The sequence below is a fragment of the Lactuca serriola genome, chromosome 5 (genome assembly GCF_051521515.1).
Source record: "Lactuca serriola cultivar US96UC23 chromosome 5, Lser_US96UC23_V15, whole genome shotgun sequence".
NCBI classification, from domain to species: domain Eukaryota; kingdom Viridiplantae; phylum Streptophyta; class Magnoliopsida; order Asterales; family Asteraceae; genus Lactuca; species Lactuca serriola.
Window position 1 is genome coordinate 269,647,884 of NC_136412.1, and position 72,089 is coordinate 269,719,972.

The 72,089-nt window shown below is 36.3% G+C and overlaps 1 protein-coding gene and 1 non-coding gene across 2 annotated transcripts; both read right to left on the reverse strand.

Moving 5' to 3' along the window:
* Window positions 1-11,746: 11,746 nt before the first annotated feature.
* LOC145056066 (small nucleolar RNA R71) lies at window positions 11,747-11,853 on the reverse strand. Its single transcript, XR_013685604.1, has one exon. It is a non-coding gene; the product is annotated as a small nucleolar RNA R71 (small nucleolar RNA).
* Window positions 11,854-21,879: 10,026 nt separating this feature from the next.
* LOC145054273 (uncharacterized) lies at window positions 21,880-23,293 on the reverse strand. Its single transcript, XM_079002424.1, has 2 exons — window positions 22,910-23,293; window positions 21,880-22,870 (listed from the first exon to the last, which is right to left on the reverse strand). Exons 1-2 carry the CDS (start codon window positions 23,190-23,192, stop codon window positions 22,041-22,043), a joined length of 1,113 nt encoding a protein of 370 aa, XP_078858550.1. The 5' UTR covers window positions 23,193-23,293; the 3' UTR covers window positions 21,880-22,040.
* Between the last annotated feature and the right edge of the window lie 48,796 nt (window positions 23,294-72,089).

The following is a 72,089-nucleotide window of genomic DNA, read 5'->3' on the forward strand; positions in this document are numbered from 1 at the left end:
GAGTGAGGGTGACGATGAAGACAAATTGCAATCTTTGTACACAACACATGATCCTAAGGTGAAATGGAACAGTATGAAGCCTGTTTGTGAGGAGAGGTGTGAATCACCACACCAACTAAAGCTTTGTTTGACAAATTACTCTATAACCAGGGGTTATCCAATTAGGTTCAAGAAAGGTGATAGTGTAAGGTTTGTGGTTGTATGTGAAAGTGACCCAGAGAAATTTCCATGTCCCTATGTGGTAAGGGCCTCATGGATGAGCACTGAAAGATCACTCCAAATAAAAAAAGATGGTGAAGCGACATACTTGTGTTAGGAATTTCCATAGTGCAAATCTTTTGGATCTCATATGGATAGCTAGGCAGTTTCTGAAGGAGATGGTTAGGAAACCAAATCTGAAATGTAAGAAGATGCAAGCTATTATTCAAAGCAGATTCCATTGCAAGGTTTCATGGTCAAAATGTTATAGAGCAAAGTGTAGGGAAATTTCTTTAATTGATAGAAATTTTAAGTGATCACTATTCAAAAGTATGGGATTGTGGACATGAGTTTATGAGGTTCAATCTAGGGAGTACAATTCAAATATATGTTACTATAAACCCTTATAAGACTACTACTTACCATAGAATGTATACATGTTTTAAGTCTATCAAATAAGGATGGAAAGTTGGTTGTCGTAGAATTATTGGTCTTGATGGAAGTTTTTTGAAGGGACGGTATAAATGTAAGGTGTTAAATGTCATAGGGAAGGATAAAAATAACCATGTGTATCCCGTTGTTTGGATTGTAGTTGATATTGAGAACAATCCAAACTGGAATGGTTCTTGGAACTATTACCAGATGACCTAGAATTTCAATGAGGTTTGGATTTGTGTGTTATTTCTGATCAACACAAGGTAATGTCTTTAATTAGCTTTAATTGTCATCTCATTTATACATGTATCAACTAGTTACTAATGAAAGGTGTTAATTTAATTGGTAGGGTCTTTTGGAAGCTGCAAAGGTTGTACTACCACATGTGGAGCACAGACAATATGCAATACATGTGTATGCAAATTTTAGAAAGGTCTTTAGTGGTATAGAGTTCAAGAAAATGTTTTGGATAGTTTTCAAGTCAACTGTTGAGGGAGACTTCAAGTTGAATATGGAGAACATCAGAGAAGTCAATCTTGTTGCTTATAATCATTTGATGGCAAGGGATCCTAAATCTTGGTGCATGGGATTCTATAAAGGTAGAATAGCCTATGAGGCTGTTGAAAATGGAATAGAAAAGTGTTTTAATGTAATCATACTTGAAGTGAGAGATGGCTTCTACTCATATGGAGTGAACTTAGAGGGGATTTACTATACATGCAAACTTTGGGAGTTTTCTGGGATACCCTATGTCCATGCACAAGCAACCATAATTTACATACAACAAGATCCAGATAGATTCACCAACACTTGGTTTGGTAAGGACAAGTTTTTAGCTACTTATGGGTCTAACATCCTTCCTGTTAATGGCAGTCATATGTGGGAACCAACACCTTACACCAAACAACTACCACCTATTAAGAGAATGATGCCAGGAAGGCCTAGTATCAAAAGGAAGAGACATGTTTCTAAGCACGAAGATAGGTTCTCCCAAGTCTCCTCTAAGGGCAGAATTGTCCAATGTCAAAATTGTATGTAAAGGGGGGACAATAAATTATCTTGCAAGAATCCCTCATCTAACCCTAACCAAAGCCTAAGAAGAAAATAGGAAGGCCAAGGTTGAATCCGGATTTGACCAATTGCACAAGAGGTGGGAGAGGATCTAAAAAAGGTTGTAGATGAGGTGGTGGAGGAGGTGGAAGAGGGGGAATCAATATTTATGAGGAAGGTCAAAGTTCTACTATACCCTAAAAAGGACCTAAGGTTGAGAGTGAATTTGTCCCCCAAACGACACCTACTGTTGAGAGTAAAGTTATTTCCCAAACAACAGATACTGTTGATAGTAGATGTATTCCCCAAACAACTGTTAAGATTGAGTTTGAAGGTGATGGTGTTGATATGGATCATATAGATCAAATATTGCATGATTTGTGTTACATGAGAGAATTAAAATACGGTGAAGTAGAGATCGTTTTATGTCTTTATATCACCAAGGAACAACTTAAAGAATTTGATGCTTTGCTTCAACAATCCAAACAAGTTCCAAAGGTATATTTTTTAACCTTGAGAGTGAATTTTATTTTCTAATAACATAACTAACTTCTATTGTTTTCCCATGCGAGGATGTGCCTTTTGAGAATCAACATGTAGTAGAGTCTCAGCCTATCCCAAATGGAGTTAATGGAGTTGATGAAAAACAGGAGGATAATGATGATGAAAATTAAGTTGATGAAACACAAGAGGATAATGATGAAGATAAAGTTGATGGAATTAATGAAACACATGAGGAGGAGGATGATGAAGATGGAGTTGATGATACTCAAGTTAGGTTTAGGGTTAGAACTAGAAAATCTACTTTTGAAGTTTTGCCACAAAGCTCTATAGTTTTGGATCTTTTCCACATAGATTTTAGATTTTGGCAGATTTAGTCCCGATAATTTTTAATTTACAAAAAAGGTCTTTGTAAAATTTTTTGACAAAAACAGTCAGGATGTTTAATATTTTTGTATATTGGCAGGTTTGGCCTCTGTGTAGAAAATAAATTACAAAAATTGTCCAAGTAATTTACGAAATATGTCATTACATATTTTTTTTATATAATTAGTACATGTGTTTAAAAAATTACAAAAATAGTCTCGACCTAATAGAAAATTTGTAGATTACACCCTCCTCCCCGCGCAATATATTACCATGTTTCATCCCTATATTTTTTTGGCCCTACGCTTTTGCCACATGACTTTTGTTATAGGTTTGCTCCTTACACTTTTAGTGTTACTCAAGTTAAGTACCCCTATGCAACATGGGTAGTAATTTACTAGTTATAATTAAAATTATAGGAATGGGAAATGTGAAGCAACATGTTTCATGGTAAAACCAATTGAAGAAAAAGTTTGTAAAATATTTTAACAAGTTCAATCATGTTTTTATTTGTGTTGCCACTTTTAACTTTTTTTTAGAATGGCTAATACACACAATCACTATTCTTCTTCTAAATTTGCATCTTTTGTCTCCAGCGAGAGTTGAACTCTAACGCCAGTTTTCCAGGATGGATCGGTGGAGGGATATGAGGGATCAAAGGTAAGGTTTTTGGGAAAAACCTTGTGCCACGACATGGTGAATGGAGAACCACCAGTCGACATGCGGGACATCACCACGTCGTGGTGAGCATTGACCTAGTTAACCATTAACTTTTAACTAGTTTTACTTTGAGTCAAACTTGAAGGACTATAGTTTTACTTTGAGTCAATGTCACAACAAGGCAGTTACTTGACTCGCAAGGCCCACTCATAAAGAAGGCACCCCCGGTGATCAAAGAATTAATTGAAGAGTTCTCTAAGCATTCTAAAGAATACCATAACCCACGAAATGAAGTAACTAGGGGGTAGTGAACACGGTCAACGATGGCATGGCGGCGATGATGGCTAAACTAGACATTTTAGATAGAAGAATGACGAAGATGGATCAAACAATCCATGCTATCTGGGTGGGATGTGAAAATTCTAAGGGACCTCACTTAACTAAAGAATGTGACTTGGATGAGAATGGAAACAAAAAGGCGCAAGTTTTCTATTCAAGTGGCGACAGATACGATAAGAATTGGCAGAAACCCAAGAAGGAATGGCTCCCGTATGAAGAATACAAAAAGGCAAAGGAAGAGAAATACAAACAAAAAGAGAGGGGTTTCTATCAAAAGGAAGAACCGGTTGTGGAAAAAAGAGCCGATTTAGAAGAAATGTTCACAAGATTTATAGTCACATCCGAGAAGTGGCACAATGATCATGATGCTGCAATACGAGATACCAGGACTATACTTAGGAATCAGCAAGCATCTATACTCAACATTGAGAAACAGCTTGGGCAACTAGCACATCAAGTAACGAGAGAAGACCAGGTGAACTTCCAAGTAAAACCGAGAATAATCCGAGAATGGAGAATGTGAATGCTATAACATCTAGTTATGGAGAAATTTTCACTCCTTTGACCCCTGCACAGAAGGTCTCAACTAAGGTGCAAGCAGAAAAGACAGAAGAGTCGAGTTCAGAAACCCAACCTGACTCGCCGAGTCCCTCTAATGGACTCCACGAGTCCATGCCATGATGACAAATTTGTTGTTTCCTTAAAGCCTTACAGGCCTCCTTTGCCATTTTCAACTCGAGCCATACCTGATGAAAAGGTCAAAGCATACAGAGCTTTCATGGAACATGTTATAGCCCTTCAAGTCAACATTCCATTTGTTGAAATGATGCTTTAAACACCCAAATATTTAAACTTGCTTAAGGGTCTCGTTGTTGCTAGAAAAGATATGGTAGAAGTCACAGAATTAGTATTAAATGAACTACCAGAAAATAAGGGCGATTCGGGAAGCATCTCGATTCCTTGCCAATTTGGAAATATACTTGCTACTCAAGCATTCACCGATTCGGGTGCAAGTATTAACTTAATGCCTTTGTCTTTCTCCAAGAAGATGAATTTACCGGAGTCGAGGTTTACTAATATGAAGATCCATTTGGCAAACAAGACAATAATTCGTCCAAGAGGTGTTTGTGAAGATCTTCTCATAAAAGTGGAGAAATTTGTATTCCCCGTGGACTTTGTAGTGCTTGACATGGAAGAAGACCCCGAAATTCCAAATTTTTTGGGGAGGCCATTTTTAAATACCGCATGCGCATTGATAGATGTATGCGAGTCCACACTAACATTGAGGGTAGGAAATGAGTCGGCTGTGTTTAAAGCTATACCAGATATTAAGCAAGGAGAAACAAGAAAAGAAGAAGTTTCCTTCATTGATTTTGATGATGAAATACTCCAAAAAGAACTTGCACTCTTACAAGAAGAAGATCCAAGTAAATTTCTACTATCTTCTGGAGGAAATGATGATGTTGAAAAAGACTTAGAGGAGATAGAGAAGCTGCTGAAAGGAACTGTTTCAGAAAACACAATGGAATGTGAGGAATTCGCACCGACTCGCCGAGTCGAGTTGACAGACTCGATGAGTCCAGTCGAAAATTTCAACAATTTGGGTTATCTTGACCTGTCTGTAACCTTGCCTGATTTGGACATGAAGATCTTTCCTAATTCTTTAGAAGATCGAGCAGCAGAAGGCAGAATTGTTAAAGCGTATGGTGACTTCCAACACGTTCAAGTAGCTTGCCTCGATACAATGATGCTAGAAGATGAAGACATTCGACTTGATGAGGAGGCAAGTTTTGGAGAAGAGGAAAATGCAAGGGTTAGGAAAGATGATGCTGATAACCCATTCATTGAGTCACGTATAACCAAACCTCGAGCCCGAGTTTTTACCAACTATGAAGTAATTAAGTTTAAAGAAGGAAGAGTACAAAAGATGGTGCAAGAGAATGGGGTGAAGAAGAAGAAGGTGGGGAAAAGGAAAATTCATGCAATTGAAGATGATGCTACAAGGAAAAAGAGAGAAGAATTGAGACGGGCATACAAGAAGAAGATACACGCTTACAAGACAAAGTATAAACCGCAAAAGATTAGGTGTGCATTCCCGATGCAGGAAAATGAAGAAACGTAGATGGGAAGGAGTCCAGCTAACGACTCCTTAAAAAGAAGCGCTTGACGGGAGGCAACCCGTTGTGGGAGTTTGCTTTCTTTTATCTTTCTCGTTTTAGTTTTTGTTTGATTTTCGTTTTTAGGATTTTCTTTTTCTGTTTTCATCTTCTAAATCATCAAACATGACTGCCTGAGAGTACGTATGGGCTGAGTGTGGGGTGGATTGGTTTTTTTTATAAATACATGACAAAATGATATAATTTTTGAAATTTTTGCAAGTGACTCGCCGAGTTTGACCCTGACTCGACGAGTCTATTCAGAATCCAGATGAGTTTCAATTCGCGACTAGACTCACCGAGTCTGACCCTAACTCGACGAGTCGATTTTATTTACAGAAAAAAAAATTAATAATTATATTTTTACATCTGGTAAAATTAGGGTTTTTACCCTAATGTGCTCATATTCCATTCATACTCGTCGTGCGCCTACTCGTATTCTCTCTCAAGCACTCATCAAGTTCTTCAACTTTTCTTCAAAATTCTCGAATTCCATCAACCAAGGTACTTAATTTCTTCAATAATTCTGTTAAAGTCATGATTTTTAGAAGTTATAAGGTATCAATTTTATAGAACACCCGTTTTTGAAGTTTAGTGAATTTTTAGGGTTTTTCATTTTGGATTAATTGTGGTGTTTTGGATGGATATTTTTGCTCTAATACACTTTATGGACATCCCTGGACAAACCCTTGGAAAAATTTTGAGTTTTTATGGGTGCATTGGAACTGACCCGTCGAATGACTCGCGCAGTTCATCAGACTCGCCGAGTCGTTCATGGACTCGACGAGTCCAGTCGGGAGCCCAAAAAGATTTTTTTTAATGTGTTTCTGTGTCTTTTGGATTTTTTGTTAATCGTTTTATAGGAACCATGTTTTCATGAGGACAAGGCTCTCGAGGAAGTCAAGGAGATTTCCCTTGGTTTCATTTTCCACAAATCAACTCAAATTCAACAAGAACCAAGTGGAAGAAGAAGCTTGCGGAGCTCCAGAAAAAGGAGATATGTGCTCCCAATACAATTGATTGGGAATGGTTGGGGAGAGTCCGTTATTAATAAGAGTTGGCCCCTTATATAGTCAAGACATTTGTGCACAATGGAGTATCCATTACATGTGATGGATGGAGTCGTGTCTTCCGTATTCAAGAGCCGATTTATCGTGAGATGTGCCTGGTGTTCTTTTCCACAATACACTTCCAGGGTGTGGATGATTATTATAACCCCGGAAGTGTTACTTTTTGTCTTGGGGGCGAGCTTCGTCATTGTTCCATGGTCGAACTAGCTTGGAGATTGGGGATATATGACCAACAAGTGGTCAACACGGATGCATTTCATACATTTTTGGAGCATTGCCACAAAGCATTTCCGGATGGGATCACAAGTTCAAGTTGGTGGAGCACCATTGCTAATAAAGTTTACATCCCGAAGTCGGCTCAAGAAGGGAGCATACTATCACCTACACACCGCCTTATTCACCGGCTTATTTCAAATACCATTAACCAAAGAAAAGATGATGACAAGGTTTCTAACCTTGATGTTTTCTTTCTTTGGAGCATCATTACACCCAATACTTTCTGCAACATTCCATGATGCATCGCTTCATACTTGGCGGAGGGAGCGGTCAAGGACCGCAAAACTTCAAAAAATAATGGTGGCATGTTCGTGACACGTTTAGCCCATTCTTACGGGCTAATGACTAGTGATGCTTGGAACTTGCTGACAGAGATCCTGACATCTCCCTTTAATCCCATTCTTTTTTGTAGGGCACGTATTGTTGAAGATTATGGAGGAGGTCATTATGCTATCCGACATGACGATCCGGTGATCGGGCCCGAGGCACCGGGACGAAGGGTTCGATCGAGACATGAGCGGGAAGTGGAGGAGGAACCGCCGGTGATTCCGATGGACAATGACGAAGTACCAATGGATTGGTACAATGTCGAGATGAGGAGGCTCCAAGACCAATTGGTGAGGGGTATTGATTTTAGCAACGAATCCCATGTGCGACTTTTTGACCATTTTCATATTCCACACATTGATGGGGGTAACTTCCCCTACATTCCTTCTTGGGACGAGATCATTAACGCAAGGCAGAGTGGAGCTGGTGGGAGCGGGGTTGTGCATGGCCATGATAAGGAAGAAGATGATGCTTAGTTTCTTTTATGTCTTATTGAACAATTTTTTATTTGTTTTTATTTTGTTTGGTGTGTTTTAAATTCTTAATTAGGACTTAAACTCTTATGTGCTTGATGTTTTATTTGCCTTGGTTTATTTCAGAATTTGGTTTATGAAATGCTTGCATAAGGAGTCTAGAGTATGTGAGAAAAACATGGAAATGAGTCAAGAAAGGTCGATGTATCGAGTCTAAGTGTCGAGTCCGGTCCTAAGGGGTTTAGGAGTGAATGTTCACCCAACGATGACTCGCCGAGTGCAGTTAACCTAGTCGACGAGTCGCAATACATTTTCACGATTTCAATAATTTCGCGCTATTACTCGACGAGTCGTTTATATGACTCAACGAGTCCTTCATTTATCTACCACAAGGGCTGCTGATTTGATGTTGATAGCTTCACCACTTAACCACTTATTCTTTGCAATCAATTCCTGAAGATTTTACAGTATTTTTCCTGCACATTTGGAGCTACCCACATGCGATTTGATGTCCACGATATGGATGACCTGTTCACATGTCTAAAGTCGATTGAAGTAAGAGCTTAATAGAAGATGATCAGCCTATCAACTGCTATCCCAGGGGAGTTTGTTCCAATTCCCTCTATATTTGTTTTGTTTTTTCTTTTCATGCAATATATGCAATGAGGACATTGCATAAATTAAGTGTGGGGTAGGGGGTTGATGTCATCTTAGTAAATGTAGAATCCTAATGTCCTAATTTAGGTTAATTTTTAAATTTTTTCATACAAAAAATGTTTCTTGGGACTTAATTTAGAAAATTTTGGTGAAAGTAATTAGGATTCCATGTTAGAGTTATGTTGATGATTGCATGAAAACTCAAATGTTTAGTTGAGCCTATATACGTTCTAGTGCATTTGTGGCTTCCTTATTCCAGTGAAATCATGTGACAAAAACACGACCTCGCTTAGCCCGAAGGATGCAATATGTTTAGCATCGTGTACCAGAAATGTATCCAGGAAAATTATTATTTTAGCCAATAAAGGTTGAAGTTGAGTGCCCCTGCTTAAGCATGTAGGGTTTTGAGTGATAAAAATTGAGGTACATGTAAAAAAGAGAGAGAATTACAAGAAAAGTTGTAAGAATTTTGGAGCAAATAAAGTGAAGATCAAAAGATCAAAACCCCAAAAGTTCAAAAATTGAAGATACCAAAGATCAAATCAAACAAGGTGGTGAATTCAAAGAAATCAAAGATCAAATTATCAAGGAAGTGAAGAATTCAAAAGAGCTCTATAGTGGTATCATAAATTGTAATTCTTGATTATGTATGCTTGGGTTGCTCAACCAAAAATACCTTGAGGATAGGAGGTTTTCTACGGATGGATTATGTGGGATTCATAAAATGAGCATTGTTCGGGATAAGTGGGTGAATGTTTTGAGGATTGTAAGTATTTGGAATATTGGGGGGTTTTAGGAAAATTTTAGACACAAATGTATGCGTTGCGGTCTTGGCATAATGGTTGGGTTGGATTGGAGTTGTCCTATGTGATTCTAATGTGCTAAAATTCAGTTTTGTCTGGGAGCAAGCAAAAGTCAAGTGTGGGGTATTTTGATAGTGGCATATTTAGCCTTATATTAAGTATAGATTTTTATCATTTATTAGCTAATTTATTGCATATCATGGACAAAAGATACTTAAAAGTGTTTGAATTGTGTTTTCAGTCCAAAAGCGAAGCTCGGAAGCAAAAGGAAGCAGGAGAAGCGGTTGGGAGTTCGGGAGTTGAACAAAGAAGAAAAATACTAAAAATACAAGGTACTCGGCGAGTCTAATTGAAGATTCGAGAAGATAAAGACTCCGTGACTCACCGTGTACAAGAATTAAGGGATGGACTCGGCGAGTCAGTTCGAATCTATAAAAACAGCTGTCTAGATCGACACAAGGTATTCTGGAACCCTTGGGGAGGAGCAAGCTGCGAGTTAGAGTCGGGAGAGATCTGGAGAACGAAGATACAACCATAAAACCAATTCCGAAGGAGATTTGAGGAAAATTTACATCATTCTTACTTTAATCTATTGTTCTTCATCATGTTTAGACTTTTAGATTTCGTTTTTGTGCTGTTAATTACCTCAATCATGAGCTAAAACCTTTAAACTTCTGTTTGGGGAGATAATATTGGTACTGTGGTTTGATTCATGGTAGGATTAATTTAATATTGGTGATTTTGTTGATTCTAGCTTGTTAAAGAACCTTATGTGTGAATGAAAACTATTTTTTTTTGTTAATAGGAAGATAATTAAGCTGCATGAACATCTCTTAATTGCTACCTCATATAATTTATGTGACCACTTTATTATATGACTAGGATCAACAACTGTGAAACTAGAATTAATAGAAAAATAGGTAAATTCATGTGTGAGCTTGTGTGATGACCATCAACAAGAGGTTAACTAAAGGACCAAATTAGTTAGCTATTACAAGTCTAAATTAACCCGAATAAATAATCTAGTGAATTAAATTAAAATAGACAACTGGCCACTGTTTGAGTTAGTTTGTTCTCTAAGGATTAGTGCAGCGAACGTGAATCTAATCACTTGAATCGGTAGCCAATAGAAGAATTAATCCATTGCACTATTACCATAATATCAACCATATGATCAATTGAGTTGAACTAAACAGAAGTTCCCTTCGTCATTGAATTTAGTTGAATCTTTTCTTTTCTAGTTTTAGGTCTAAGTAATAGTTAGTAAGTTTCTAGTCTTGTAAAACTAGAGAAACCTCCTTTTTATTATTTAATTTTAGATAAAATTAGTTTTTAGTTTTAATTTACCATTCCCTGTGTTCGATACCCTACTTATTTAGCTTTACCACAATTGATAGGTCCACTACCTTTGTGTGTTCATTTTATAATTAAAAGTAGGTTTAAAACTAGTTCGTTTCACACACATCAAGTTTTTGGCGCCGTTGCCGGGGAACGGTTCTAAATTAGCATTAATTTCTATTTTTATCGATCCTTTGCGTGGGATTTATCTTACATAAAGTTAATTCTTAGGTAATTTAGTAAGTAAGTTAGGTTTTAATATTTATTGGTTTTTATTTTAAATCTGTCAAACTTTTCTGTTTTTGCCTTGAACTCGCCGAGTGCACTCGAAGCAACTCGGCGAGTCCATCGTTGATTCACAGTTTTAGTTTTTATTTTATTTTTGTTCTTTTTACGTGTTTTTCTTGTTTTATTTGCAGTTGTTTCATGACCCGAGGATCTGAGACACCTTTAGTCCCTTCACTAGAAGACCCGGAATCCACCCTAAGGAAGAGCAAGGGAAAATCTGATTAAGAATCCGTTTCTTCAAAAAACTCGCCACTAAAGAATCTAAAGTCCGTTTTCAGCAAGAAGAAGAGTAGCAAATCAGGAGCTTCCAGCGCCTCTATAGCAATAGAAGACCCGATCAAAGAGGACACCGAGTACGAAACCGAAGGAGAAGAAGACCCCACTTTTGGGCACGAATCCGACTTTGACGACGAATTAGCCATTATCATGGCTAACATCGATGAAGTCCCCATGGGGGAATGGAAGAAGAGGATGTGTGACAACACCAGCCCGGGACTTGTGCAACCCGTAATTCCCGCTACTGCTACTTTTGAGCTAAAGGGCCACATACTCGCTCAACTCAAGGAGATCCCTTCTATGGAAAAGACCACGAAGATGCTTACAAGCACTTGGATGAAGTCAATGATGTAGTTGATTACTTTAATGTTCCAAATGTGCCTCGCGAGACCCAGCTACTTCGCATGCTTCCAGTTACATTCAAGGGTGCTACAAAAGATTGGCTCAAGTCACTCCCTCTCGGGTCGGTCACCACGTGGGCTAAGATGAAAGAAGAATTTATTGACCATTTTTGCCCACCTTCTAAAATAGCCAAGTTGAAGAAGGTCATTGCTAACTTTGAACAACATGCTGGAGAGTCACTATATGAAGCTTGGGAGAGATAGAAGAGCCTGCTAAGGAATTGCCCACACCATGACCTTAATAGTCAACAAGAAGTCTCCATCTTCTATGACGGAGTCAATGTCACAACAAGGCAGTTACTTGACTCGCAAGGCCCGCTCACAAAGAAGGCACCCCCGGTGATCAAAGAATTAATTGAAGAGTTCTCTAAGAATTCTAGAGAATACCACAACCCACGAAATGAAGTAAGTAGGAGGTAGTGAACACGGTCAACGATGGCATGGCGGCGATGATGGCTAAACTAGACATTTTAGATAGAAGAATGACGAAGATCGATCAAATAATCCATGCTATCCGGGTGGGATGTGAAAATTGTAGGGGACCTCACTTAACTAAAGAACGTGACTTGGATGAGAATGGAAACAAAAAGGCGCAAGTTTTCTATTCAAGTGGCGACAGATACGATGAGAATTGGTAGAAACCCAAGAAGGAATGGCTCCCGTATGAAGAATACAAAAAGGCAAAGGAAGAGAAATACAAGCAAAAAGAGAGGGGTTTCTATCAAAAGGAAGAACCGGTTGTGGAAAAAAGAGCCGATTTAGAAGAAATGTTCACAAGATTTATAGACGCGTCTGAGAAGAGGCACAATGATCATGATGCTGCAATACAAGAGACCAGGACTATACTTAGGAATCAGCAAGCATCTATACTCAACATTGAGAAACAGCTTGGGCAACTAGCACATCAAGTGAACGAGAGAAGACCGGGTGAACTTCCAAGTAAAACCGAGAATAATCCGAGAATGGAGAATGTGAATGCTATAACATCTAGTTATGGAGAAATTTTCACTCCTTTGACCCCTGCACAGAAGGTCTCAACTAAGGTGCAAGCAGAAAAGACAGAAGAGTCGAGTTCAGCTAAACCCGATCCGACTCGCCGAGTCCCTCTAATGGACTCCACGAGTCCATGCCATGATGACAAATTTGTTGTTTCCTTAAAGCCTTACAGGCCTCCTTTGCCATTTTCAACTCGAGCCATACCTGATGAAAAGGTCAAAGCATACAGAGCTTTCATGGAACATGTTATAGCCCTTCAAGTCAACATTCCATTTGTTGAAATGATGCTTTAAACACCCAAATATTTAAACTTGCTTAAGGGTCTCGTTGTTGCTAGAAAAGATATGGTAGAAGTCACAGAATTAGTATTAAATGAACTACCAGAAAATAAGGGCGATTCGGGAAGCATCTCGATTCCTTGCCAATTTGGAAATATACTTGCTACTCAAGCATTCACCGATTCGGGTGCAAGTATTAACTTAATGCCTTTGTCTTTCTTCAAGAAGATGAATTTACCGGAGCCGAGGTTTATTAATATGAAGATCCATTTGGCAAACAAGACAATAATTCGTCCAAGAGGTGTTTGTGAAGATCTTCTCATAAAAGTGGACAAATTTGTACTCCCCGTGGACTTTGTAGTGCTTGACATGGAAGAAGACCCCAAAATTCCAATTTTTTTGGGGAGGCCATTTTTAAATACCGCATGCGCATTGATAGATGTATGCGAGTCCACACTAACATTGAGGGTAGGAAATGAGTCGGCTGTGTTTAAAGCTATACCAGATATTAAGCAAGGAGAAACAAGAAAAGAAAAAGTTTCCTTCATTTATTTTGATGATTAAATACTCCAAAAAGAACTTGCACTCTTACAACAAGAAGATCCCAGTAAATTTCTACTATCTTTTGGAGGAAATGATGATGTTGAAAAAGATTTAGAGGAGATAGAGAAGTTGCTGAAAGGAATTGTTTCAGAAAACACAATGGAATGTGAGGAATTTGCACCGACTCGCCGAATCGAGTCGACAGACTCGATGAGTCCAGTCGAAAATTTCAGCAATTTGGGTTATCTTGACCTGCCTGTCACCAGTCCCATGCCTGATTTGGACATGAAGATCTTTCCTAATTCTTTAGAAGATCGAGCAGCAGAAGGCGGAATTGTTAAAGCGTATGGTGACTTCCAACATGTTCAAGTAGCTTGCCTCGATACAATGATGCAAGAAGATGAAAACACTCGACTTGATGAGGAGGCAAGTTTCGGAGAAGAGGAAAATGCAAGGGTTAGGAAAGATGATGCTGATAACCCATTCATTGAGTCACGTATAACCAAACCTCGAGCCCGAGTTTTTACCAACTATGAAGTAATTAAGTTTAAAGAAGGAGGAGTACAAAAGAGGGTGCAAGAGAATGGGGTGAAGAAGAAGAAGGTGGGGAAAAGGAAAATTCATGCAATTGAAGATGATGCTACAAGGAAAAATAGAGAAGAATTGAGACGGACATACAAGAAGAAGATACATGCTTACAAGACAAAGTATAAACCGCAAAAGATTAGGTGTGCATTCCCGATGCAGGAAAATGAAGAAACGTAGATGGGAAGGAGTCCAGCTAACGACTCCTTAAAAAGAAGCGCTTGACGGGAGGCAACCCGTTGTGGGAGTTTGCTTTCTTTTATCTTTCTCGTTTTAGTTTTTGTTTGATTTTCGTTTTTAGGATTTTCTTTTTCTGTTTTCATCTTCTAAATCATCAAACATGACTGCCTGAGAGTACGTATGGGCTGAGTGTGGGGTGGATTGATTTTTTTTATAAATACATGACAAAATGATATAATTTTTGAAATTTTTGCAAGTGACTCGCCGAGTTTGACCCTGACTCGACGAGTCTATTCAGAATCCAGATGAGTTTCAATTCGCGACTAGACTCACCGAGTCTGACCCTAACTCGACGAGTCGATTTTATTTACAGAAAAAAAAATTAATAATTATATTTTTACATCTGGTAAAATTAGGGTTTTTACCCTAATGTGCTCATATTCCATTCATACTCGTCGTGCGCCTACTCGTATTCTCTCTCAAGCACTCATCAAGTTCTTCAACTTTTCTTCAAAATTCTCGAATTCCATCAACCAAGGTACTTAATTTCTTCAATAATTCTGTTAAAGTCATGATTTTTAGAAGTTATAAGGTATCAATTTTATAGAACACCCGTTTTTGAAGTTTAGTGAATTTTTAGGGTTTTTCATTTTGGATTAATTGTGGTGTTTTGGATGGATATTTTTGCTCTAATACACTTTATGGACATCCCTGGACAAACCCTTGGAAAAATTTTGAGTTTTTATGGGTGCATTGGAACTGACCCGTCGAATGACTCGCGCAGTTCATCAGACTCGCCGAGTCGTTCATGGACTCGACGAGTCCAGTCGGGAGCCCAAAAAGATTTTTTTTAATGTGTTTCTGTGTCTTTTGGATTTTTTGTTAATCGTTTTATAGGAACCATGTTTTCATGAGGACAAGGCTCTCGAGGAAGTCAAGGAGATTTCCCTTGGTTTCATTTTCCACAAATCAACTCAAATTCAACAAGAACCAAGTGGAAGAAGAAGCTTGCGGAGCTCCAGAAAAAGGAGATATGTGCTCCCAATACAATTGATTGGGAATGGTTGGGGAGAGTCCGTTATTAATAAGAGTTGGCCCCTTATATAGTCAAGACATTTGTGCACAATGGAGTATCCATTACATGTGATGGATGGAGTCGTGTCTTCCGTATTCAAGAGCCGATTTATCGTGAGATGTGCCTGGTGTTCTTTTCCACAATACACTTCCAGGGTGTGGATGATTATTATAACCCCGGAAGTGTTACTTTTTGTCTTGGGGGCGAGCTTCGTCATTGTTCCATGGTCGAACTAGCTTGGAGATTGGGGATATATGACCAACAAGTGGTCAACACGGATGCATTTCATACATTTTTGGAGCATTGCCACAAAGCATTTCCGGATGGGATCACAAGTTCAAGTTGGTGGAGCACCATTTCTAATAAAGTTTACATCCCGAAGTCGGCTCAAGAAGGGAGCATACGATCACCTACACACCGCCTTATTCACCGGCTTATTTCAAATACCATTAACCAAAGGAAAGATGATGACAAGGTTTCTAACCTTGATGTTTTCTTTCTTTGGAGCATCATTACACCCAATACTTTCTGCAACATTCCATGATGCATCGCTTCATACTTGGCGGAGGGAGCGGTCAAGGACCGCAAAACTTCAAAAAATAATGGTGGCATGTTCGTGACACGTTTAGCCCATTCTTACGGGCTAATGACTAGTGGTGCTTGGAACTTGCTGACAGAGATCCTGACATCTCCCTTTAATCCCATTCTTTTTTGTAGGGCACGTATTGTTGAAGATTATGGAGGAGGTCATTATGCTATCCGACATGACGATCCGGTGATCGGGCCCGAGGCACCGGGACAAAGGGTTCGATCGAGACATGAGCGGGAAGTGGAGGAGGAACCGCCGGTGATTCCGATGGATAATGACGAAGTACCAATGGATTGGTACAACGTCGAGATGAGGAGGCTCCAAGACCAATTGGTGAGGGGTATTGATTTTAGCAACGAATCCCATGTGCGACTTTTTGACCATTTTCATATTCCACACATTGATGGGGGTAACTTCCCCTACATTCCTTCTTGGGACGAGATCATTAACGCAAGGCAGAGTGGAGCTGGTGGGAGCGGGGTTGTGCATGGCCATGATGAGGAAGAAGATGATGCTTAGTTTCTTTTATGTCTTATTGAACAATTTTTTATTTGTTTTTATTTTGTTTGGTGTGTTTTAAATTCTTAATTAGGACTTAAACTCTTATGTGCTTGATGTTTTATTTGCCTTGGTTTATTTCAGAATTTGGTTTAGGAAATGCTTGCATAAGGAGTCTAGAGTATGTGAGAAAAACATGGAAACGAGTCAAGAAAGGTCGACGTATCGAGTCTAAGTGTCGAGTCCGGTCCTAAGGGGTTTAGGAGTGAATGTTTACTGAAGAAATTGGGGGGTTTTTGAAGTCCATTACAAGCTGGATTCAAGACAAAATTTCTTTATTTTTCACCTAGCGATGACTCGCCGAGTGCAGTTAACCTAATCGACAAGTCGCAATACATTTTCACGATTTCAATAATTTCGCGCTATTACTCGACGAGTCGTTTATATGACTCGACGAGTCATTCATTTATCTACTACAAGGGCTGGTGATTTGATGCTAATAGCTTCACCACTTGACCACTTATTCTTTGCAATCAATTCCTGAAGATTTTACAGTATTTTTCCTGCACATTTGGAGCTACCCACATGCGATTTGATGTCCACGATATGGATGACTTGTTCACATGTCTAAAGTCGATTGAAGTAAGAGCTTAATAGAAGATGATCAGCCTATCAACTGCTATCCCAAGGGAGTTTGTTCCAATTCCCTCTATATTTGTTTTGTTTTTCTTTTCATGAAATATATGCAATGAGAACATTGCATAAATTAAGTGTGGGGTAGGGGGTTGATGTCATCTTAGTAAATGTAGAATCCTAATGTCCTAATTTAGGTTAATTTTTAAATTTTTGCATACAAAAAATGTTGCTTAGGACTTAATTTAGAAAATTTTGGTGAAAGTAATTAGGATTCCATGTTAGAGTTATGTTGATGATTGCATGAAAACTCAAATGTTTAGTTGAGCCTATATACGTTCTAGTGTATTTGTGGCTTCCTTATTCCAGTGAAATCATGGGACAAAAACACGACCTCGCTTAGCCCGAAGGATGCAATATGTTTAGCATCGTGTACCATAAATGTATCCAGGAAAATTATTATTTTAGCCAATAAAGGTTGAAGTTGAGCGCCCCTACTTAAGCATGTAGGGTTTTGAGTGAGAGAAAGTGAGGTACATGTAAAAAAAGAGAGAGAATTTAGTAAAACTGGTAAAATAGGGTTTTGAGCGACCTCACTTGACTCAAAGAGCTGAAAATACAATACTCAAAGTCTTGCAGCTTCAACTATACACACCATCTAAACCAACCAGAGGTCAATCCTCAGTTTACACCCTAAAATCATGAGTTGACCAAAAGTCAAACTGGTAAAATAGGCAACGGTTAACAAAAGTTACAAATTATCACGTTGTGACATACGGAAATTTAGTTCGGAAAACCCCTAAGGTCGCGCCATGACCTCAGGTCAGTCATGCTGCTAAGCCTGACTTAGCAACCACCTTTTCCTTAAGGTCTTAATCCTTTAATACTTAAGCTGTAAACTTCTAGAACCTATCAAAACATGGTCTTAATGGAGAAAAGTTCCAAACTTTATACATTTGGGAGCCTTTGATACCAAGATCTCTTAACCTAAGTCAAAAGATACCAAAATGAACTCATGACCTTGCATGACATCAATTGCAAGATAAAAATCATATCAATCAGTCACAAAGGGTCCATAAGACCCCAAGGTTCAACCTTTGGGCCTAGAGTTTTCCAGATTCCACCCTTAAACAACTAGAAAGGACCAAAACTAAACCAAAAATCTTGATATTTCATATATAAAGCATAAAGAATGGAACTTTAATACTTACAAGGTTAGTAGGAAGGTTTATGATTGTTGGATTAGAAATGAACAACAACTTATTGCAACAAGTGGCACCTTCAAGCTTCACCGAGAAAAAAAACTACTCCAAAATGGATAAGGTTTGTATGGGAGGGTTTCTTTGAGATGGAAGCTAAGTGAATGAAGAAATCCTAGGGCTTTGTGTCATTAAATAAGCCCAAAAATTGAGGCTTCTAGGGTTTGGACCAGCAAACCCATCGCGTCGCGAGCTTCATTTAAGGTTGCGCTGAGACCCTTAACTCAGTCTCACCAAGACCCTTAACTTAGTCGCGCCGGTACAATAAAAAAACACTTAAAATTAAAGAATTGAAATTATTAACCGAGAAAACGAATGTCACAAACTGGGTTTTGTAAATTTTAAAACCAATTACTATGGGTGTGCAATATTTGATTTTGAGACAAAAAAAAAATCAAAATCGAACCGATATTAATTCTGGACCAAACTGGATTTCAGATTTGATTTTTTGTTTGGTTTCACATCAAACCGAATTATTAACTTAGGCAATCATTTTTATATGGCATGGTAGAGTTCAGATCAAACCAAACTAAATTACCAAATTTCATTCATGAATTATAAATTTGGTTTATGTTTGGAAGTTAAGTCTTACGTTTCGACATTGTATTTTATGTTTGGGTTGGAACTTTTTATTTTTTGTGTGATTTGAACTTCATATTTGAGGTTGGAATTTTTTTATATGTAAAACTTCAAATAAATTATATGTATGAAACATTGAAATTTGGATTTTATTTGTAACATTAATAATTGGTTTTTAGATTTTCTAAACCGAACAAATCGGTTCGATTTAAATAAATCCCTATTTTAATAAAAGAATAGGTTTAATCTCATGTTGATAAGTGTCATGCAATTAGAACCCCTCATTAATGTTATATATCATTTATCATGCCACTTGTCAACCTATTAATTATTCATTTCAAATTTCAAATTTTAAATTTTCCACTCTAATTTTATTAAATTAATAATTGATAATTGATTCTTCATTTTAAATTTCAATATTTAAAATTTATCCCTTTAATTATATTAAATTAATAACATTAGATTAAAAAATAAAATAAAATTAATATAAATTATAAAATGATATAACTCCACGTATTTATTTAAATCAACGATTATAATTTTATATAACTAAAAAAATATCTCTTAAGTAATAATTTATTTAAAATAATTCATTGATAATTTTGATTTTTTAATACGAAAGCTTAATTAATTTTATAGCCGTGGTGATCACGGGTTATAAACTAGTAAATCCCTATTCTAATATCTCTATTCTAATAAAAGAATAATTTTATTTTCCTTTTGACATGTGTCAACATATTAGGCCTCATAATTAATGCATATTTTATTTTTCTTTTGCCATATGTCACCATATTATATCTCCTAATTAATGCATGTCAATTATCAATTTATTGATTATACAAGTTCAAATTTCAAATTTTAAATTTCTCACTCTAATTACATTAAATTAATAACATTAGAATAAAATTAAAATAAAATTAATACAAATTATAAAGTAATATAATTTTATATATTTATTTAAATCAATGATTATAATTTTATATAACTAAAAAAAATCTCTTAATTAATAATTTATTTAAAATAAGTGATTAATAATTTTGAGTTTTTTACTATTAAAGTTTAATTAAATTTGTAACCGTGGTTCTCACGGGTTATAAACTAGAAAATAAATACACGGGAGAAACCTCAAAACACATATTTCGTTGGATTCTGGCCAAAACAAATTTAGTATTGATATGTTCATTGTCGGATTAAAGTAACCGGTTTGGACACCTTTTGTGATTTATTTGTTAACAAACTTGATGAGCGGTGGAATCATCGGTGATAATTGTTTGGAGTAGAGGTTGAGTTAATGTACGGTAAAGCCATTGTTAGACAATGGAGTCAATCTTGCACCATTCCAAATCGGTGGGTTTGCTGGAAGGTCCATCAAGATGATGTAAACTAAATAACCAATACAATGGACATTAAAGAGCTCGCACCATGAATCGTAACTGAGATGTAAGATTTGATATTAGTAATACCATAAATCTTATCAGTAGGAGTGGAGGTTGTCTTGAAAGAAGAAGTGAAGCAATACAGGAAAAAAGAATGATGAAGGTTAGAAGAGATGGATAGGCGAAGTTGTCGATAAAATAGAGAGGGGGAGGGTAGGATTGGCTAAGGTTTAAAAAAAAAGCTTATACCATGTTAACAAATGATTTTTCTACAACTCACATATTTACATTCCGACATTATATAATTATTAGGGGTGTCAATTTATGATACGATAAAATAAAAGATCACGTCAAGAAACGAAATTATGACAGAATCAAAATTTGAGTTCGTATCGTGTTAGTGTCAAGTGTAAAAAACATGATGTCCTGTCGTGCTGTGTTGGTGTTAAAATTTCAATACGAAATTGGCACAATTTAGCATGTATTTTGTGTTTGTTATGTTATATGTGATTAAGTATTTAATTAAATAAATAATAATTTTAGTATGTTATCTCTGTCTTGTCGTTTCATATTTGTCGTGTTTCAATCGATTCGTTTCTGTGTTAATAAAAATAAACACGACATCATATCGTGTTGTGTTTCATAAAAACCGTGTTGTGTCAAAATAAAAAAAAATAGAGAAAAAAATCACTGATTTGACACCCCTAAATACATGTTGGCTAACTAAGTCACACTAAAATACAATATACAAATATATAAACCCAATACACAAAACATAAATATATGGCTAAGATTGGGTGTTAATTGGTCGGTTTATTGGTTTGGTTAATTTTTTTTTTTTTTTTTAATTTCAAAACTAACAGTAACAAAATCAAAACTCTCTTTCTTTTAAGTACGTATGAAACAATAGGAAGCACTAATTTTTTTTCTTATTCATGCAAACAGTTTTTTTTTTCTTAACACTTTTTTCTTGTCTTTCAACATTGCAATAAATCAATAAGACAATAACCAATAACTAAGAACTATCCTAATTGGCCCAATTTGAGAATGGCCGACTAAATTATAGTAAAACAGTAAACCGAAAAAACATCACTCTTAAAAAGAAGAAGCCTAAAAACCATATTAATCTAAAGAGATTGGTCATTGAACATGAAGGAGGGGCTTTCGGGTTCTAAATTCTTATAAAGTTAAAGCCCATCACGACAAAGTATATCGGAACGTTTCTAAATTTGTGATAAATATAAGTATATAATAAGAGAAATTAAATATCTTTCTATTTTGGTTTCTATAAATTTTTTTTATCCAATTAAACCGTAATCAAATCGAATAAGGATTGTCTTATGTGGTTAACTGGTGTGATTAACCCAAAAACCAAATAATCCAAAACTCATTCAGATTGGATGGATTATTCGGTTTCAGTTTCTTTCAACATTATTACTTGTGAAGTAGATGGTGACTTTTTTAAAATACACTTTTGTCTCAATTTTTTTTCCCATCATTGTTTCGTTTCACACAGATTTGATATGATTTTCTATTATAACATTGTCTTGGGATATCGATGTATTTAAAATAATACTACTAAAAGCTTGAATATAAAACTATTATAATTGTTTTAAATTAAACGATTAATAATTTATGTAGTACAAAAACTGATAGTTTAAATAATAATTATAGTTGTTTCAAAAGCAAAATGCATATTCAATTATATAGCAACTCTAATACAAATTATTACCAAAGTAAATGGAACATTTTCAATCCAGCTACACTACACACTTGAATTATATCTTTCCAAGGACAAAACTTGACCTTTTGTCTCCTTTTGTCTTGTGACAGTTTCACCTTCCACCACCGCCACCACTACCGGAGCCACTACCAGTTCCTTTGCCGGCACCGGCGCCCACTCCAACTCCAATTCCGATGCCTATCCCGACTCCGAAACCTCCTCCTTTTCCACCACCACTACCAACACCTGATCCTCCACCTAAACCACCACCACCACCTAACCCTCCCCTACCTCCCAAGCCGCCCCCATGACCGGAGCCACCTCCAATGCCACCGCCACCACCACCGCCAGTGCCGCCACCCGCACCAACACCTCCGGCTCCACCTACTCCTCCCCCAGCTCCAAAGCCGCCTCCATGGCCGGAACCACCTCCAAGACCACCACCTCCACCTCCACCACCACCTCCTCCACCTCCACCGGCACCAACTCCTCCAGCTCCACCACCAACTCCTCCCCCTGCTCCAAACCCACTTCCATGACCGGATCCACCTCCAACACCGCCGCCGCCCCCACTACCACCACCTCCACCACCACCGACACCAACTCCTCCGGCTCCACCACCAACTCCTCCCCCTGCTCCAAACCCACTTCCCTGACCAGATCCACCTCCAACACCACCACCGCCTCCACTACCACCACCTCCACCCCCACCGACACCAACTCCTCCAGCTCCACCACCTACTCCTCCTCCAGCTCCAAACCCACTCCCTTGACCGGAACCACCTCCAACACCACCACCTCCGCCACCACCGCTGCCTCCTCCTCCACCAGCACCAACACCTCCGGCTCCACCACCTACTCCTCCCCCAGCTCCGAACCCACCACCATGACCTGACCCACCTCCAACACCGCCTCCACCGCCACCACCAAGTCCTCCTCCACCTCCAACGCCTCCACCGCCACCACCAAGTCCTCCTCCACCTCCAACACCTCCTCCCGCTCCACCACCAAGTCCTCCCCCACGGCCACCTCCTAAACCACCACCTCTCCCTCCACCCCCACCAAACCCGCCTCCTCCGCCAATACCCCTACCACCACGCCCAAATCCTCCACGGCCATCACAATCTCTCCTCCGACTAAACCGACAGTCATCACCCCACCGAGTTGTTTCATCATTGCCATCTCCAAGAGCAAATGCACTCAAGTGGAAGACAATGGCAAGCCCTAACAGAATCACACAACCCCATTTTTGAGAGAAACCCATTGATGCCTCTGCTCAAACTTTCCTGAGATTTGTTCTTCTTCCTCCGGCCAGGGATCGATACATATATATACAGCGTTGTGCTGCAACTTGCAACTTTAGATTAGAACTCACAACTCACTAGTATACGTAAACTCATTAATGTTGCATGAACATGCGAGGCGTTGAAGTGTTAGTTGGGGAGTTACTATCAAATTTAATATATGCTTGATTAAGTCAAATAGCAAAAGCTGGATAAAGTTTTTTCACTAATAAAAGGTTTTATTTTATAAAATATCATATATCTAAATGTAGTTGAATGTATTTGAGCTATGTATTATTTATAATATATATAATAAATAACATTAAAAAGTTTCAAAAGAAAGCTAAGTTTTTTTCCTTTTGAAATGTACTTTAACTGTTCAGAACATTAATTTGGTTTAAAGATAGACATTTTTGTATCATAATTATTGTAATTATATTCAATTATCAAATGTTAATAAAAAACGGTGTTGTGGTCCCCGAACAACATCCACAATTATTTTTTTATTAGAACTCATTTAGACATACTATATTCAAATCAATCCCATTATTTTGTCACATATACCTTATACATGAACATAATTATTATTTTTTTGGACTAAAATGCAATCTAATGGAATTGATTATTTTAAATTTATAAGCATCATTTATAGTTATCAAGATGCATGTATTAAATGATAAAAAACTTCATCTGCCCATAGCCCCATATATTAGTTAAGTTTTGAGGGTTGTTCTAAAAAAGAGGTTAAGTTTTGAGGGATTTTTCTTTTCTTTTCAAATTTTTATTGAAAAAGTGCTATTTTTCCAAGATAATGTGCCAATTTTCTTTGAGATTTTTTTTACAATTGTGATAAGAACGATGCCATATTATTTAGATTGGGTCAACACCGACACGGGCTCTACAGGAAAATTCAAAAGTAGTTCGACCCGTCATCAATGTTGGAACTACAGTACTACACTGTCAAAAAGCAATTAAGCGTTACGATTTGCTTTTATGTCTTAAAATCCTAAGTATGGTCAACAATCATCTTACTTAAAATTTTAAACATCCCATCATTTTTTCTTCACTCTCACTACAAGAAATAAGGGCAATAGCGACGACGAGTACTATTAGATGCGACACGTAATTTGCGGGTTATGTGCTGCCGCTAATAGTGTGCGTTGCCGCTAATGGTGTCAGCGCTAATAGTAGAAAACCACGATCCACGTCAAAACAATCAGGTTAACTGTGTTCGTTGATCTAGACCTAATCGAACGGCTAAAACGATGTTCGCTCAACGTATTAGCAGCGACCTCAATGGCGGCGACACCGTCGACGCTAATGCTAAAAAAAAGCGTTATTTTTTCCCTCGTAAGGGTGTCGTTGCTAAAACCCTAATGTCGTCGCTAATACCTCATCGTCACCGCTAATAAGCGTCGCCGCTAAAGGTCATCGCAAATATACCCCTCTTCCTCTACCGCTTTCTGTAATCTGTTTCTTTCACCATAACTATCGTCAACGACTGTTACCGAAACAGAATTACCAGCGACGCAGTCTCTATCACCGGCGACGACAAGAGCGCCATCACCGGCGACGGGTGATTCCTGAATTTTACAGGTGCTTCTTGATTTTTTTTTTCTCGATTTTTTTTTCTATCCACCGACTATCTACGTGATAAACTAATGATTTGGATGTTTGATTTTGTGTATTAAGCTTTGTTGACCTCTAATTTCGGGTTGTCATCACCACCACCAAAGCTACCAGATTTTTTTGCCACCACAACACCCCCAACAACACCACAACCATTCTGATTTCATTCCACCATCTGTTCTATTACATTTCATGAAGTATTCTAATTAAATTTCTCGTTTTTTATTCATTATGTATGTAATGTGTATGATGTATGGAAAAAAATTGTATAATGAATATGTGTATGGGAAAAATTGAAAAAAAAAACTAGGATGCAATAATGGGAAAAAAAAATAGTATGATGCTATAATGTGTATTTGTATGTATAATGTGTGTTTAAGTGTATTTGTATATATAATGTGTGTATTTATGTATGAAAAAAAACAAAGTAGGATGCTATAATAGAATGTGTATTTATTCTATTATATGTGTAATTGTATGTATAGAAATTATGTATGTAGTTTGTGTGTTTGTATGCAATTTGGATGCTATAATGATATAGATGAAAAAAAATGAAAAAAAAGTATGATGCTATAATGGAAAGTATTATTTTTCTTATACGTATTTGTATGCAATTTGGAAACTACAATGTTGTAATGCAAAAAATGAAAAAAAAAAGTTGGATGCTATAATAGAAAGTGTATTATTTTTGTATATGCGATATGTGTAACTTTTATTCATATTGTAATTTTGCATGCTATATATGGGGTTTAGTTGGGTGATACTCTTCTACATGATGGCGAATGTTATGGGTCTAGGACATAGGGGTGATGGAGTCGGGGATCCACCACCTCCAATAGGCTTTGGTCGTGGACAACACGAACATGATGGTAAGTCTTATTATGATATATTTATTAGCTATTTTTATTCATTTATTATAATCTATCATGACTAATATTTTTAATTACATTTTTCAGTTGAACTTCCTAAAAAAGAAGTGGCATAGGAAAAAAACATCCAACTATCAAATCAAATACGGACAAACAAGGGAAAGCCCGTGGATTTGGATTTCGATAGGGAGCTCACATATTCCCCTGTCAGGAACTGTGGTAATTAGTTTACCTGTGAGATTGGGAGGTATATGTGGATGAACATCCTGTTGAACGTATCTGGTTGGGACAATGTTTTCCTCGCGTTAAGGAATGTCATAGTCGTGCATCTAAAGGTAACTTGTATAATATTTTAAGTTTAGTTTTGACTGATATTTAATTAACTAACTTTTTTGTATTTATAGAATAAGTTAGATTTGGATAAGGTTAACTTGGATCCCAAGCGTGCTCAATTGTTGTAGAGCATTTATGCGACTTTACAAAGAGTTTATAGAGGCCGGAAAAATAAAGCGCATACTTATTTTCAGAATGTAGGGGGGCTTACAGATATCCCAAGGGCATTAGCCCCCCTCCCCCCGGTCACACCCCCAAACCAGAACGGCGGAAATGTCTGGGGGCGGATGACTTCATGTAGAATATCATAACAATTAAATAATAGATAATCAAAGCATTACAACCATTGTATTGAATATTTAATAAGTTTACATTGTACTTAAAAACATTGTTTTCTTGACATCAAATGTACATGACAAAATAAATAACGTGATGCGACGACACATCATCCTCCAAAAACTCGTTGGTTACCTGTTTACTGATTTCCGGAGAATACAAGTGATTTTGAAAAGTGTCAACAATTAAGTTGGTGAGTTTATAAGTGTTTTGTATGGGAATGATTTTATAACTGTTTCGTGTAAAGATGATAGTGTATACTTCCAGAAAATTCAATATTTTCTTTAAAATGAACAGTAAGTCTTAACCCAAAGACTAAATATGTAAGTAATGATGTACTGAAAAGTAGTGTTATGAAGTTTTATCTTTATGTAAAACTAGGCTTGGTAATTGGGTTGGGTTCGGGTTGGCGGGTCACAGGTTGGTAGGTTGGCGGGTCAGAAAACATAAACTCAATCCAACCCGTATAATATATGGGTTGACGGGTTGGCGGGTCACGGGTTGGTGGGTTGGAAGCCTTAACCCAACCCAACCCATATAACCCGTTTAAGTATATGGGTTGGCGGGTTCACAAGTTAATGGGTCAAACCCAACCCATATAACCCGTTTAATAAATAAAAAACACATTTTAAAAAATGAGGTTTTTTCTACATAAATTTATAAAATGATTAAAGTACTTAACATAAAAAAAAGTTTTCAACACAAATTCATAAAGTCAATAACATCCAAATAAATATGAAAAATGTAAACATTCATAGAAAGTGAATGTGTTCTTAATTCGTGACTTGTGAAAATAACGACATGTATTTTTTCTGTTTCTGATTAACGAACCGGAAATGCCGATTAGTCACATACGAATACGAAAAGAATACAATGATACGGAATATTATGAATACGGATGGAAATCAAATTTCATTAATAATTAAATATATCATTTTTTTAAATGTAATATATATATATATATATATATATATATATATATATATATATATATATATATATATATATACGGGTTGGTGGGTCAAAAATCTCAACCCAAACCCGTCTATTTTCGGGTTGGGTCAGTGTCGGGTTACGGGTTGGGTCGAGAGTTGCCACCCTTATGTAAAACTACTTGAATATATGTTAACCTGTAAATCAAATGTTTTGTCGATACTCTATGTGAGTTATTATAACTATACTAATGCGACTCATTGCCTGAATGACATGCTTCAGACGTCGGAACTGTTACGACATTTGTCACCCTAGACTGGCCGGTCTAACTATAACCAACATAGAGTACGAAAAGAATAGTCACATACGAATACGAAAAGAATACAATGATACGGAATATTATGAATGCCGATTAGTCACATACGAATACGAAAAGAATACAATGATACGGAATATTATGAATACGGATGGAAATCAAATTTCATTAATAATTAAATATATCATTTTTTTAAATGTAATATATATATATATATATATATATATATATATATATATATATATATATACGGGTTGGTGGGTCAAAAATCTCAACCCAAACCCGTCTATTTTCGGGTTGGGTCAGTGTCGGGTTACGGGTTGGGTCGAGAGTTGCCACCCTTATGTAAAACTACTTGAATGTATGTTAACCTGTAAATCAAATGTTTTGTCGATACTCTATGTGAGTTATTATAACTATACTAATGCGACTCATTGCCTGAACGACATGCTTCAGACGTCGGAACTGTTACGACATTTGTCACCCTAGACTGGCCGGTCTAACTATAACCAACAGCCGAGGTCCGAGGTTATCAATCCTGTATAGATCTATACACAAGTGTCACGCTCTCCCTACAAGAGACTCTAATTATAATGCATGTCTTAGTAAGTGTACTCTGGTAGGTACGGTGAAGCTAGATGTCTCAAAACCAGTATCAATCCATTTATGTGAACTGAACACTCATTTTTTTTGTAAATGAAATAATTATACCTTTAAATAATTATATGTTTCTTCTAAATGATAGTTTAGTTTTGTGACTCCAAAACTATACAAATTATATTTTATCTTTTTTATTTGTTGAGACTATTTATATACTCTTTTGTATAAATACAAAGTTGTTGTCTTGTCTAATGTCAAAATGTAAGGTCAAAACATTTATATTTTTGGATTGTAACCCATAAAATGGTGAAATAACTAGAATGTGCTCCTTGTTGTTAGAAAAGCTATATTTTGGTAAAAAGCTTCCAAAAACCTTTTAGTTTTACAAATCATAATTTCGATCATGATTTTTATAACATAGATCATGTTTTGTTTTTGTTAGTTTTGCACTTGAAAACTAATATAACACAAATATATGTATAAAATCTAGTGATAACAATATCTTATGCAAATAATGACTTATACTTTAACATAAAGATGAAGCATGCAAGTATTTGTATGATAAACAAATTTTTACTTGTATTCCCCCACCCCCCACCCCCTAAAACATGTAAAATCTCCAAAATGTGGGGGTATGAACTCACATTAAGTGGATTTGTGGGTTGTTTTGAAGAGATGGTGTGAAGATTTCCAAGCCTAAACACTTGAGTGTGGTTGATGAACTCCTTGAAGGTGATATTATCCTAAGAGTTTTAACACATAAGAGTACGTGTAAATATGATGAAACTAACATGAAAGTGTATAAATACACTAGCTTTTGAAGAAATACTTACCAAATTCTAAGAACAAGCGAAGGATTTAAACTTGGAAGATTATTTTGACTTGGTTCTTGAGAGAATATGAAGTATTAGGAAGTAAACTGGAAATGGTGGGGTTTGTGGAGGTGATCTCGTCTAAAGATAAGGAGTAGAAATTGATGGGATATTTGCTTGGTTAACTGTTGGTTAATTGCGTTGATATAGGCTAGATATTGTTTTACATGGGAAAAGGGTGAAACATCAAATCATAAAGTCAACTTCTTATCTCTTATTCCCACCGAAATCACCTTAGGGAGGACTAAATTGGTGATTTCAGCCAACGCATGACCAAAATCACCTTATACCCCATGTGATTTCGGTCCTAATCCCTCCTCAAATAGGGTTTTCGGTCCTAGTGGTTTGGATCTTGGGTGTTTTCGGCCTAGGCATGTGTTCTTGGCCTACCACCACCGAAATGTCATGTTCTTGGGTCCCCAAAACCGAAATCTCAAAGGCATGGCATAAATCATTCATCAAATCCTAACTATTTGACTTGGCTTGACTTTTAAGTGTTTATTACGAATATGATTTTCAAAGTATGTGAATATACCCTTAAGGGTATATAAGCTTATGTACCCAAACTCATTATACTACGTTGTTTCGTATCATATAATACATTATAATTGTCCCAATGTTCTTAAAATTTAACTTCTAACTTAATCTACTTCAACGATTTTTATAAATTACACATATATCTTCCTCTTACATAATTGTCATTTTCAACTACAATATATATATATATATATATATATATATATATATATATATATATATATATCCTAGTAGGTGTTCGACAAAAAGATGTGATATAAGGGAAAGATAATAATGAAATTTCGAAAATCTTGAAAGTAAATCAAGTTGAGGGTTGAAGTTTAAGAACACTATAATGAATATATCACACAAAGCGACGTATTATAGTGTGTTTGGGTACCTAAGCTTATATACCCTTAAGGGTATATTCACTTTTTCCACACACACACACACACACATATATATATATATATATATATATATATATATATATATATATATATATATATATATACACACACTTATACAAACAATGCCCTTTTGGCTTTCAAAGTTTTATTACAACAAGGTTACATTGTGGTTGTACTTATACATAGATACATTTTAAACATTTATTAACACAAAATTTTCCAGTTGTCACACCCCCCGAGGGTGTGCCACGTGAAAATTGGGCGCAAGCAGTTGAACATTTTCAAACGCCTAAATTTTTAAAGCGTTCTACGTCAAATAAAGAAGTCTGTGCATAACAAGTTGTAAACAGAGGGAGATCGTGCTCGTATAGCAATGCATGTTTCAAAGAAGTTATGATATATTTAAATGTTTATATAAATTATAATTAATCTAATTTTTAATGTTAATCGAAGCATTTCGTAAGACTAATACTGATCGTCAAAGGGTATTTAGTAGTTCTGCAGTCGAACAACTATACGTGCTTAATTTGTATTTTCATATAATTGTTTATATCGTGAATGGTATTTTGTAATCTAATTTTTATGATGTTTATCATTTTTTAAAATACAGAATGCTTTACTGCATGAGATCAGTCAACAAAATCAAGCTTCTTCTGAAGCCAACGGTCTAACACCAAAGGATACACAAAATTGTTTTGAAAAAATATTGGGTGTTCGACGAGGCCATATCAAAGGCATCGGATGTAAACATTCTACGGTTGTGTCGATGTACGCTCAGGAAGAACCACTAACACAACCACCACCACAATAGCAGATGACAAGACTATTTAATTTTGGTAATTGTTTCAAATGTTGGTAATTGTTAGGTTAGTAATAGTTTCAAACTAGATTATGACCCGCGTTAAACGCGGGGAACATAAATTAAATACATATCACATTAATAGGTGACTTTGTTTTAGGTTGAATTTTAATAACAAAATGTTAGATTCATATTTAGACTTTTTTTAACCAAACTTATTAGATAAAAAATATTTAATATTTATATTAGAGCAATTTGGTTTTTTAATATAGTAATTTTTAACATAAATGATCTATGTGATCTTTGTTTTATTACAACATACTGACTTCTTGATTAAAATATGTTGTGTAGTAGTTTTATGAATTGACTTTGTTCGGTGTATCAACCTTCATTGAGGCTCATATGACTCTTTTCATATCAGCTCTGTAAAACCAAAAGCAACACTGTTACATGTATCAGCAACATTAAATTCTTCAAAGAAATTCAATAAACAGTACAAATAAAGTGAATTGTCATAACTATAAACAACAAATTCAGATATTATAATTTGGTCGATTTCAAAGTATTTTTTCCTTATAAAAATTAAAATATGATTTTTCAGGCTACACCCAATCACACACACACACACACACACACACACACACACACACATATATATATATATATATATATATATATATATATATATATATATATCTTCCGATCAAATAAATTATTACAAAAAGAAACATGTTATGAACAAAAATATAATATTAGTTTCATAATTTGCTAAAGGTTAACACTAATAAATAATAATGAACTTTCACAAATCTTGCATTTTGGGCACTACATCCAACTAACAAATGAAATTCGATTTAGAGGATTGATTCAAAAAGTGCATCCATGACTTCCTGTAGCTGAATTTTGGGAAATGTTAAGACCTACTAAGATATAAGGGAATGGTCTGCGAGGCTACGGTTGGTTTCTATAGGGCAATGTAAATTCAAAATCGTTAGCACATATCTTTCCTATCTACTTCAATTATCAAATTTAGATCAAACTTGTCAAAATCAAATTTTTCATTGAAATAAATATCATAAATCTACATTTTACACTTTATGTATTATTCTTAAATGATATATTACCTTTTCATCTTTAATGGTCACTAACTTCTTTTTGTCGTATTTTTGTGACACACATCTATATAAAAAATAAGAGAAATAACTATAGAGAAGAATGTTGACAGAGTGATACTGTCACAACTAGCATTTTTAGCTAGAAAATTCTATTCTCATATAAACATCATCCATTGTAAGAGCATGTACTCTAAGTGAATACCATACTCTATCCTCATTCAAAATACACCTCATATGTTCAACTAAGGATTGGAAACCTTAGTAATCCCGGTCCAAGTTCCTTATGAACTAAAATTCTCCTATTGGGCCTAGAAGCCCTAAGTGGGCTCTATATAGACCACATTCATAAAAATTTAGCAATTTGGGCCATGTGGGCCTAAAATAATCCATCTTACCTCTAATGAGCCTTGTTGGGCCATAAAAGATTTCGTTTGTCCCAATGGGGCCGAAAATTTACTTTTAGGCTTCATAAATTCGAGTATGGGCCCCAAGATGATTCCTTTCCTTTCTCCTTAGCCCAAATCAGCCCATGTTTAATAAAAAAAAAAAGAGAAAAGAATGGATAAATGAAGACTAGACATGCATGTGACAACTCATGTTTAACCACCATGTATCTATGGTAACATCTCATGTTTCAAGGCAAACTATTACCTCACGAATAACAAGGTTATGATCTCTCTCTCCATATTCTCGGCCAACCCTCTCACCACCTTCATTTTTCATTCAAAAACTCTCTTAAACACTCTCAAATACCTCTTCCATCCTCCATCAAAAATCTCGAGTTGGTGTGTGCTTTCAAGAGGATTCTCCACCAAAAATCACCATCCTAGGTAAGTTTTTACTTATATCCATGGTTTAGCTTCTTGATTTCTTCAAAAATCTCCTCTTAACCCTTTCCATTTCGTGAATCATACATCCTAGAGCCATCTAAGTTGTAAAGCTCCTCAAGAAGCTTGCTAGGGCCGAAATCTTCATCAAAAACCAAATCCAAATCTCAAGGTGAGCTTCATACCCCCTATTTTCTGTTTTTATGAGTTTTGTGGGGGGGGGGGGGAATACAAGTGAAAGTGTAGATCTATATGTGTTTTGTATGCCTTGTGTGATTTCCATGCTTATATGTATGCATTTGTGTGTTATAATGTTGGATCTAGCCATAAAACCCCTCAAAACCGAGATATATCTTGTGTTAAATGATTTTAGCTTCAAATATATTTCTAAATACAAAGTGTTTCAAGAAAAATGGTTAAGTGGTCTAGTAACAATTTTCTTTGGGTTAAAAACACAAATTTTGGGCCTAAAATGTGAAAAATACAAAATTAAGGGCCCAAATTGACATATCACGAATTCTGATGGATGAGGTGTGTCAAAACAGTTTCAATAAAACAATTTCTGGAAATATACTCATTTAGAGGATTAAAAACATAAATTTCAAGCTTAATGGGCTAAAAATGACATTTTCGGCCCAATGAGGCCCATTATGCGAGATTTTCTGTTTTGGAGGGCCAAAACTGTGTTTTTCTGTAAAACAGTGGACTATAAGTGTTCCAAGTCCTTTTCAAAGGTTTAAAATGCTTTTTGAATTTAAAAAGGACCAAAGTTGCAAAAATTTTACAATTTGGGCCAAAATTGTCAAAGTTGCGAAAAAGAAGGGTTAAAACCGAGAAAACTGCATTTTCAGGGACTTAAACTGTTTTCATTGAAAAATATGCTGAAAAATATTAATTTCAATAATTTTTGGTGTTAAAATGTCAAGAAAATTAATTTAAGGACCAAACCAGGAAGTATTCAATAAAAGGGTTGAAAATGTAAATTTTACAAACAATGAGGGGCTGAAAACAGGAAAATTTCAAGGCAAATTCAATACGCAATTTGATCAAACAATGACACCGTGACTATCGACGAAATACAATACACTACAATACCAAAATCGTTGTGAAACGAATTGGTTCGGTCTCGAACCAATGAAAATCCGAAACTACTAACACGACGACACTACGATTCATACAAATAACGTTTGGGAATTCAATATACATGCGAGTGTGCACAGACGTCTACGCACCATCTTTGGGCCCCAAAAGTGTAAAATCTTGTTCGTTGAGCCTAGCTAGCCCAATGACCTGATCTTAAGGCCCGAAGACATTTTTTTTCTACGAAGTGTTGGGTTTCACCGACTTGGCACAACGTAGAGGGACTTTCAATGGCTTGTATACTACTGGTCCCCAAGGGTCCTTTGGTATTGCTAGTAAAGTCTACATTTCATGCGAGGCGGGTCGGGGACCCCTCGTACATTTTTATCCCCAACCGGTTAATGGAGTCATCGAGGCCTTCGTGTCCTCTTTCTCTTCGGATGTGGGACTACACCTAGTCAGGGCGATTGGATAACGTGATTAGTACGGACGACGCCCTCGGGGTCGTTAGTATAGCTATAAACTGGGCGTTTGTGTAATGCGGGTTTGTAGTAATTAATCATGCTCAAAAATAATCCAACGTCGCCTGGGACTGACACTATACGCTATGCAATGGTTTCAATGTAACTTCATGTAATTTAAGAAATTAGGAAGACATCGGGTTTTCCTAGGGTTTTCAATACATACGGACTCGAAATGCATACAATTTTAATGAACAATTTTTTTACAAGTATAGAAACAAACAAGCATACCTATGGATCTTCACAAACGTTTTCAAAAGCTTTTCTTTTCAGAAAATATCGGATTTTCTGGTGGTTTTCAAACGATACGAACATTGTTTTTCTTCAAATACCGCTTATGAACTCACCAACATTTCATATGTTGACGTTTTTCAAAATACTTGTATTCTCAGGTAACAGATAAAGTGAAGGATGAATTGTACTCTATGACGTTTTGCTAGTATCGAACAATTACTTTCGAGAATGTAATGTTTTGAGACAATGTAATGAATGTAAACACTATCAGTTGTAATATTCAAATGTTGGTGATGAATGATGTTGTGTTTCATGTATATTCATTGTGATGGTATTCAATTGAGTCACAACAGCCCCCGGACGTTTCCGCCGTCTGGTTCGGGGGTGTGACAAATACTTCATTGAAAACGCAGCAAAATTCTTCATAAAGCCGCTAAGATTCTTCTATAGACCGCTAGAAGGTCTATATAGTGACAATCGGTGTGGCATCCATGAGAACGCACCATTTAAAATAACAGTTTTGATTAATGTAATTGAAAAAATCATTTAGAATGCTTACCAATTGTGACTGTTTCCACTTGGATGTGAACATTAACATTCTTATAGAGAAATGGAACTTCAAATGAACCCTACATAGTCAAATCAGCAAACATGACAACACAAAAAGAAGCATAACAAAATTTCCAACAAATTTCAAAATTTTAAGGTTTAGCTGAACATTTTTTTCAATTTATCAAAATTTTATTTTATTAAAACCTTATATGAGTAATCAAGAGTCTAAATCAAGTGAAAGAAGTAATTGTTCATTTAAATCCAGTAAAAAAATTACAATATTGTGAAATTGCATATAATTTACATGTTTGCTTATTGTCTTGGAGGTACCCGACAACTTGGATATGTACTATTATTTGATTAATTAGTGCATAAATTACATTATAGAATATGAAATTTAAACGATTGCTCAAATTCATTTATACTTGATTTAACAATAGAAAATGGACAAATTTAACGATTGCTCAAATTCAATGGTAAATGTTTACTAATAAATTTATCAATAAATTCACAATGAACTATAAATAATTGTTTTAGAATGGTTAAAAGATTTATAAAAGTTTATAATTTCATAAAAAGTTGTAGTTTGCTAATATTTATATTGAAGTTGTAATGAATAACATTGTAACAATGCTAACAAATTCATTTTCAAACAGAATAATAGAGTAAAAAATTATTAAAATTCTAAATTCATATGAGTTTAAACCCAAGAGATAAATAGATGAATAATTCAACAATTCATAAAACCCACAATGTATTTAAATGATCAAAATTCTAATCCAAAAAACGAATAGCATGAAACAAAGTAATCAAAAACCAAACCCAAATACCAAATAGTATCTAAACATAATATGAAATCAACCGTACTCAAATCATCCAACTACTCATATAAAATCATGAAAATCATATATTATTTTTCTTTCTTTGGAATTAACAGTTTTGGTTTGCCTTCTCCAGAAGTACGATCTGTCATTGATGTTAATGATCGTTTGGTTGAGGACATTGTTTCCAGATTATCAAAATCGTCAACATCTTCCAAGTTGTGTTTTAATTCTTCATGTCTTAACACTTTTTTAAAGGATGTCCACTTAGTTAGTGGACTTGTTGCAATACTTTTATCAAGATTCGAAGCGGATGTGACGTTTTCACCAATAAACAAAACTACATCCTAAATATAAAAAATAAATTCATATGTCAATCTAAAAGTTAATAATATTTTAAAGTATTTAAAATATTAGATTTAGTTATATTGTATTTAAAACCTTTAAATGTAATGTGTCTTGACATCCGAATTTCGCCGATAAAACGTTAAACGAATCAGATTACGGCTCCTATATTTGTAGTACATATAAATATGTTAGTTGATCAACTAACATATCAAAAACGAATCTAATAAGTGTAGTGTTTGTAGTATGTTTCGTAAAATAATGTTACTTGTTCGATATTAATTTTTTTTTTCCAATTCAACATTGAAGTTTGAGATTCATAACCATCAACATTGTTCTTTAAATTATAATGAGAAATTTGAATTTTGAAAGCCAACTTTTTATCCAAAAGTAATTTCAAAGCAGACGAATAAATCTTCATATTACCCTCCTAAAAATGAAAAAATTAACGGTTATAAAACTAGTCAAACAAAAAGTAAAAATTAGTTTTATGTAAATGAAGTTAATATCGATAACCTCATTAAACTTTTGAAGCACCTCTTGTGTGTTTTTTCCCAGAAGTTTCTTTGCGTCACGATCAAATAACGTAAGTGACACCACACCGGTAAAGTCTTATACTATAATGGTGATTTTGAAACTAAAACCATTGATATAAACAAATTCAATGATACAAAATTAGAAAATTTTAATCGAAGATTATAATAATATGTATAAAAATTTTATTGAAAACCTTGGAACAAAAGATACGTCTTTGTTCATGCAAGTTGAGGTGTAACAATAAAAAACTTCTTTATCCTGCTTTTGGTGTGTGCCACTAGCTTTGTCATCATGCATTAAAATGACTTTTATGACTTTTTCTTGACAAACATAGGTCAACACATTAAAAAATCGATATAAAGGGTATGATTTTGTTTCTGTAACTAAATGAATAAAACTAATATGTTTAAAGTAGATTGATTAATTTTTTTCATGACCTCTCAACAAGAACACAGTAATAACAAATAATAAGAACATAGTAAATGCAAGAAATTGAAGAAGAATAAGGAGAACAAAGTAAAGTAAGAGCTAGGAAAAAAGAATTGGAGAAGAAGATTGTTCAAGAAGAACACTGTAAATCATAGGACTCAATCCAAAATCGTAAGAATAACCATTTCAATGTAATCGTATATATAAAGTGTTTTTAATAAGGAAATCATTATCTTTTAAAAAATTTGGGATCCTAAGATGTCATCTTTGAGATTTTCAGCTATTCATCTGAAAAAAAAAAGATATCAGCTATATTAATTCAAAGCTTCAAGTTAATTGATTTTCTTATTTAATCAGTTTTAAAATTCAAACAATTATCTCAAATTGATTCATTTTATGTGAGATATACTGGGAGATAAATTATGAATAATATTGATTTTAATTTTCACTCTTAAATATTTTGTTGATTTAGTGGGATTAGATTAAATTTTATAGGTTAATAACTTAATTATTGATATGCTTGTTTAATAAGTTTTTTAAAAAAAATAAAAAATAAAATATAAACGGGTTTGAATTTTGAAATCAAAAGCTATAAATAAGGTAGTTAAATTAGGAACAATATTAATTAGAGAAACTGATATCATGTATATAAATAAAATGATATGTTTCAATTGATAAAATAATTACCGAATTTAAAGATTCTATAATTATTATAGATTTTATAATTAAATGTAATTATATTTGAATTTTATTTGTGGAAAATGATGTCAGCAATTTGATCTAAGGGTGGAAAACATATGATTAAAACATAATCAAAGGCTCTGATTGCTTCATTGATGAATTAAAGGTTATCTTTTAATAATATTTAGAGATGTTGGTAATTGTTAGTTTGGTAGTAGTTTATATGTTGGTAATTGTTTGGTTATAGTTTGATATATTGGTATTCTGTAGTTTGGTAATTGTTAGTTTATGAAAGTACAATGCTATAATGGAAAAATGAAAAAAAGTACAATGTTATAATGTGTTATATGCAATTATGTGTAGTTTGGTAATTGTTAGTTTATGAAAGTAGAATGCCATAATGGTATTTTGTAGTTTGGTAATTGTTAGTTATAGTACAATAATGTGTTATATACAATATGTGTAATTTGGTAATTGTTAGTTTATGAAAATACAATGCTGTAATGGTATTTTGTAGTTTAGTAATTATTAGTTATAGTACAATGTTATATGTTGTACTTTGCTTGTATGTGGAATGTATATTTTTTTTATATAGAATGTTATAATGTTGGTTTAACTTATAAGACTATGTTGTTTTCTTTGTAGTTGGACATGCTTCAAACAATATTAAAAGATCCGGCATGTAGTACCGCGCTTGAAGATTGGTTTCGTTCGTGGACAAAACGAAATGAAACCAGAGGAAACGAGGAGAGTGATGATGATGAGTAGCTAGTTGTAGGATTTTTGTATGTTTTCTTTGTGTAAGTATTTTAGACTACTATTTTTGATATTTTGCATTATTTTAAATTGGATGAGTATTTTGAACGGATGTTAGATTAATATTTTGGAATGGAAGGATGTAGGATTAGATTAATTAATATCATAGCAATTTTTATACTTTTTATATAGAATTTTTTCAATTTTAATGTGAAATAAAAAAATACCTATACCGGCGACACCTTTAGCGACAACAATTGGTTATTAGCCGCGACCACATTTTGATTATTAGCGACAAAGAATTAGCGACGGGCTTTTAGCGACGACGTGCTGCTGATAATAGTATTAGCGGCGACGTCTATCTCCAATAATACTCTAATTTCTTGTAGTGTCTATTTTCACTCGTAAAAAGATAGGAAATTATCACATTTTATAATTTATAATTTTGTTTAAAAAAATATTTTATACAAAGATTATATTCATTTGTAGGAAATTAAAAAACATAAATTTTAATATATTTTTATAATTTTTTAATATATATATATATATATATATATATATTAAACAACTAAAAAAATAAAATAAATAAATAAATATATAAAGGCGGACCAATCACACGAAGAGAGAGAGAGTGAGAGATATCTTCCCTCACTTGGTTTCCGCACTCTCCATATTGTGTTGCGAGGAATGGGAACCTTTCCCGCTCCACTCCGCTAGGTCTAATAAAATAAGGTCAACGAACTATTTTTTATAGATAATTTATAGTAAAAGAAGAAAAATAACTTAAAATGATGTTATTTTTCAATTTTCAGTTGTTAAAAATGGAATTAAGTGGAATATTTTTAATATAAAAAAAATCAAATGCAATTAAAAATAAATTACTTTGATAGAAGAAACAAGGTAATTACTATGTGTGTTTCGGTTTTACATCAAAGATGGTGATGAATTTAAACAAAACCATGTAACAAGTTCTCGAAGAGGAAGTACGGCCTAGTTGCATTTTATATACCGTATTGAATTGATGATAACATATGAGTAGATATAGTGTTATTAATATAGTATTTTTTTTTTCTTTTTTTTTTTCGAATTAAATGCACTGTTTTAATCTCAATAGCAGTGAAGTCAAAAAGTCCCCATGAAAACTACCCCAGCTCCAAACCATTTGGTATTGGAGCCTACTCAAAACAGGAACCGTTCATGAGCCGTTTCCAATTAATGTTATATATAATAAGTGAAAATTTATTTTTATTTTAAATCGATAACTAATAAACTATCATTTATTTATTAATCGTTATATTCATCGTATTAAAACGAATTTAATATTTTTTTTAACCAGCAAAAGATGAGTAAATATATTGAAAAAGATCATTCCTAGCAAGGTGCTAGGTGATATGTTCCAATGAACCCAATTTAGACTCCTCTTGTCGCCTCTGTGTTTAAACCATAGAAAAGTAGTTGATTTGATTATATCCGCCACCTTCATCGCACTCATCCGTTGATTGGCGAAGATTCGTTCATTTCTAGCTTTCCAAATGTTCCATAAGGTTGCATAGCAAATACCCAATAGTCGTTTCTTCTTCTTTGGACAATGTCCCCAATTGGATGCATAGTCGAGAATTTCATAGACCGTTTGAAAGTTTACCATCGGAACAGTACACCATTTGAAAACCCATTCCATGACAGTTTTGGCAAAAGGGCATTGTACTAGGATATGGTCAGATGTTTCTTCCGCAAGGTCACATTGGCAGCATATAGTGGTTGGTAGAATTATATCCCTTTTAGAAAGGGCAATCGCTGATGGTATACATCCCCATTTTGCCCTTCAAATAAAACATACGACCTTCAATGGTACTTCCTTGATCCATATAAAGTTGTCGATATCTACCGGTCTATTGTCCTCCAAGATGTGACGAAGTGCACTTACCATAAAGTTCCCATCTGTCGTTATTTCACATTTCCAAGATATGCTATCGCCAATCTGCTTCTTTTTTATGATTTGATTGTGTGTGATTCCCCTCATTTCTAGTTCACTTCTGATGCATGCTATGTTATTCCACACACCTGTCATCGTCTTCATGGAGTAGTAATCGTCCCCTTTGTTATGTAGTTTATGAATACCTGTAATCACTTTTACCCATAACATGGTTGGTTCCGATCTTAGTCGCCACCACCATTTCACCAGGAGAGAGATGTTTAGGGACTTCAGTGAGGCAATCTCTAAACCTCCTTTATTTTTTCCTGCAATTACTTTATCCCAAGAGACCCAATGTATCGACTTTTTGCCTTCCGAGCCACCCCATAAAAAGCATCGTTTGATTCTTTCTAGCTTATCCAGAAAACCACTAGGAGCTACAAATAGAGACATGTAGTAATTTGGTAAGTTACCGATGACAGATTTGACAAACTTCAAACGCTCACCAAATGTCAATGTTTGTGATTTCCATGTTGACAATTTTTTCTGAAACCTATCAATTATGGGGGTCCAATGTTTTTTAAGCCGCATGTTAGCTCCCATCGGTACACCAAGGTAAGTGAATGGTAACGTAGCGGGTTCACACCCAAGGGGGCGGGACCAGCGTGTGACTTCCTGTATGTCTGCACAAACACCAAACACACGTGATTTATTAAAGTTGAATTTTAGCCCTGAGGCTGCGTGAAAGCAACGGAGGATGCGGGATAAGTTCTTGATGTTGTTTCTGGACCATTCTCCTATGAATAGAGCATCGTCAGCGTACAATAAATGGGAGATCAATGGGCCTCCATTTGGTAGCTGCAAACCTTGGAAGACACCTGCTTAACATGCTTCCTCCATAGCTACACTCAAACCTTCCATTGTGATGATAAATAAGAAGGGAGAGAATGGGTCTCCCTGCCGGACACCCTTCGAAGTTGTGACTTCGTCTGTTGGATGCCCATTTACCAAAATTGATGCGTGCGTCGAGCGAAGACAACCATTCACCCACATGCGCCATTTTTCCCCAAATCCCATTTGCACAAGGTTGTTGTCTAGAAATTCCCAGTTGATAGAGTCAAATGCCTTGTCAAAGTCAACCTTAAAGAGAAGGATTTGCTTTTTGGTTTTCTTTGCCCAAGAGCATAGCTTGTTAACCACAAGCGGACCGTCGAGTATACTTCTACCTTCCACATAAGCTGATAGTAACTCAAATTAAACATAATTTAAAAATAAATTTAACCAATAAAATTAAATCCAAATATTCGTCGAGAGAGATCTCTATTTTGGGGGAAATTCTGAATTGCATTATTGAAAGATGAAGGTAATTCTCCAAAAATAAATATGAAATATCAAAAGACACTTTATTTTCAAATTAATTTAATTTATTAGGACATTTTGTAAACATTAGATAAAAAAACAACTATATATAGTTGAAAGTTGAAACCGCTATATTTTTCTATACATTAAGGTTGTGTTTGATATTGGTCTGACTAAGTCTGCTGAGACCTTTTTGGTTGAATTGGTCAGCTATTTGTGTTTGATAAACATTTTATGCATGTCTGATTCAGAAATCTAAAGTTGATTGGGAAAGAAGTTGGAAATCAGCTCACTGAGAAAAGGAGAAAAGTTTCCATTGGTGCCCTTTCTTCTCCCCTTTCAATAACTCCTCTTCTCCAGCAACCAACATGCAACATCGACCCATTTCTTCCTCTTCCAATCGCCGATCAAAACTCCTTCCTCGTCTATCAGGTATGCTTATGTTGTTCTTTTCTTCTCCAGCCGATCAAAGCTCCTTGCCCTAAAACTTTCGATTTTTGCCATAGTCAAACCCAATCTTTTTGTAAAAGTTTCGATTTATGTTGTTGAGATACAAGTTTTGATTTTTGTTGTTGAATATTCTTTGGCTGTTGAGAGAGATAAAAGTTCTGATTTTTGCTTCAAGTTTCAATTTTGTTGTTCTTAGTTGTTCCCTTCATGTTTCCTATTGATAGAAATATGTATTGAATTGTTTTTGAATCAAAGATATTCAAAGCATTAGTCAAAACAGTTCTTGCATATATTTTGGAAATTATTTGTGTCTTTCAGTAAAGATTAGGGCAAATGTTCATTAGATTCCCTTTAGTCCATAAATGCTCATGGGTGTAACCGGTTCTTGGTCTTATATTATGGAAATTATGTCTTTGAGTCAAGATTAGGAGAAAATGTGTATTGAATTCCTTCTCATCGTAAATGCTAGTATTGTATTTTTTTTTTGGTGGGTCAAACCTCTTATTGCCTCTTGTATGATTCCAGTTATGTCTTTGAGTTAAGATTATAGGAAAATGGTTCTCAGATTCCCTTTAGTAGATAAATGATAATGTTGTTGTGCTATCTTGTCTGTGTTAAACCGGTTATTGCTCTTATCTTATGGAAATTATATATTCGGGTCAAGATTTGGTCCAAATGTGCCTTGTATTCCTTTAACTGATCAACGCTTAAATTCTTATTTTATTCATATTGTAAACATTCTAACAAAGTATATGTAGGTCATATTTTAACCCTATGTATAACATGTATAAGATGTGTGTCATATGTGCTCAAATGGACTACTGAATATACCCATCAATGGTTATATTTTAGGTTGTTGTGTTTGATATTTATCTCATAGATAGAGTTATGGATGTCAATTTTTATTTGGATTCTAAATGATTTGTGTGTAATTTATATTTTGTATGACAATTTGAATCTTTTTATAATTATTCAAAAACTACATCCATCATTGCATATAGTAGAAGTGTAAAATAGTTATTTTTCATCAGTCAGCACATTCAGTCAGATGTGCAATCAAACAATATGGTTTCTTACTCATTCAGAATTTATTACCCAAACAGACCTTTCTCAATCAACATTTTCTCGGTCGGCAACCATCAAACGGGACCTAAATGTGTTAAGTTAAAAATAAACAAAAAATAATACCTTATACATACATACATACATACATACATACATACATACATACATATATATATATATATATATATATATATATATATATATATATATATACTAGTTCATAACCCGTGATAACCACGATTATAAAATTAATTAAACTTTCGTATTAAAAAATCAAAATTATTATACAATTATTTTAAATAAATTATTACTTAAGAGATATTTTTTAGTTATATAAAATTATAATCGTTGATTTCAATAAATATGTGGAGTTATATCATTTTATAATTTATATTAATTTTATTTTATTTTTTAATATAATGTTATTAATTTAATATAATTAAAGGGAGAAATTTTAAAATTTGAAATTTAAAATGAAGAATCAATTATTAATTTAATAAAATTAGAGTGAGAAATTTAAAATTTGAAATTTGAAATGAATAATTAATAGGTTGACAAGTGGCATGATAAATGATATATAACATTAATGAGGGGTTCTAATTGCATGACACTTGTCAATATGAGATTAAACCTATTCTTTTATTAGAATAGAAAGGATCTTTCGTGTATAATCCTGCATAATCTCGAATGTTCTCAGTTCCGGTACGTAGACCAAACACGATTTTCCCGATCTAAATCAAGCAGGTTTTACATGAAGAAGATTTGGCTCAGCGTGTTCTATTCGATACAGGTAGGAGAAGAACCCGCTCCAGAATGAGAAGTGGTTTTTCTATTCCGGCCTGATAAAAGTGATCTTTTAAACAGAAATCGACTCAAAAGTAACAGAATAGGCTTGAGAGTAGCTCTTTCCAAATAGGTCGAGTAGCCAATGAAAAGGAGCGCATCGAAGTTAGAGAAAGGGCTCTCACAGACCCCTAATCTCATCCAATAAAAAGATATGGGATATGGCAGTCTATATAGGGATATATATATATATATATATATATATATATATATATATATATATATATATATATATATATATATATATATATATATATATCAACTCTAATAAACAAAGATTTTTTTGTCACATGTCACACTCTCATGTAATTTGCCAAATATCATTTTTTTTGGTTATTTTGAATTAATTTTTTTTCCACATGTCATTTTATGAGCTTTGTTATTTTATTAAATTTCACATAATATTTTAATCTGATATTACAATAAATATAGTAATAAATGGATATCAATTTCATTAATAGATTTACCTTCTAACTTTAAAATTTCCAAATTAAAGCTCATTAATTTCTTTTATTTATTTATTTAAATTATTTGTTTAAATTTAAAAGATAAAAAACATTTCAATTTTAATAATTTATTATTTTTCTTATTTTCTTATAAATTGAAATTTCTCAAATATTTAAAAATTTATATTTAACTTTTTTTTTTAAATTAACCCATGTTACATATGAGTTTCACAACTAGTTTTATAATAAAGACTATTGTAGAAAAAGACAACTTGTTAGAGACTCTTGTTGAAAAAACTCATATATTAAGTTCTTAACCGCTGGTAACCTCTTATTTTTGGAAATGTCTAGTTGAGTTCAACTAAATCTATAGTAACTTCACAATCTAAATTAAATTATGAACAAAAATAATAGGATTACTGATATAGAAACAAAAACAATACGTAGATACTCTAAGCATAACATAGAAGAATAAACTTCAAACAAAGAAATTTTAAACTCTACAAGAACATAGGAAAGATTACAAGCCGTAACATGTCGATCAAAACCATGACATTGTAGCTCTCTCTCACAATGAAATATCAAAGCAAACGACAAAGAGAATTACGAAGATGTAGCTTCCTGAATTTCAAACAAAAATTTTATTTTTTAAAAGATAATATTTCATTCAAACATTCATTCATTCCCAAAGAAAACCATTGTTTGATAATCAAGACCAAACCATTCAAATCAGAGTATAAAATAGGACATGCGGAAATCTTAAAAAATGATGCTGATGCGCGTGTACAGTCAAGCCTTGTCATTCCCATAATCTGAAAAAGTACTCGAAATTGTTTAATCAACAATTAAACACTAAATCTTAGTGAGTTCCCCAATATATCATATACAACAATATACACACACTGCATATACATAATGGCATTCAGCACAAGGCTCGTCCGCTCCCTTGGCCTTCAACATAAAGTTGGTCTGTCCCTTTAACTTTCAACATAAAGCTGGTCCGTCCCTTTTAACCTTCAGCATGGAGCTGGTACGCCTGAGTATCTTGGCCTTCAACATTATGCTGGATAACCCTCAACTCACAACATGATATATCAATACGTATATAACAGACAACAAACAAACAATCCAACACGACAAGCAACTCACGGAACTAGTCTACTTGCCTAACAAAACTCTACATCATAAGAACATCCTAACTTACAGAGGATGCATACTGTAATACATAGTATAGTGAGAAAACTCACTTGAAAATTGCTCGAACAACTATCAACAGTCCAATTGGAGAACAGACACACGAAACAAGTATTAACCTTTAATACTATAGCTAATCAGTATCATTGAAATATAGAGACTGATATCTAGATCCTTCACTAATCCAATAACATTAAAATGACTATAAAATAATGATTAGTCATTCAGGACAGTCGGGAGGCAATGATCATTTTCACATATGACTTTTCTAAAATCCAAGAGCATGCTAATATGTCTATCCTAGACACCACACCTGTAAGTAGATCAATAAGTATAATAACTCGGATTAATGATTAATCTAATACACATGTTTATAATAACGACAATGGGTATACTATAAATCAAGTTATACTTAATTGAAAGTGTAACTTACCCGATTGGCTAAATCCAAATAGCCGCAAGAAGAACTTCGACGCTTATATCATTCTAAAACTCCAAAGCTTCGCTACCGATACAATAGAACGAGAAGTTGAATCATGAGGGGCTGAAATGCTCGAGAGAGAGAGAGAGAGAGAGAGAGAGATACTATTTGAAAGAGAATGGTGTAAAGAAATAAGGAGGGGTGACCCTCCTTTTATAATCTGATTTTCGAAGAAAGCGTTGCACCTTATAATCAAGCCTAACATGTTTCTTTTATGAATGAAACCTTGGTTATCGTGTACGTAACCGTGACTATAGATGCCAGGTGCATTAAATGTGGCTCTCCATGACCTTTAAAGACGCATCACACCCGTGATAGCCTCCCCAATACTTCTATCATTTGTCGGAACTTCGAAAAATCATAACTTTCTTATAAGAATTCTGTTCTTGACATTCTTTATATCCTCTCGTTCGTATTGATGTCTAATACAACTTTCATGTTGAACACTTTGGATAAAAAACAATATATTTTCAAGTTTATGTTTATAAACAAATGCTTATATCTTTATCTCGAAAAGTGAAAATTGTTAGTGATTTTTTATCATCAATGTGTATTTAAGTGTAATGAATTGATTTGTTGACCAAAATTCAATATTGATGAATATTAAACAAGTAAGGAAGGTGAAGAGTGCACACTTGTTTAAGTTTATTCAAGATTCAAAATAGACTGTCATTTAGGGGCGAAGCCCCTAAACGAACAGGGGGTTCGGGGGCAGCGCCCCTGGGAGCAGGGTCCAAGGGGCAGAGCCCTTGGCTAGGGTTTTTGACTTCATTTTGAGTTAATCGTTTTGGCTTCATTTTGACCTTCATTAACTATCCAGTTTTAGTGACTGTTATTGGTTTTGACAGTTGGAGTAGTTTTTTTGACAAAGAAAACTGCCTTGACAGTTTTCAGACAAATGAACTACTTAATCATTTTGATCATCAATTTTCCTGGTACAACAAAATTCCCGAAATTTATAACAACCATATTTTTTGTTCTTGCTCTCAATTCTTAGTCTTATCCGATTAAAGATTGGGAGTACCACCCAAATACTTTAATCTGAAAGTGAAACCACAATTCTTAGAATTTCCAAGCCTTTTTTACCCTAATTTCCTACAAAAAATGAGGTGTTACAACTCCCCTCTACTTACAAGGATTTAGTCCCCAAAATTTTATTCCTAGCATACTTCAAGATAATTACCACACACCATCTTATTGGGGTTATCGAGACCAATCAAAACCTAGCCAATGCTGCTAAATCAATTCCACCCATTTGTATTTATCTATTTGCCATGGTTAGTTTCCACCCCCATAAACTGATAGGTTTTATAGGTTACAAAAAAATTTGCATGGAAAAGCTTAACCCTAAGTTCACATGCAACCTATTGGATCTAAGTTTTCTCTATTGATTGCAACAAACAACTGAACATCAAGAACCTTAGGAATACCTAACTATTTTCGAAATTCATAATAGGATTAGGGTTTACATACATTTTGATTATTGTTGTAGCTAATCAATAAAATCCTTCTTGAACAAGCTCTAGAAAACAAGCACCAGAAATCTCGTTCCTCTGATGGCTCACACCCAAAACCATAGAAACCCTAGAATGAAGATGAGAAAGAGAGAGAAGAAGGAAATTACATTCCTAATACTCTTAGGAATGTCATGAATGAAAATTGATGGCCTTGGGGGGGGGGGGTCCTATTTATAGTTTAGTTAAATTGCAAGCAAAGCAGAATTTGAATTGATTAAATAATAGATATAATCCTAATTCAAATCCATTCATTTTATGCAACCATGAGGCTTGTGCAAACCCTAGAAAGACTCTCAATTTCATTCACCCCTTGAATGATTCTAGAATTGCTTCTTTTGTTCAACTATTGAACAATAAAAATTCATCCCTTGCACCTTTAACTAATTCCAAATAATCCTCCATTAATTCTAGACTAATTCTGATTAATAATGAATTAATTCTAATTGATTTCTTATTAATTTATTAACCACATAAATTAACAAAGCAATTATTTAACTATTGATCTCTTGTTAATTTATTAATCAAATAACAAATTAGCATATCAATTATCCATTCCCAATATTAACACAACATTTCCTCTCTCTCTCTCTCTCTCTCTCTCTCTCTCTCTTTCTCTTCTAATATCATTTCTAGCTATTTCTAGTTACGATGCCAACCCAAAAGGACTTTGATTCTATTTTCAAGTTTATTCCAACTTAGTTATGAGTTAGACACCTTAATCCAACAGTCTCCCACTTGGATAAGTTTACAACTACAATTGCAAATATAACCAAACAGCAAGGAGTGCTTTTCCAAAGCTACTACCGAACATTGATTTAAACAGACATTGGTCCTAAGATAAGTGATCAAATATTCCTTCATTCTTGAAGATGTCTTATGGACATGAGACATGGATTAGAATTAATTTCATAGTCTAAGATTTTGTTTCTTGATTTACTGATTTATGATGACTTAATTCAGACTACTGATTAAACACATCAATTCAGTCTGGGCTCGACCAAGCACTTTAGATGTTAACAACAAATCATCGAGGGGCCCTAAGATATCACTTTTCCTTTGAAGGAAAAAGGAAGGAATAAAGTTCTGCTTATATTCTTGTATCTTTTACTCACCAAATCATGCATGACACTACGTTTTATGACATCACATTACTAATGCGTTTTCGCAATACCAATACACAACCACTTTGTAAATTACAACTCATATATCTCCATTTTAAAAATAAAAGATATTATCCTCTCACAATTACTCGTGACAGAATACATGAAGTAATTCTCTGAGCATAGGTTTATCTAATACCCAAAATCCCCATTTTTCTAAGCACTCATGAACATTATAGTAATCTTATTGCAATGTCTAATCCCCATAGACAATCTGCAATTCAATTCATGACAGTCTTACTTCACTACTTACTTCCAAAAGTATGAGTGACTGTCGAATTTGAATAATCAAATCATTAACGAAGTAATCATGCAAAATGAAACACAATAATAAACTAATTAACTATGGTCTCAAACCTATTGAATATAACTAATCTCTATTATTTAATCACCATAATAATTACCACTTTATTCATTGTCTAATGTTTGGAGTGATCAACTAATCAATTGAATTAAAATCATTCATATCATGTTATGAATATGCATACTATGCCTCTCTATGGTCCTTCCTTTGTGAACAGATCAACTGTACATTATTCCAATGATGCTCATTTCAAAATTCCAAATTATTATCACTATCCAAGATGTGATGGAATTTAAACTTAACATGCATTGATATCCTATCATATCAAGATTCCAAAGTCTCAAAGACGGAGTCTTTGATAGAATATCTCATTGGAACTTTGTCACTAGAAACAATTTTGTGGTAATGTAGGTTCAAATTCAAGGTATAATCCCTGAACCCCTTTCTAGCATTAAATTTTCCAACTCACATGTAGATTTTACAAGTATCTCCTATTATGGAAACATTTCCATATTTTGATATGACCATCAATTCTGATCAAGAATCATCTGAATCCAGAATCATGTCACTATGGTCCGTCTAAATTAATATCATACTTCTATTTGTCCACAAGCAACCAGTCTTTTGGTATAACCCTGGATGTTTAGTCACACAAAATTCTAGTCCTTTTTCTCACAATGCTCTGAGCATTTAAAAAAACAGAATAAGCGAATAGTATAGCATATATAATCGATCCTATATTTGAAGAATATGAGACTCGATTCATTATATCTTATATAAGGATATGATATTTTTTCAATCTATTACTATAAGATTTCCATATATTAAATTTCCTATGATGAATCATTTTAACATGATATTGATATATGTATATAACTAAGTTCTATCAAACTAAACAATCTAAACCTTTAGACTTGAAACGAAGTCTGAGTGCCCTCTCCCTTTAGTGTACTATAGCAAAACAATTCCCAAACTTTGCAATTTTCAAATTGGAAACATTGTTCCCTATGAACAGTATTGTCAACATGCAATACTAGTATAACTATTATGCTCCCACTAGCTTTTACATGTATCCAGAAATCAACTGGACTTCTATAAATCAATACAATTGACTTTCTTACTAAAGTACATATTTCTGTTATGCGATGCTGCGATAAGTCTCCAACTAGACTTTTTACATTTAAACACCTTAATTGGATAACATATGTGTGTGTTATTGTAACACATGTGTTTCTAGGCTAGGAATTAATATTGACATAATGGTCTAGGTTAACCATTGTAACTCATTTAGAAGAAATGAAAAGGAATTATGTGAATTTTATGTGAATTATGAGTTTTATGCTTAATTATTAGGATTTAATTAATAAAGAATAAAAATGAGCGTCAAAAATTCAATTTTATATAAAGCCGATATCTATTAAGAAACTTGTAGTGGGCGTGACAAGGATTACGGATATATAAAGAATGCCGAAATCTGAGTTATAACGAATAAGTTATGACCTGTCGAAGTTTCACGATAAACCGGCACTGTGCCGAATATCGTAAAAAGTAAGTTTTTGATAAACTACTTTTTAGCCTTAGTGATCTAAACGAATCTCGTAGTGTTCGTTAAACCGAGAAGTTCGATAAAAAGAACGCCAAAATCTGACTTTGTATGAGGAAGTTATAATTTTTCGAAGTTTCAGCTTAGTAGCAGACAACTAAAAACTCGAATTTTAGATCGAGTGATTTTTATCCGACACGACCTAAACGAGAATCAAAGGTCTCGTCATTAGTAGCACAACAGTAAAAAGTCTGACAAAAACGGACGTCAGATGAATAAGTTATGAATTTTTAACGGATTTCCTGTCGCGGTCTGTTAGAAATAATAATATAAAAAAATTAAAGTCAAAATTAGCCGACGAAGTGTAAACGAAAGTTGTAGATCGTAATTTTACCTACGCGTTCATATAAAGAACGTCAAAAATGGAACTCGTATGCGAAAGTTATGAATTTTAGAAGATTTTGGCACAAAATTCGAGAAATTTCGCATAGATAAGCTTCACCTGGAAATGCCACGTCACCCTCGCTGCATGCTTGCCACGTGTATGAACTGCTGAGTCACCGGAGGCCAGCTGGCGAGGCGTGTCGCACCCTCCTCGCACCGAAGGTTCGGTCCAATAAGAGGCTGCCCCGTGTCCGATCTCGGTGTGTCATCAGCAACGTGTCCAAACCGAGGAGCTTTCCGAAGCGGTCCAATTAGAAGCCTCCAGCGAGGCCCTCGCACGCACAACCCATGTGCGAGCACCTGCGTACCCTCGCCTGCGGACCCCACCTCCCTAGCCTACCTTCGGACCCTATAAATAGAAGGGGTATGCGAGCCTTCGTGGGTAGTTTTGGAGTTTTTCCACTTTTAACCCCTTTCCATATTTTCTTCATCTTAACATTCCCCAAAGCCCCGGTATCGATTATAACCCCCGGAATACGCCACGAAGTGACTGTGAAGCGCGGAAAATTTATCTTTTCGGTTTTGAAGCCCGACCCTCGCAGAGCCTGGTTTCTCAATAAAACTCTCGGTTTTATTAGAAACGATCGTTTTAGGAAACGAATTGCTACCCGATTTTCATTAAATCAAGTGAGTGTGTAGTTACTTTCACCTTACACATAGATATGAAGTATTTTACATAAAATACGTGCTATGTGAATATATATATATATATATATATATATATATATATATATATTGTTTGTTTATTTGAGATGGGTGTTAAATGAATGATTTATACAGGTTTTTAAATAATTTAAACTGTATATGTATTTTTATCTACGAAAAATGTTGGGTAAAACATGGGTAGATGAAATAGTGGGTGTGATAAAAGGTAAGTTCGATAGATGAGATGATCAGCGATAGAGATCATGAGTTGGGAGTGAGTGGTGAAATGAGATCATGAGTTGATGGTGAGGGGTGAAGCACTTACCCAAATGTGTGGCTTGAGTGGTGCAATATGAGAAAAGCCCTTACCCAAACGTGGGCCCCCGTCATTCAGGAGAGTATAGATGACAACCATGGACTATTCTAGACAGTCTGTGGAACACTACTAGGCCCGCAACCTGTAGGTGTAATGAACTATATGTTCATTTGCTGTACTCTAAAAACCCATTGACATGTATTGCAAGGGGGAATACCTGTAAATAATACCGTCGATAAATGAGAGCTATGGACTTACCACATGTTGAATAAACCTTGGCAGCTATGGACTTAGTGCCCGTTGTATAAACCCCGGTGACGAGGTGACTTTGTGTCTATTCCTTAGGATGAATCCTTAAGAAATGAATAAGATAACCGGGTTAGGGTAATTCGGTTGATTGATTGATGTTTAAGCATATTAAATTATGTATTGTGGGTTAAAAACCCTATATGTTCACCAGGCTTCCAAGCCTGACCCACTCAGCTGTTTATATTACAGGTAGAGGACCCTGAGCATAGTCGGATGATGATGATGAGTGATTTTGGATTATAGGCCAGTAGTTATAAATACTTGTTGTAAGGCTTATAATTTCTTGTTTATGGTTTTGATCTGGATCGAAACATGACATATCGTGGTTTTGATATAAAAGGAAATGATATATTTCTTAAAGAAAGGTTTTGACGAACTTTTATCATATTTTGTTTTGGGGACCATTTCCGCAACATCTTTTATAAAGATTTCTCTGATTTAATTTTAAAAAGCATAAATTAAATCGGTCTTTTCTGACCGATAAATTAGGGGATGTCACAGTTATAAACACCTCAAGACTGATCAATATATCTCTCAAAAGTTCAAACAATTCCTTGGTATTCCTCACAATTCAAAATATAAATAGGGATGCCGTAATCATATTATGAATTTGTATGCAATCAACACAACCAATATCCATATTGATCTTTATTAGATCTTTAAAATCTACTAGAGAAAGTATTACCTCATAATAACTCTCATGAATTAGAGTGAATCTTTTCCACATAGATTTCAATGGTGCATACATTCCCATCCATGTGAATCTGTCATTTCCAACCTACAATCATAAGACACGGTTTAGGACAAAACCAAATTCAAATTTAGCTTTCCTTCATGGACCGAAATTTGTTATTTCTAAATTTCTTTCCCTTTGTTAGTAGAAGGGCCTACCAGTGCTTCCATGTTATTAACAGGTACCCTATATTGTTCAATGTACTTTCACTGACGAACATGCTTTGCTTTTGTATTTAAATTAAGAACATAAAACTCATAAGCATTTCCAACTCAACTAGAAGTGTACAGAAAAAAGAATGTGTCAACTAAACACGATAGGTTATCAACCTCAGGCCGCGTGTTAATGATAATTAAAAGGTTTATTGTTAGTTGAGTCTTGAAACTCTCAAGATCAATACGAATCCCACTGACTTCTTAACATATGATTTTTCTCTCAAGGAACATTCCTTGACGAGGTAAATCAAATATTTAAAAGTCTGTGTAGATTCCCGACAAGAAAACACTACATAGAATAGGTCTCAGTTTATCATTTGTTTCTCGATTAACGAAAACATCACAAATCCAATTCTATATGTGCTAGAGTAAGAAAACATTATTACTCCATATTTCACGAGGTTTTATCAACCTTTTTTAGTTTGAAACAAGTTTCAAGATATGATTCATAATTACTAGAGCATGGCTCTAAAACTTGATTGAAACAATGTATGACTATCTATAATCGAACCATTTCCAACAATGTTCGATTCATCTTCTTAGTCATACAATTTCACTAAGATGTTCTTAGAGGAGTCAATTATGATACAATTTCACAATTACTAAGATGATCATAAAACATGATACTAAGCTGTCTCCTTTCTTTTTCAGATTGGAGAATGTTTTATATTTCTGCCTAATAGATTCTTCTTTTCATTCTGCTATTCTTTGAATCTTTTCAAAGTATTAGAATTATTTTTAATTTTATAAACAGAACCAAACTTACTGAAGCATCAATAAATCATGACAAACAGATTTATCGTTCTTTGTGTTGGATCTGAATAGTCTATATAAACATGTACTAGATTCATCTGTCCTTCACTTGACTCACATGCACATGTGATCAACGAATTAGTCATAATTTTTAAATGACCAAGATTCTCATGCATCGCACAATTCAAATTGCATGACTCCAAGTTTTTGTCCAATTTGAACTTGGTGATGAGAATTCTTTTCACTTGGTTAATTATAACAATACCACAAGCGATATCATAAGAATCGAATTGCTATTATTAGAAATATGACCAACACTTTCATAAATATCATTGCAAGAAAATATAAAATGAGGCAACCAAATAAACCAAAATTTCACTTTTATTGAAAATAAATGAAAAATTGGAACTTGTCCTTAAAATGCATAAAATGAGAACTATGTTTCTAGACATCTCCAAAGAGTGATAGCAATCTATTAAATTATTCTAACTCCTTAGTAGTAGATCCAAATTCTGATCATCGAACCATGTGACCAAATTCCATTTCTCATGATTAGATTAAGCTCACCTTGCTCAAGCTTCATTCTTTCTCTTAGCTCCTTTAATACAATCAAAATATGATTATCACATCATGTATTAAGAGTCTATGAATCGAAACTTATAAAACAATGGAGTTAGATAATGGATGTACGTAAAGTAGAGTTACACGACTTGACTTTTACTATCTTTAAGATCTTTTAGGTATTTTGGGCAGATTTGTTTCCAATGTCTCTTCAACTGGTAGTGGAAACAAATGGACTCTTTGGGTTCAACACATGGAACAATCTCATAATGAGCCTTTTTCTTTACCATATGATCAAATTGTTTGACCTTGGACGACCCCTTTCCATTGAAAAGAGAAATCTTTTTTGGACCATCATTGTCACCATTGTCAATGTCCATAGAAATCTAGGAATTAGACTCAGTAAGCATCTCTGCTTTAGATGTGCTCTTAAGTATTTCGGCTTCAAGAACAATCAACATTAGGGTCACATCGATATTCCTCATATAAAAGTTCTTAATGAACTGTTCATACGACTTTGGAAGCGAAAGAAGAACCAAATCAATGGCTTGCTCCCTTGGGAAAATGACACCCATTATATCCAACTCGTCAATGTACGATTTCATTTTCAGAACATGCACACACAAAAAATTTCCATCCAGATTTACAAATCCGTATCGAATTCATCATGCTCGAATAGTAGGGACTAAGTTCCATCTACATCTTTAACATACGAGCTCTATTCTCGACGTTTTTATATCCACGTGTTGTATTTCCGAGTGCTACAACTTTCATTTAGACTTCATCGGCTAATTCTCATTCTATCTCAGATTTACAAATCTGTATCGAATTCGCCGCACTCGAAGAGTATGAATCAAGTTTTGTCCATGTCATTCGCATACGAGCTGCATTTTCGACTGTCTTTTTATCGTTATAAGTCAGATTTCAGCGTTCTTTATATGTATGAAATCCTTGTGACAGATACTATAACTTTTGTTAAGATTATTTATCCTAAATAATCGTCAATCAAAAAGTCATTTTTAACGTTTATTGTATCTAAATTGACTAGTCCAAATATGTGGGGGTTACATTCGAGGCGCGTTTTTAAGATGTTGGTATGCCCAGCGTACCTAGGGTACACCCAACGTACTACCCTTCTTCCATATTCGACAAAAATTTCAAACTACCATAGCTTCCTCGATTCAACTCCGATTTTGGTGTTCTTTATATGCACAGAAAGGTGTTGATGAGCCCCACAATCTAACCTAGTTATTTTGGACTAAAAACTTCTCGAACTAAAATTAGTATTTCATGCAAGTAACCCGGTCAATGACTTTTTCCCTTTTTATCCTTCGTCCCAATAAAATTCAAGGGTTAGATCTTACAACAGTCATTATCACCTCCTAAAAGGTCTAAAATTTACCTCCTTAAGGCCCAAAGGCTTTACATAATTGATTTTTGGCCCACAACCCTAAAATAAGAAATGACAAGAAACAGGATGTTACAAAAACTCACATGGAATTTTTTTCCAAGCTAGAGGCGTTGCGTAATAATTTCTTTTTGGTGGTTGAGATGGATGAAAAGTAGCTCACTTTGATTAGTTGGAAAAAGTTATTTATGATAAATCTCTTGGCGGATTGGGTGTGACCAATTTGTTTGCTTTAAATTGGGATCTTATTTTTAAGTGGGTGTGGAGATTTCTCTCTACCCCTACTTGCCTTTGGGTCTCAGTTATAAAGGTCATCTATGGTTCTAAAGTTGTGGTTGGTGATGTTGTCCCATGAATAGAATCTCTACTTGGCTTGACATTATTAAAGCAGTAGAACATCTTACAATTTTGGGAATTCATTTGTTAGATTTGTGTAAAAAAAGAATTGGTTAGGGTGCCTCTACTAGCTTTTGGGATGATAATTAGTTAAATAGGTTGTCTCTTAAGCTCCAATTTTCAAGAATCTTCAATCTATAGGAAGATAAGCTCATTTCGGTTAAAGATAAATTTGGCCACTCTTTGTTGCTTGATTCTTTTCGTCGAGTTCCGCAGGGGAGCCAAGGCTGTCAAATAGGAAGGATTTTTGGGTCTTATCCATTCAATTTTCCTCTTTTCAGTTGTTGATAGATGGTTTTGGTCTTTATCGGGTATAAGAGATTACTTAGTTAGCTCTACCTGTTATTATATTCATGGTATTTATCCGCCTGATTCTAGCATGCCAACCAAATGGGTTTAGATTGTCCCGATGAAGATTAATGTCTTTTCTTGGCGTCTTTCTCTTGATAAACTTCCAATTAGAGTTGTTCTTCATAGTCATGGTTTGGATGTGTTGTTTTTTTTTTATGCCCTCTTCGCGAGAATGGTTTGGAGACAAGTTCTCATTTGTTTTTCAGTTGTGATTTTGTGTTGGAACTTTGTGCTTTGATTTCTAGATGGTGAGATATCTCGATTCTGTCTCTTCTTCTTTTGTACACAGATTGGCTTGTGCGGTTCAAGGTGCTTAGACTTTCATTGGATGTAAAGAATTTTGTGGAAGCCATATTCTATGTGTATTGGTGGAATATTTGGTCCTTCAAGAATGCCACATTGTTTAGCAAGGATAATTCGCGAGTAGTGATTGTTTATGATAATATTATTACTCAATCTTTTTTTGGTGTAATGTTAGGTGTAAGAAAGATGTTAATTGGGATGGGCGACTTCATAACCCCGACTAGCAGTTATGTAGTGTTTTATCTCTTTATTGGCTAGTTTCTTACTAGTCGGTTTTAATAAAATATTTCCATTCAAAAAAAATATAAAAGATGAAGATGTCCTCGTGTTAGAAAGATTTGAACGCAAGAATTTTTGTAGTAATGTCCAACACTTTACCAACCCAACCAAACTAATACTTGTGATTTATTTATGATAATTTATATATAATATGTATAAAAATATATTTTTATGTATGCTATAAATTTCAGTCCGGTTCTGTTTTCCTTAGTTTTTTATATTTATGAAACCGAACTCAAACCAAAATTTTTGGTTTTTGAATAACCCAAAGTCAAACCATCCGTTTATGCTTCAGTTTCATGTTTTTTGGTTTCAAAATTCGGTTTTGCTCACACCTAATTTTAAGTTTCCAATATTTCTCTAGTTTGATAACATCATGAGTATTTAAATTGTTTTTCTTTGTTGGATCTATTGTTGGATTAGGTGTTTAAGCCCATAAATATTTTGCAAGTACTTGACCCGATTGTGAGCATGGTCCTTTTGGGTTGTTTCACCATAGCAACTGACAGGATGAACTAAGGAGAAACATGATTTATTATGATTTATTAATATACTATATAAATATTATAATAAAAGAGAAATCATACTGTTTAATTAATATTAGTCAAGAATTAATAGGAACTAATTTTGTAACACCGTAAATTTTCAAAATAATTTTTCATTTCCAAAATCACATAATGTATCACATCACAAATCAAAATCCATAATCAATTCTGTTTTCAAAAACAAATCCCAAGATCTCTGATATAAAAATCTCCATCAGTGTGTATGTACGTGTCAAGCCGTCGCCTTCCCACGGTCCTCGCTGGTACCTGAGACATCAAACAAAACAACTGTAAGCATAAATGCTTAGTGAGTTCCCCAAAATACCACATACTACAAATACGCCACTCAAGGCTAACCCAACCCTCTGGTCAAGATGTCTCAGCGGGACCTTCCAGTCCCGCAGCTCGTCGGACCCTCTGGTCCAGTCATAGCTCATGGGGCCCTCTGGCCCGATCTGAATCGTTGGACCCTCCGGTCCGGTCTATATAGTCATACAGCATACAATAACACATAGCATGCAATCTCATAAATAGCACATAATCTCATACATAACACATAAGACCCTCTGGTCAACTCATAATACCACTCAAGGTAACGTATAGTGAGAAGACTCACCTCGCGTGTCTCGGTAACTCGTAAAGCTCTCAACCACTAGTGCTCGATCTCCCGAGCTATCGTCCTCCTACAACGCAGGTGTATCTTTACTTAATACTACTTGACTCTGACTGACTAATACCACTAAGTCAAACCAGTCAACACTGGTCAAGCGTCAATCCGGATGAGAACCCGCCTCTTAACTCAGCGAGTCTACGCACCAACTCGCCGAGTTTCTTCTCAAAACTCAAAATAAAAAGATTAATTAATATACCTGAAATCCCAGATGTTACAATTCTCCCCCACTAGAATCTGACTTCGCCCTCGAAGTCTCATTCCTGAAATAACTCTGGATGCTGCTCCCGCATCTCCTATTCCGGTTCCTAGGTCAACTCGGATCCCTTCCGATGCTGCCACTGAATCTGTACCAGAGGCACTTCCTTGTTCCTCAGAACCTTGATCTTTCGATCCACAATCGCAACTGGTCTCTCTGCATAGTTCAGGCTCGCATCCACCTGAATATCCTCCAACGGCACCACTGCCGACTCGTCGGCAATACATTTCCTCAACTGCGAGACATGAAAGGTATCATGGATCTGCCCCAACTCAGCAGGTAGGTCCAACCGGTAGGCTACCCTGCCTACCCTAGCAATTACCCTGAAGGGTCCAATGTACCGGGGTCCCAACTTGCCCCTCTTCCTAAATCGTATCACTCCTTTCCAAGGAGAGACCTTTAGGAGCACAAGATCACCGACCTGAAACTCGAGCTCGGACCGATGCCTGTCCGCATAACTCTTCTGGCGACTCTGCGCGGTTAACAACCTCTGCCTGACCTGCTGAATCTGCTCGGTCGTATGGAGTACAATCTCCGTGCTACCCATCATCCGCTGCCCCACCTCTCCCCAGCAGATGGGGGTGCGACACCTCCACCCATACAACAGCTCAAAGGGTGGCATACCAATGCTCGAATGGTGGTTGTTGTTATACGAAAACTCTGCTAAAGGTAGGTAGGTGTCCCAGCTCCCTCCAAAATCCAGAACACAGCTCGGAGCATATCCTCAAGCGTTTGAATTGTTCGCTCGCTCTGTCCATCCGTCTGCGGGTGGTATGCGGTACTGAAATGCAATCTCGTACCCAACTCCTAATGAAACTTCTTCCAAAACCTGAAAGTAAAACGCACATCCCGGTCTGAGACAATCGACATCGGAACTCCATGCCGCGATACCACCTCTCTCACATATAATTCTGCCAATTTCTCCGCAGAAGAACTCTCGCTGATGGCTAGAAAATGAGCGCTCTTCGTCAATCTATCCACGATCACCCATATCGCATCAACTCCTCTCGCAGTCCTTGGCAATTTGGTGATAAAATCCATGGTAATCTGTTCCCACTTCCACTCGGGAATCTCCAACGGTTGCAGCTTACCATGAGGACGCTAGTGCTCGGCCTTAACTTGGCGACAAGTTAGGCACCTCTCGACGAACCAAGCAACATCCCTCTTCATACAGGGCCACCAATACTCCTTCTTTAGGTCCGAATACATCTTGGTAGCCCCAGGATGGATCGAGAACTTCGATCGATGTGCCTCCTCCATCAAAATGGTACGCGTCCCGCCCACAAACGGTACCCAAATCCGACCCTGAAACGTCATAAGTCCCCGACCATCGGTAACGAATTCAGATACCTGACCAACCACCCGCTCCCTCTTTTGATTTTCTGATCTCGCAGCCTCAGCCTGAGCCCCTCGGATGGTGTCCAAAATCGGAGTCGTCACCGTCAACCTCAAATAGATGTCTCGCAATGGGGCACTCTCTGCCCTACGAATCAGGGCGTCGGCTACCACATTAGCCTTGCCCGGGTGGTACAGGATCTCGCAATCATAATCCTTTACCACATCCAACCATCTCCTCTACCGCATATTCATATTTGGCTGATCCATCAGGTACTTCAAACTCTTGTGGTCCGTGTATATCGTACACCGAACCCCATACAGATAGTGACGCCAGATCTTGAGGGCGAACACCATAGCCCCCAACTCCAGATCGTGGGTGGGATATCTCGTCTCATGAGGCTTTAACTGCCTCGATGCATATGCGATCACATGCCCTCTCTGCATCAACACCGCTCCCAACCCCGATATCGATGCACCACAGTACACCACAAAATCCTCCATCCCTTCCGGCAATGCAAGCACGGGAGCTTCGCACAATCTCTGGCGAAGAGTCTCAAATGAGGTCTGCTGCTCCGGACCCCATGAGAAAGTAACACCCTTCCGGGTTAACTTGGTAAGTGGCACAACAATTTTGGAGAAGTCCCTGATAAATCTCCGATAGTAGCCTGCCAGCCCCAAGAAACTCCGGATCTCCGCAGGTGACCTCGGCACTTCCCAACTCATCACGGCCTCGATCTTGGCCGGGTCAACCAATATCCCATTCTGGTTAACGAGATGCCCTAAGAACTGGACCTCCCGTAACCAAAAATCGCACTTGGAGAATTTGGCGAATAGCCTCTCCGACCTCAGAACCCCGAGGAGCTCCCTCAAATGCTCCTCATGCTGCTCTCTGGTCCTCGAATACACCAGGATATCATCAATGAATACAATGACTGAACGATCCAACATCGGCCTACACACCCTGTTCATGAGATCCATGAATGCCGCTGGTGCATTGGTGAGCCCGAATGGCATCACCACGAACTCGTAATGCCCGTAACGAGTCCTAAACGCCGTCTTCTGGATATCCTCATCCCGAACTCTCATATGGTGATATCCCGATCTCAAGTCAATCTTGGAGAACCAAGACGCCCCCTGCAACTGATCGAATAGATCATCGATCCTCGGCAACGGATAACGGTTCTTGACCGTCAACTTGTTCAACTCCCGGTAATCAATGCGTAACCGGTGTGAACCATCCTTTTTCTTGACAAAAAGGATCGGTGCTCCCCAGGGAGAGCTACTGGGATGGATGAACCCTTTCCCCAACAACTCTTGCAGCTGTGAGGATAACTCCTGCATCTCTGGCGGTGCCAGCCGATATGGCGCCTTAGCGATAGGCGCAGCCCTGGGAATCAAATCGATACGAAAATCCACTTGCCTCTCGGGAGGTACGCCCGGCAACTCCTCGGGAAACACGTCCCGGAACTCACGCACTATCGACACATCATCCACTGAACTTGGCCTCCCAACAGCCTCTCGTACATCCGTCACATAGGCCACGAATCCCTTGCAGCCCTGCTGCAAACTCCGCCTCGCTCTGGCAGCCGAACAGAATACCGAACCACCACGAGTCCCCTCACCATAAACTGTCAGCACTCCCTCACTAGGATCTCGTATCGTCACCAACTGACGCTCGCAATCTATGATAGCCCCGAAACGGCTCAAGCAATCCATGCCTACTATGACACATACTTCCCCCATAGCAATCGGAATCAAATCAACCGGGAACTCCACCCCGAAGATCTCCAGCACGCATCCACGTATCACCTCGGTAGCACATACCTCACGCTCATCTGCTATGGAAACCCACAAAGGTCGACTCAACGCCTCTCTCGGAATACTAATGCGCTGACTAAAAGCTAAAGATATGAAAGACCGACTCGCACCCGAGTCGAATAAAACCAATGCAGGTACAGAACTCACAAGAAAAGTACCTACGCACAACATATAGCAATTACAATAGCATAAACTCAACATAAAAGAGATAAAGATTACATACCCGCCACGACGTCAGGTGCTGTGCGGACCTCCTCCGCAGTCAGCTGGAAGGCTCTCCCCCTAGCCTTCGGTGCTTCGGCCTTCACTGGCAGGGTCTCGGTAGCTCGAACCACAGGTTCAGATCCCTGCGCTGATCTCTGAAGCTGGGGGCACTCGGCCTTCCGATGGCCGGTCTGGATGCAATGGAAGCAAACCGAGAACCCCTTCGGACAGTCCCTCGCAAAATGTCCTTCCTTCCCGCATTTGTAGCATACCCCAGTCTTGCACGGCCCGTCATGGCTCTTGCCGCACTTCCCACAAGTGCGGCCCCTTGAACTGACTGTCCTCGAATCAGCGGGCTTTGCCCGCTTGGCGGCCTACTGCGACTGTGTCGGTCGCCGATCACCCTTCTGCAACTCAGTCTCCTCCCTCGCCTGTGTCTCAAGCTCGATCTCCCTCTTCCTGGCATTTGCCTGGAGCTCGGCAAATGTCCGATAAGTTGAGTTCGCCACGAACTCACGGATGTCCCTCCTCAAGATGCTCAGATAACGGCTCATGCGAGCCTGCTCAGTGGACACCAACTCCGGGCAAAACAGCGCCCGCTCATGAAACATCCTCGTAATCACTGTCACCGACTCGGTCCCCTGCTTGAGGGTCAGAAACTCCTGAGCTAAACGTTCCCTCTCCACCTGGGGAACATACTCGTCATGAAACATCGCAGTAAACCTCTCCCAGGTCACTGCAGTCAGCTCAGCTGTAGAATAGCTCGCGGTCACAAATTTCCACCAGTCGTTCGCCCCCAAGCGAAGCTGGTTGAGTGCGAATCGCACCCTCAAGTGCTCCGGACATGAGCACGTATAGAAACACCCCTCTATGTCTGAGATCCACCTCATAGCGGCGATCGGATCCTGTGTACCATCGAACTCCGGTGGTTTCGTGTTGCTGAACTCTCGGTACAACAACGAATCACCACCCTGGGGTCTCGTAGCCGCAACAGCTGCGATGGCTGCAGCAACAGCAACATCAGTCAAAGCAGCGTAACGCTCGTCAAATGTCTCGATCAGTGTGGTCTTAATAGACCCAAACATCTACGGAATCTCGGCTCTGATGGCAGCGGCCACCTCCTCATGGATGATCCGACGGATCTCCTCATCGCTCACCCCACTGCTCTCGGGGTTATGGCGTGTCCCAACCATGATCAACCTCTGAAATACAACATAAGAAATATCAGGAATACTCTCGAGCATACTCACACTCGATAACTCAAACATCCTCTCTCCTGGTACTCCCAAGGATTCTTACTTGGACTGCGCACCAATCCGGTGTCTTCGATAGTACGGGCCCAATACTATCGTCCACACCGAATCGATATACAACCCAAGTCCTCCTCCTAGGATCCCAAATCGTAAACACTCTACTCTCGCTATGCACTGGCTACTCTCAATAGCCCTCCCCTAAGCTCCTCACTACTACCTACTCACTCTCTCAAAGTGTCTCCTAGCAGCAGCGATCTCCTAAGCTAAGGCATCACAAATCATGCCCACTCTAGTCCTAATAGGAATACCTAGCCTCTCTAAAATGCACCACATAATATCTCATAACTCGTAACATATAATGTAAAGGTATTTTGGGGATTCACCGTTCGGGCGCTGGCTGACCGTACACACCTTCCACTCTGCTCATTTCCAAAAACCTCTTTTTCTTTTTAGAAAATTTTAGTTTTATTTGAAAATTTCTCAAATCCTCGGTTTGAGTTCAAATACACCCAAAGGTGCATCCGAATCCCTCAAACCAAGGCTCTGATACCAACTTGTAACACCGTAAATTTTCAAAATAATTTTTCATTTCCAAAATCACATAATGTATCACATCACAAATCAAAATGCATAATCAATTCTGTTTTCAAAAACAAATCCCAAGATCTCTGAAATAAAAATCTCCATCAGTGTGTGTGTACGTGTCAAGCCGTCGCCTTCCCATGGTCCTCGCTGGTACCTGAGACATCAAACATAACAACTGTAAGCATAAATGCTTAGTGAGTTCCCTAAAATACCACATACTACAAATACGCCACTCAAGGCTAACCCAACCCTCTGGTCAAGATGTCTCAGCGGGACTTTCCAGTCCCGCAGCTCGTCGGACCCTCTGGTCCAGTCATAGCTCATGGGGCCCTCTGGCCCGATCTGAATCGTTGGACCCTCCGGTCCGGTCTATATAGTCATACAACATACAATAACACATAGCATGCAATCTCATAAATAGCACATAATCTCATACATAACACATAAGACCCTCTGGTCAACTCATAATACCACTCAAGGTAACGTATAGTGAGAAGACTCACCTCGCGTGTCTCGGTAACTCGTAAAGCTCTCCACCACTAGTGCTCGATCTCCCGAGCTATCATCCTCCTACAACGCAGGTGTATCTTTACTTAATACTACTTGACTCTGACTGATTAATACCACTAAGTCAAACCAGTCAACACTGGTCAACGGTCAACGGTCAACCCGACTCGCCGAGTCTGGCGTGGACTCGCCGAGTCCCTACAGGAACCCGATTCCCTCTGAATCTCTTCCAACTCACCGAGTCACTCACCCGACTCGGTTACACAGTCCCTGGTCCGAAGTCTCTGAACAACCCGCACCAACTCGCCGAGTCTAGGATTGGACTCGGCGAGTGCACTCCATGGACAACCTCAAACGACCTTCTAAGGTCAGATCCACTCTAGTAACTCATAGATCCAGTCCCCTTAAGCTTATTAACCATGTAAAGTCCGAGTCTTGGTGCTCAATAAGCATCATATAGCTCATTAATGGAGGTTTAGCCTCAAATACATAGATCCCAATCTAAAACCTCCATGGATGCACATAAAGCTTGGGCAAGGAGGTGCTCTGGACCTCTATGGGTCTAGATTCAGAGCCATAACTCGCCAAGGGACCATAATGATGCTAGATCTAGCCACAAATGGGTTCAAAAACCCTAAATCTATATGAACATCATAATAACAAAGAAGGATTTGAATGGTACCTCAGATGTGATGTCCTGGACCTTAGCTCTTCAAGAATCCACCCCTCTCTTGCTTCCTCTTGGCTAGATCTTCTCTTCCCTTGCTAGACAATAACTCCAAGAATCAACAATGACTTCTTCCCTCACTTGAATCACTCAATTGTTCTAGGGTTTCACTCTGGGGACTAATGAGCGCAAATGACGGCCATAAGGCCCTTTAAATAGGCCGCAAACCCGAGAAATTAGGGTTTCATTAAACGTCGCAGACTCGCCGAGTCCACTAAGGCGACTCACCGAGTCCGAGCGTCAATCCGGATGAGAACCCGCGTCTTAACTCGGCGAGTCTACGCACCAACTCGCCGAGTCCCTTCTCAAAACTCAAAATAAAAAGATTAATTAATATACCTGAAATCCCGGATGTTACAAATTTTATGGCTAAAAGAGATTAGTTAAATAAAGGGTACTGATATTCCAATTATATGATAGTTGTAAATTCGGCTATGGATTCCTAAAGGAAATGGCATTGGACGAAATCTATGGGAAGCCCATATTAGTTTCGTCCAAGTGATTTCTAGAGGGACTGCATGAGTTGATTAAGGCCTAAGTAGAGAATTAGGGTTTCACCTGAAACCCTAGCAGCCCACACAAGTATATAAATACCCCTAGGGCTCCCAAAAACGTGGCTAAGCTTTCTCTAGAAGATCTTGGACATTTTTGGTGCTCCTCCTCCCTCTCCTAAGTCATCTTGTTGCTCATGGTGTTTGTGAATCCATTAGAGGTGCAACATTTGAGGCACTAAGCTTTCAGAAGTCAAGATCAAGAAGTTCTGTGATTGTTATTGCTACATAACAATCAAGGTGAGATCTAAACCCTAATTACATGTTGATTTCGATTATAGTATGCTAGATCTAGGGTTTATGAGCTTTGAATGATTATTGCATGTACAATTAAATAAACTAGATCCAAAGCTTTAGGGTTTGCATGCGCACTATAGGATTGATGTAATGCTCAAAACCCATTAGTGTTATCAGAGCCTAGGTTATTTATCTAATGTATTTGATGCTTTGTTTGATCATTCAAAGATTGAAAATTTTCGTTTTTTTGGTTCTAGCGAGGCTCACGACGTGAGCTTAGTTCTGACAAGTAATCTTCAAATTTTTGCCATATTTTGATTTGGATAATTACCATAAATTGTCTTTCCAGATGAAATCTGATTTTCCATTATGGTATTGATTATCCTAATCCAAATAGTAGATAATTGTCAAAATTAAGATAATTACTTGTTTTATAAGATAAAGATTTATTATTTGTAGTTATGATTTGAATTATCTTGTAAGGAAATTGAGTTAGGTCAAATTTAGATAATCACTAATTATTTGATTAATTGAATTATTTGTAACTTGATCTAGGATGTTTTGAAAAGTTTCAAAACTTGCCCTCAAGTTTTGGAATTTAAATTTTTGATTAAAAGTTTAATTTTGAAATATTTAAATTCTAATCCCTAAAGTTTTGACAAAGTTTCAAAATTTTTCCTCAAGTTTTGGAATTTAACATTTAATTAAAAGGTATTAACTTTGAAAATAGTAAATTCTAAACCCTAGTATTTTGAAGTTCAAATTACACCCTTATGGTTTTATTAAATTAATTAAGTGTATAATTAAAAAAGAGTTAATACATCCATAATGATATGATTTGTATTTAATTAAATTAAAAGTATAATTTTCTTAAATTAGACCACATAGTATTTTAAAAGTGTAAAATACACCCTTATATTATATAAAATTAAAAGTCTATTATTATATATGTATGTGTAAAAAGTCAGTCTTACCGTTAGTAGGCCTTATTCACGAAGCTGGTCTATAAGGGGTGTTTAAGGAAGCATACTGTAAAATGACCGCCATTGGGTATCCACTCTTACCCACCGCACTCTTGACTAGTGGATGGTCGTTAGCCAAACGGGTAGGTAGGACGCAACCTTCCATTATAAGTATAATGAAGTGCGAAGTAACTAAACACTTTCATAAATTCCCAAATCTTAGTTACTTTAGGAAAAATGTGGAGTTGGTACTATTCAATGAAATTACACTTTGTACCCTTGCTAAGACGTTAGTGGAGTGTGTGTGGTTAACCGACACACTAATTGGGCTCTAAGAAAAGGTGGCAAATGGTGACTCGATGTTTGTCATAGATTGGTGGAGCTTGTGTCGTTAACCGACACGTCGATTAGGTGACTGTAACATTAGGGACACCATGTATATTTGCATGGTTATCCACAACTTGTTTGTGATCCTCGGCATCCCAGTCACAAACGAAGGACACACTCGAGATTTAAACATGTCATTGAAAAGTTCAATGAATCTCAAAATATCTAGGAGTTTCAATTCATTTAAAATTTAATTTTTAATTTTCGTTTTTCATGGTGGAAATTGGTAAATCGTCATTTACCTACCTTCAAATGTTCTGCAATTTGGATTACGGCATCCCTATTCCAAATTGTAGAATATTGTGTTGGGTCCTAGCCTTGATAATTCATTTGGGTGTTATATTAAGGATTCCTATCAACTAACTTGAATTTCTCCCGTTTTTTAGATGTCAAAGTCTGACATCTATGGTCTTCCTGAATCCGTTGGAAAAAGTTTTCCACATGAAGATGATGTTCCATGATTGGATTGTGGAAATGGAAATCATGCTTCACTTCCTCCACCTCCTCCAATTATTATCCCTAAACCCATAAGTTCGAAGACTTGAAAAGTTCAAGATCACTCAATCCCTATTGGAAAGAAGACATGAAAATGGAAAGTCTGTATGTGCTCACGTCTTGGACATGAAGCTGCATTTTGACAAGTTGGGAAAGTTGGGTGTCGAAGTCTTAAGGAAGTTGGTTGTTGACTGGGTTCTTCAATCACTTCCTGACTCATAGAGTGAGTTAATTAGAGAGTACTATATGATGGACCACGACATGACCCTCATTGATTTGGATCATTTGCTTATTGCTACTGAATTAGCAATGATTTGGCACACTGGTCAAGCAAATCTATCTGGTAAATCAATGTCCCAAACTTCCATGGGCATTGACAATGTCAACATTGGAAGTCCAGAAAGGTTTTCTCTAGGCAAGAGAAAGGTTGAGTCTAAGATAGTCCCGTGTACCATTCCAGAAGAGTTCATATGTTTCTACTGCCAAGAGAAGGGGCATTGGTTACAAAGCTGCCCTGACTACCTGAGAGATCTAAGAGATGGGAGAGTCAATATGTATGACTCTGCTTCAGGTAAAATCCATTATCTAACTCTATTAAGTTCCTATTTGGAGATTCTTAATACATGATGTGATAAGATTGTTGGAATAGTGTCTAAGGCTGCAACTATTGTTGGATAAGGTGTCTAAGTCCATAACTATTCCTGGTCAGTACTTGACCCAACCCGGCATGGTCCATTTGGGTTGCATGGTACCATGCAATTGGATAGACTAAATGAGAGGAATAACACTTGGAGATTATTAATATATTATAAGTTCTAATATATTAATAATATTATTTGATTAGTTTGATCAAGAATTAATTTAGAATTAATTAAGTGATCAAAAGATAACTAATTAAATATATGGGTTGATTATGTAAATCATTCATATCTTGTATAGTGGGCTAAAAGGCTCCATGGATTATCAAGTTGGGTTCTACCCATAGGATGCTCCATGGGAGTTACAAACCCATGGGTCATGGAAATGAAGAGTCATGACACATTAGGGTTTACATGGTGTAACCCTAGATGTGTCAACACTATATAAGGATCCCATTCTCCACCAAAATCGGTTACACAAATAAGAAACAAGAGGGCTAGGCCAATTTCAAGAAGTATGTGTTCTCTCAAAAGTCTTTCCAAGAGCATTTGGTGTTGTGTGAAGCATTTGAGGCATCACACTTGGGGTGCTAGGCTCACAAGGTTTCAAGGAACATAAGCAACAACAAGGTAAGTTATTCTATCTTTCATTCAAGTTAAAAATTGTTCCCCGTGTATGCTAGATAGGAATATAACCTTGGAATTCAACTTTGCATGATAATTAGACAAACATAGATCCAAGGTTATTAGGGTTGCATGTACACTTAGGAAGTGTTAGAATGCTCAAAACCCATCAGTGGTATCAGAGCCTAGGCTTGTTTGTTTGTTATTTGTGCTTAAAAGTTGAAAAAAGTCGAAAAACTTGTTGTCTGCCTGATGAACTCGCCGAGTCCATGGGGAGACTCGCCGAGTTCACTTGTATCTTCAACCTACTCGCCGAGTAGGTTCATGCACTCGGCGATTAGGAGCCACAGAGTGCAGATTTTTGACTTTAGTTGCTGGAAATGGACTAGAAACCTTACCCTAAACTGTTTTGGTACTTGAAAAACTTGTTTTAGATGGTGTAATGTCTTTGCTAATCCATTTACAACAACTAGTTATCAAAATTACAAAGTTTTAAGTGTAATTTTGATTCATGAAAGTGTTCATATTCATGTTCTTGATCTTATGATGTTTAGATGATCATAGGAATTATTTGTAACCTATGTGGTAGTTTAATTCTTGATCATAATGTGTTTTAATGGAGTCCATAACTTGTCCTCAAGTTATGGAAAACCAAAAGTCACTTGAGTTAAAACCATTAAAAGAACACAAGAGTTAGAAAAATGAAGAGTCTTCATTTTATTACTCTAATAAACTCATAAGTTACAAGAAATGAAAAGTTTTGAAAGCTTACAAAACTTGCCCTCAAGTTTTGGAACAAGTAAAGTCATGTTAAAAAACTTTAGTTCCAACCCTTAGAATTTTAAAAGTTAAAATTCAACCCTTATACTTATATTATTATGCTTTAATATATATATATATATATATATATATATATATATATATATATATATATATATATATATATATATATATATACAAAGTCGTCTTACAGCTAGTACGCCTCATTCACGAAGTCGGTCTATAAGGTGGGTATAAGGTTGTTGCCTATAAAATGGCAACTTAATGGGTGTCCACTCTCACCCACCGCTTGCTTGGCCGGTGGAGGGTCGTTAGCCGAACGGGTAAGACAAGGACTTATAAATTCTCATTAAAAGTATGATGAATATTATAAAACTAACTAAATGTTTTATTAAATTCCCAATCTTAGTTACTTTAGGAAAAATGTGAATAAGGTGCTAATCCATGAAATTACACTTTACACTTTGTTTAAGTCGTTGGTGAAGCGTGTGTGGTTAACCGGCACACTAACTTGGACTTAACAAGGTGGGTAAAGGGTGACTTAAGGTTTATTATAGTATCAGTGGAGCGTGTGTGGTTTACCGGCACATCGATTGAGTGATAAACTTTAAGGGTACCAAGTGATTTGCATGGTTACTTCACACCTCGTTTTGTGATCCTCGGTATCCCAGTCACAAAACTTGGAGGGCACACTCGAGATTGAAACATGCCTTTGAAGAGTTCATTGAATCTCAAAGAATCTAGGAATTTCTAAGAACCAATCAAAAACCTAATATTTAATATTTCGGTTTTCATGGTGGAAATTGGTGAATCGTCATTCACCTACCTTTCAAATATGTTATAGCTTGGATTACGACATACCTTTTCTAAGTTATAATATATTGTGATTGGGTCCTAGCCTTAATATTACGTTTGGGTGTTTTATTAAGGACTCTCTAAATATCTAAACTAATCTTGTCCTTTTCCTTCAGATGTCTTCAAACAATGCTGTTTCTGGCTCTAACCCTAATGGCTCTTTTACCCTTATGAACTTGTGTGGGAAAGTCACTTTTGATGGATCCAACTTCAATGAGTGGATCAGAAACATCAAGATGATTACCCGCTACAAGGACAAAGAATATGTCCTTGACAAGGAGCTTAAGGAGATTGATGATACCACTGCAACTCCTCAGGAGATCGCTAACTTTCAGGCACATGAAAGGGATACTACGAAAGTGGCATGCATCATGATGGCCACGATGACAGCGGAACTCCAAAAGTCTTATGAGGATTTCTACCCTTATGAAATGCACCAAGATCTGATGGAAAGATACCATCAAAGTGCACGACAAGAGAGGTATGAAATCATCTGCTCCATGATAACAACCATGATGAAGGACGGGGAATCCGTCACGAGCCACATGCAGAAAATGCAAAGGTATGTGGATCGATTGCTGAAGCTTAATGTGAACTTCCCTGAGGAGCTTGCAATAGATATCATTTTGCACTCCTTACCATCGTGCTATGATCAATTCCGCATGAAATATCACATGAATAAGGAAGAGGTCACACTCAGCAAACTTCAGGGACTTCTCAAGACCGCAGAAACAGGTCTTAAGGGGAAGTCGGTTGTTAACACTCCTACTCCAAATTCTACTCTGGTTTTGGCGATCGGGAAAAGTCGAGGGAAGAAGAGAAAGAGCTCTTCTAAGGGTACCAAGGCTCGGACCCTTGATGGCTCTTCTTCAAGTGGAACCAAGAAAGGTTTCGTCACTCCTTCTTCTGACCCAAAAGAGGCTGAATGCTTCTATTGCCATGAAA

Bases quoted from the DNA above. Each gene is read 5' to 3' on its own strand.
- LOC145054273 (XM_079002424.1), bottom strand. From the start codon at position 23,192: ATGGGTTTCTCTCAAAAATGGGGTTGTGTGATTCTGTTAGGGCTTGCC. The intron at 22,871-22,909 runs GTGGAGGAGGAC...GAGGCGTTGGAG, and splicing joins AGCGGGAGGAGGTGTTGGAG to GTGGAGGAGGACTTGGTGGT.